Here is a 72,089-nt window from a genome sequence, read left to right on the forward strand (position 1 = left end):
TTGATAGAGATCAAACGGCCTTTCACGAAGTTTTTTCCGTGATAGGAACTTATTAATTAATTAACATTTACCAAAGCAAATTTTATGAATTTATAAATAAAATTTTATTTACACAACTATTGTTTTTGTGAAATTCTTAATTCTTTTTATCTAAATTCTAATTAAAAATATAATTAACATATATCGCCACTGAAATAAGTTTTTTAAATATTAATTTGATATTTATTATACACTTTAAATTCTATTAAAAAATATCAATTGAGAAATTTTTAAATAATGTAAATTTTTTATAGTTAAATAATTATTATTAAAAGAAATTTAAATGATAAAAATTATTTATAATTTACATATTTATTTCTTTTTAAAATAATGATTAAAATAATTTAAAATTCAGTCTTTTAAACACTGACTTTACATTGAATCTGTGATAAAAAAAATCATATAACACCATAAAAAACTAGATTCTAATTGAATTTAATATTAGAAAGAAAATGGTACCATATAAAGATTGATTTTCTGATGAATTTCTATCGTAGAAACACATTAAAATCTCATTCCATGTTCTAGGAATTGTTAAAGGCAAACCACATTATGTCATTTAGATGTTAAAAGTCTCACGTAAAGACATAAACCATACACAAAATAAGGAATTTCAAGCTTATACTTTATTATTTTTCTAATTTTATTTTACTTTTATAATGTAAAAGCTTTCAATAAGCTCTAGAAAGGATTTTTGTTAATCATTTATATTCTAATCTAACTGTTTTTATGAAACTAATATTTTAAATACGATTTCTTCTATCTAAACTCGTTTAAGAAATGATTATTTTGAAAATATTTTATTCTAATTTATAAAAATAATAGATAATTTATGTAAAGTTAAATATTTATTTATTTAAGAAATATTATAGCATATAATACTTTTTATTAAAATTTATTTTAAAAATGTAATAAATTAGTTATTTTTAATCAATTTTTTGTAATATAATAAAGCTTCTATTAACTGGAATCATGCAAGACCGAATTATTTTTTCCATTTTGGCACGTTTTCGTCTTGAACAGGTTTCAGTAACTTTTATTTATATTTTAATTATACCAGATCATTTTTACATACGTAAAAATATTTTATTACTGGGTTTAATTAAGTGATTTCAAGTAATGATGGGAGTATTCGAATGCAAGAATTGGGAATTATTCGATTGCACAAAGTTTTGTGCCAGGTATTCAAAATACTAAGTTTTCGGATACGATCCTTATCAGGTCACATGAACAGCTAACAAGCCAATTCAAGACCAAGAATTTGAGTGTCATTCTGCCGTCGGAATTTCTAATTGCATTACAGTAATACAGAGACTAAGTTATTCTGTGATCGAATTTTTCGAGGAATTTTAATACCCTAATTAATTTTTTACTTCAATCTCTATAATTACTAAAGTGTTAGTCAACTTGTTTTCGAACACTCTGTACTAGTTAGTTACGAACTACTCCATACAAGGCAAATTGTCAGCATTTGCTCTCGCTGTTTTCACATATTACAATCGTCACTAGTTCTCCAGAACTCGATTCTCGGAAAGTCATTCCGATTCCTGAAAGTTCTTGATTCTTAAAGGTTTTAGTTAATTCTAACAAAAGCCAATTTTAACAAAGACTCGTGTCCATAAGTTCCCTTTCACATGGCATTTGTTCTTCTGACAAGATTCGAAATTGTTTTCAAAATACAGTTTATCATGCATGCTCTACTTGTTCATTATAACTGGAGGCGATTTTATTTATTTGCCTATAAGTGGAATCTTAATTTTCCTCTTTATGCAGGTTAGGTTCTTCTTCCCAAAAACTTGATTTTCGGCTTATAGTAGATTTTATCAGAAAATCGATCGTTTCGAAGAAGTTTTCCGTTTTATTTAGGTTTTACTGTATATCAATATAGAATAATTATATTATTGATGATATCATCATTCAACAACATCATTTTGATGACAATAAATCTTATACACATTTATAGAAGATAAATACATATACATATTTATGTATTAAGATAAACTTGTTAAATAGTGATGCTCAATAACATATTTTATCTGTATTGATGATGAATCTTATAGAACTTTAAGATATTAATATAGAAATATACGTTTATGTAATATAAAGAGCTTACTATAAAACATTAAAGTTATGTGAGGAATTATGTACATTTTCATTTGAACTAATTCCTCAAATTGCAGTTATTTTATATTCTGGAATGTTTTCTTAAATTTCAAAAATGTTAAAGTTATTTTACATATTTCTTTCAAGAATTTACTCTCTTCTTTCCCTGGAGACTAAATTTTTTTAGTTTGATATAATTCATTGAAAGAAACTTCTTTCAAGCTCAAACATTAGAAAAAATGTTTTTTTTTTTTAAATCCAGACAAACTAAAAACAGTATGAAGAGTCACAAAATTAAAAATTCCATATAAAAAATTACAGTTAAAGTGTCAAAATCAATCTGATGTTACGGAAGAAAATTTTATTTTATTACTATTCATTTTTTATTATAAATTTTAAATTAATTATGTAAATTTATTTTTAGTATTACTAAAGCTACTTGTTACGTTAATAATAATCTACATATTTGATTAAATTTTAAAAATACCTGAAGTTTTCATATTTAAAAAATAATTATTATTTATAAAAAGAAATTTAAATTAAAAAAAGAATTAAAATTGTAAAATTCATTAACAAAATTAAAAATTTATTTTTGAATTTTAAATTATTTTTTTTATATCATTTTAACATTTTTATTTAAATAAAGTTTATGAGAATATTTTTAAGCTTATTTTTATAACTTAAAAAAATAATTTTGTGGAATCAATATATTTGTACATGTGTATACCAGTATATATATATATATATTGATTTTTGTTCATAAAGTTATTAATTTAATTTAGAAAAATAAATATAAGGTTCTGTTTTTGAATTTAATTTTTTTAGAAAATAAAATATGCAGGTACTGTTGTTCAGTGACTTATTAACATGTAATAATAACTATTAATATAGATAAACCTGTATTAATTTGAATTTTTGTATATTAATTTATACAATTTGAGATTTTTCGAAGTATTTTTTTATTTTTAGAATTTAATAATAATTTTAAAATATGTTTGTTATTTTCTTTCGGATATGTTTGATATTAAAGATACATAAACATTTATATAAAAAATAAATGTTTTGAAATTCATTTCGTTAGTTCCAAACAGAATCTTAAATTAATTTTTTTTTCAATAAATTTATATATAATTATAAATTAATTAAAATTTAAAAATACAATTAATTTTAGTTAAATTATGAGATTATTATAAAAAATGTACATTTTATTTATTTATTTATATTTAAAACTTGCAATTTTTTAATTATTTGAAGTTTTAATAATATAAATTTTATATTTCGCGATTCATTTGAGTACTTTTATAAAATACTAGTTGGAGTGCTCGGGTTTGCATCATTTATTTTTAGGAGAAGCGTAAGGGAACACCTTAACAAAACAATTTCAAGTGATATATTTCAAGAGGCAATAATTATGTTTCAAAGAAACATCGAAAGTAGATGGGAAATAATAAATATTAATAAGATTTTTTAAATACTTCCAAAATATTCACGCATCATTAGGTTTTACGTCGGATGAGATAAAGTAAATTACCGGTATTCGGATGAAGAGACGCCGATTAAATGGTTACACTACCATAGCCGATTTTAAACAGTTGCGCATCATTATTTAGATCACGTATTCTTAATAATTAAATTGTTTTACTATCTCCAAAAGTAACCGAAAATAAAGTTAAATATGTTGTGTTTTTGGTGGCGGGTCGATCTACAAACAGAGGTATCACAGGTGCATTTGCCAAAATGGAGTTATAGGATCGTTTTCAAGAAATTTGTAGATTTTCGCAAATTTTCTTTTAATACGAAGGGACGAGTTTGTAGAAAAATATTTAACAAATAAAAAAATATGTTTTCAGAAAAAAGTCGAGGGTAAAGTAGACAAAATTCAACATCACCGTCAATCCGAACACAAACGTGTCTACGAAGGCCTCACTCGAATACAAATAAAATGGTATTCGGAAGAAATAGTGCACAAATTTTAATGCATATTTGGATTCATGATGCATGAACGAGAGTAGAATGAATTTGTAAATTAGAACACGGAAGTCGTCTGATACTTTTTCTTACTCTTTCGGTCCTGTAGGCACCACGAGGATTTTGTTTTCAAGCTCTCTGTGGGTTCAGCTATGCCCACAATGAGAGGGCCGGGTAGTAAGAGGTGGGCCCTATATATTCGGGACAGACTCCCAAAAAATTTCTGGTATTTTTTTACGGATTCGTTTTCGGATCCTCCATAGAGATAGACCGTCGCCTTAACCGTCTCGGCCATTCGGCCAGCGAAGGCATCTGCCTTTAATTCATTTTAAATACCTACTTATTTTCTTCAGAATTACTGCATGGCTGATTAAACCAGAAAATCAATCGGCGAAAGTTAGAGATATTTTCGCGAGCTTCATCCAGACATGAAAACATCAGATATCATTCGTTGTACATTTGCCTCCTCTTGTCACGAAATTTGTAAAGTTTACAAACTCCTGGCTAGATTAGAGAAAAGTTCTGATAGCCAAGTTCGAGTCGATCAAAACTTCAATTAGACAACGAAGACAAGCGCAGTCTGAAACATATCATAATACTAAAGTTACTCTCAGTTTCACCTCGTTGGCCAAAAGATATGAGGTATTAGACAGAAACTGAACTTTTCATAGGATAGCGTTTCACATGGGATATGTGACGAGAAGGCAAAGTCTACATCAGAAACGAACCCAGGTTAGGAACGGAGGCAATAGTAACGATTGTTTACTCTTTTCAAAGGCAGTAAAGATGCTCCTTTCATACTCGATGTAATCATGGGCTGCGAGAGTTACTATCCTTTCATGCTTTCTCATTCTATAACTTTGTAAAGAGAGAAATACCTGCTGATAAAAAAAGAAGATTGCGAAGTAAAGCAATATTTGGATAAAAGTTGCTGGCCTCGCTTACAATTTGACCGAAAGGTCTATCAGAGCCATTTTTTATGAAGTCAAAATGATCCATAAATCAGGAAATTTATACAACTGGATTCATTAAGAAGCGATTGGTTCCTTATATCTAAAAGCACTGCCAAACAACGAAGGAGACGTTTTTCGGCCCGATCTGGTTACTGTTCACTATGCACGTCAGATTCAACTCGAGCAAAGCTGATTTAGTTTGGAACACAACTCTAAACGACGACTCAAATCAAGTGAATATTTTTGGGCTTACCATAAAAACTAGTCTAAGCTAATGGATGCCTTGCAAAATCAAGCCAAGGATTGATTAACAAGATCAAGATAGAGTTAGCCAAAGTTCCAAATAGTTATTGGTAACCCAGATATCGGGATTTCATTTTATGCTTCGCCCACTGCTAATTAACCGTTGTAAATACTAAATTCCTGCGTATTGAAATAATAAGTTATTTCTTACAAACTTCAAAAATTTCTAAAGAATCGATTATTCAAAACATAACTTTTTAAAATTCTTTTAAACACGGTTAGTCAATTTTTAGACCATCCTGTAGGCCCATAAGAGTCTAGAGATCCGAATCAATCACGAATGTCGGAATTCCCTTCAGAAAGTCATAAAATATAGGAATAAAAACAATAAAGATTGTTTTTACTATTTAGCAAAAGAAACTTCACATTACATTAATCTTTTATATAACAAATAAAATAAAATTTTAGGGCCTTTCTGTATCCTAGAGCAGCAATATACAATATTACAGCACATATATAATAGTAGTAAGTAAATTATAGTAAATTAAATCATTTATTTAAGTGCTGTACTATAAGAAAGTACGGTATTTATTGTAAATAATTAAATTTATTATAAATAGGGTAAAGGACCCATTTAAAACTTTTAAACTGACTCGGTCAGAACTTTTTGAGCTTCTAATCTTACGGACCACTATCATAATTATTTTAACGATAGAACACCTACAGAATAATGATCACAAAAGTTCCATTTTACTTTATTTTATTTTATTAATATGAAATACACTTGTTTAATCATAACGAAACAGTGTAAAGTTTGTTGCTGAAATAAGTTTATGGATTCTTGGCAGTTTTCCACGAAGGATGACAGTCGCGCTCACAACATTATTTATTATTAATTTATTTATTAATAACAGTCATTTCGTGTTTAGTTTTTTTAATATTCAAATCTAAAACTAATGAGTGAGAAAAAGCAACCAAGTATTTTGCGTTCTTTCGTAACACTTCGTGTAACCTTGAGTTCGTCAATGTCCAAATTTCTCCATGGACAACCAAAATTTCCTCGTGAGCCACTAACCGCTGTCCTATAGAGATATTTCACATCCAAATCGAAAGGCTCCGATAGGGTCATTTGATTCTGCTGTAAAGTTTATACCTGATCTTCGTATATTTAAATCCAATAATTATAATTCGTTTTTCGTAATACATGACATCAGCTATCTCATTTTTAATTTTCTTTCAATAAGCGATGTCCTAATTGCTCAATAAAGTATAATAGTAATAAAAAATTAATTTAGGATGACGTTATGAAGAGATTACATCTTTAAAAGAGACTAATGAGACTTTTTTACTATTAAGAGAACAGGGTAGGATCACAAATAAATTTTTAAAAAAAATCTTGAAAGTTGTTAAAATTGTTAAACTAAATTAAAGAATTTTCTAAACTTCAACGAATCTAGGATAAAGAATGACAAAATGTAATCTTCTTTGATGAAAATAAATTTCATCTTGATAGTTTTACGGTCTTCCATTCTATCGAGAGAATTTTTGGAAGACAAAAATCCTTTTAAACTCATTCGTATTGCTAGTTTACTGATGGTTTTGATGTGTTCCTTCTTAAAGGAAAAAGAAATTCTATTGTTTATAGAATACAGAAAACAGTTATAGATGTTGCTTTCTACATGATATTTTTTATTTTACACTAAGTCAATTGAATTCTAGTAAAATTAGAAATTAAAAATTGAAATCGTATGAAATAAATTAAATTATTAATGCTAATATTTTAAAATAATTATAAATAATTTTAAAATATTAAGAGGAATAAGAAAAATGTTGAAGTTTTATTGAAAATTAATTAAATTTATGAAGAATGAGATATTCGCATTAGTCTTGGATATGAAAATGAATTCAAATATTATAATACTGCTGTTACAGAATTAAAAATACATAAATTTTAAATTATTTTACAAAAAAATTAAAGAAAAGTTTTTAAAAAATCAGAAATTCTATTTCATTGTTTTTGAAAAGTAATTTAAACATGACAAAAACCTGTTACCTTATCTGTCACATAATCCTATGGCAACACGAATTATTCCATTGATTCTATTATCAATGGAAAAAGTGTCAATATTAAAGGAAAACAGTTCATTCGTTATTGGAAAGTGAATGAATTCTCATTCTTTATTTCATTCTTCTCACCTGTTTAAAAAATTAGCTTATTCATAAAGATACGTATCCCATTCAGCATAAATAATAATTCTTATTATTAAGACAGTGTTTTAATCTCATTAACACAGCAATCTCTTAATAATTTCTTTCCTAATAGTGGGATATTCACTAAGTTTGAAATCGATACTAATAACATTTCTGAGATATATGTTACATTTCCAATTTACAAGCGAAAGAACAAGGGTGAGAACTAGAATATTATACAAGAATTAGGAATAGAAGGAGATAATATCAAATAAGAAAATATAAAAATGGCTCAGAAGTCAGTTAATTAGTGTAAAAAACTGAATTGATGTTTTATTCAAATACTTTCTTTATACAATCTTTAGAGAAATCTTATAAAATTTGAAAACAATAAAGTTTTGTAAAAGAAAAGCACGTTGTTCTAAATTCAGGTTACGATTTATATTTACAGTTGTATCTGAAATATTGAGCCACCCTACACATTCCTGCAATCTATTATATTATCCTTTGATTTATTGTCAAGCTCTGTATCTTAATGTTGTACAATTCTCAGAAATAGATTTAATTGTATTTCCTTTTAAAACAAAATTTAAATTTTTTTAAACGTTGAAAACTAGAAATTGGAAAAATAAAAATTGTAAAGTTAGAATTAAATATATTGACAAAAACGATAGTTTTAATTAAATGTAAATTATTGAAAAAGCAATTTGGATAAAAAATTGTATAATAAAATATTAGAAGAAAATGGAATGAAATCATGTCACTCACGTTAGTACTTTTAACTAATTTATTAATAATTGAAAAATAATAGATTTTTAATAAATTTGAAAAATTCATTTTGTAAGATTTCAAAATTTTTTAAATCATAGAAAATGAACACGAATTTTCTAAAATAATATGTATAAATTCTATATAAGATTCACAAACTTAAAATTTATTTATAAATACAATACCATAGATGTAGAATTAGTACTATATGTATATTTATATATACTTATATATACGCTTATATATAAGTATATATAATTATGATGAATGCTTATATGAACAGATTTAAAAGCCATTTATTAGGACATATAAATATTTACAAGAAGCAAACCCACATGGGTAGAGAATATAATACACATGGGCACATAGCCAGCCAGTGAAAAAGACAAGTGGTATAAAATAGGTAAGAAAAGGTCCAGATTTGGACTAAAGAGGAAACGCGTGACCAGGCTAGGCTGCTACGTTGCAGCGGGAAACGCGGTACATAAATAAGCGCGTGTACATGGGCACGATTGCCAGCTAGTAAATATACAGGAAGGTGAAGACGCGTTACATGGGCACATTTGCCAGCCAACGAATATACAGAGAAATGGATACGCGGTACAAAAATAGAAAAAACGCGTGACACGGGCACACTTGCCAGCTAGGTGAGTAGGTATACAAAAAGAGGGATGTGCTCGTAGTTGGACAAGATAGCAGTCAGTGAGGAGTCCTCATCGGTGGTCACCCATGCCCCGTCCCGCCCCATGCTGGTACCGCAGCCAGGTGCTGTAAATTGGCACCGACGGTACCGGGGCACAGACTCCAGGGAGGAGGAACTTACCGCGGGACTGGACGCAGGCTTCCACCGAAGGGAGATGAACAGTATATTACTGTTGTTGCCGGTTGCCGAGGTGGTTGGTATAGATGTCCCTACTCCATTTAATACAATCACTAACCATCAGGTGGCGCATGATTTTGGCATAGCCACGTTTGATGCCAAGTCGCTGAAGATTCACAAACTTAAAATTTATTTATAAATACAATACCATAGATGTAGAATTAGTACTATATGTATATTTATATATACTTATATACAGTCAAACCTGTTTTTATGCGGGGGATAGGGACCGCATTAAAAAAAACGCATAAAAAGAAATCTCACGAAACTTCACGAATGGCTGTAAATAATAGTTTTCGCGACACAATTAAAAAATATTTTTTTTTATGCGGTCAACAGGGACCGCATAAAAAAAGTCTCACATAGAAAATAACTCAAAACCGTACGAAATAGAATTTATTGACAACAGATGTCAGCACTTGACTGCATCGTCTGGTCTATCGTCTGTTTTACATATTTTTGTCCAGGTGGTGTTTTGTTGACTTAAAAAGTAAATTATTTCATTTTTCGCATATTCATGCAATAATATTACTATAATAAGTGCATTTATGCTATAATAAGTTTATTTAGCTATAATAAGTCAACGTAAGACATGACGAATCGCACGAGACTAGTCGCCAACTATACCGCACAAATTAAAAATTCGCATTAAAAAAATCGCACAAATAAAAATCGCACATAAAAAGAGCGCATAAAAACAGGTTTGACTGTATACGCTTATATATAAGTATATATAATTATGATGAATGCTTATATGAATAATAAATTCATAGTTTCTCAGATAAAGGACACACACCACTTATCTTCTTGAGATCTCCAGTCTCATAAAAAGTAGAAAATATATTAAATTAATTGAAAGAATTATATTTTTGTATATTTAGCAAAATAAAATATTTTCCCTTAATATACAAGAAATGCAATTTAATAAAACATTTGAACAAATGTTTAAGAGCCGATGTCTGATGCCTCGACTAAATGGTGTATTGGTCCCCTATAAGAGGAACTCGAGACCTATATTCATATTTATTTATTTACGTACTTTCTACACAGCTTAACAATCCCCTTTACACTAAATATTATTACAAATATTACTTTTCATAGCATTAATTTTTAATGCATAAACATAATTTAATTATTTTCAATATATAGAAAACAGTTCTGTACTTTAAAATCCAATCAACGTACTTCAGTCGATACAATTTCAAGCGAAACAATGAACACTATTAATAAAATATTATTTATTTCCTTTCCATATTAACAATTTATTTCGAATTTCGTAATAATAATGTTAAATCTTCAATCTTATGTAATTCCTCCTTAGTAACAATTTTAATTGCTTGGCATTCTCCTAACAAATCTACCTTAATTGGAATGGTTGTATGATCGATGATAACTATTATTCGTATACATCTTTAAACGTAAACTTTGTCTAATTTACCTGAAAAATTTCCAGTATTGAAATATCGATTTTTGTGCATTTAAAATCCTCAAACATTTAACGATACAGTTTATAATTATGAAATCACATCTTTACCTTCTCTTCTTCATGATTAATTTATATATTTTTCTTAGATGATGTCATTTATTTTCTATTTATCTCTTTTACTAAATATAAGTGTATGTATATATAAGTTATATTGAGACACTTTATCGATAATTAGTTGAATATATTTAATTGTAATTTATTTTTTCCAATCAAAAATACTACTCTGATTTGAAAGGAGATTAATATACTGAATGATTCTAAAAGTGGCTATTATTATTATTGATACTTTTATAATAAATAATAATTACATAAAATTTAATAGAAAATACAGTATATATTTTAAAAATTAAAATTAATTTATGCGAAAATATTTTTAGATATTTTTGTACAAATTATTTAATTAAAAAAATATAAATATTTTATTATTTAATTTATTTTTTATTATACTGTAACAGACCGTAATTACGTACGGTAATTACTTACTTTTATTATAATAAGTTTAGAAAAGGATATAATTAGTAATAACATTGTAAGTCAGGGGTGGGCAATCTGAGGTCCACATTAATATTTTGTGTGACGCGGGATGCACAAAATATTAATAAGTATATCAATTTCTAGACTTAAAAAGCAAAAATTTTAATGTTATTTTCTACAACTTAGTAAAAATTTAGTAAAATGTAAAACAAGAAATCGGGCTAACAGACTGGCATCAAACTAATTTAAAACTAGCAGTGACTAATATTCAACCAAATAATTCGGATATATTATGTTCACAGAAGTCAAATTAAGTATACTTTTGTTAATTTATAATCATATATGAATAAATAATTGTGATTTAATGTATTTTGTTTTCTTTTTTCTCTCGTGTTTGGCCCGCATCGGTTCAAAAGTTTTAAATGTGTCCTTTACATAGAAAACGGTTGCCCATCCCTGTTGTAAAGGATAATGTGATAGATAATTATAATAAATTTAATTACTTACAATAAATACCGTACTTTCTTATAGTACAGCACTTAAATAAATGATTTAATTTACTATAATTTACTTACTACTATTATATATGAGCTATAATATTGTATATCGTAACTTGTAAAGTATATCATAAGTAACGTAAGTACACCTAAAGTACTATAATTCATTTATTTAGGATTTTTCTAACTTTAATAAATTCTTGTATATAATTTTTGTAAAATATAAATTTTACAAAAGATTAGTTATATTATAAAATTATTTTTAAAATTATTGCATTATTTATATAAATTGTGTACATTAAAAAGTAATGAAAATTCTTTAATTTTTCATTACATCACCCTAAGCTATAATCTGATGTAATGAAGAATTGGGGAAATCAATATTAATGTAAAATCGTATTTAATTACTAAGATTTAGTAAGTTATTAATTAATTCTATTTTTTTTTTTTCATTTGATGTATTAAAATTTACATGAATTGAATTCACAAATGAATATAATTAAATTCCAATATGCATTATTGTAATAATCTCAGTTTTATTGATGTGAATCATGCTATAATCTGAAATTCGTGAAAAATGATGAAATTATGTTTAAAAAACGTTATTAATTTATTGATTATCAAAATTATTAAATTAAGTATTAAAATCATTTTATTAAGTATGCAGTGATCGAAATTAGAATAGCCTTATTCAACGCTTATTAGTAAAATATTTAGCAGTCCAAAATGCAACAAAATAAATTCAGAACCAGCAAGACATATCAGTAAAAAATGTAGTGCTAAGACTTATCACTATGGCACTTTTATCGTTGCAAACAACAGAAAAGTTTCGTTTTGTAACAAATTCTGGGTATAAAATTGATCACAAGTGTTGAATGTTCATTCTTGTCAGTATCGCATTTCTTCTGAAGCTGTTTTATGAAAACTACGGCCAATTACTGTACCTGCACTTCGGGAATTTCGCCGTCGTAAGAATTTATGGCGAGGTCCATGGAATCCACACGCTCTCAGGAGAATATTTACTCGATTCGGAAAACTGGACGTATGGTCTGAGTGTTAAATCCGGTCGAGGTGCAAACCTATTACTTCACAGTCATTGTTCATGTCAATGAATAATGTTGCAGACTCCATTAGTGTATGTGCAGTGTCATGGCAGTATGCATAGTGTGGAAAGTACTGAGCAAGTTGGTCCATTGTTATCTGTAAAACCTGCTTGCCGCCGATAGGAAAATCCAACTGACCTTCCTTGCCAGAATGAAAATGGATGTATCGTGATCACAGAAGAGCCTTTAGAGCAGCGAGACACATATTTACCTAAGTGCAACAGGAAACATCCATAACTGACGCATCTATAACACAGAAAACTATATTTCCTATTAGTCTCGCCCAAGTTTCAGTCTGGTGTGGATTCACAGCCACATTTATCCTTGTACCATTTTTCTTCGAATAAGTTTGTCCCAATGGGCTTGCTCTATAACAGCCCAGATACCGAGAGATGCTCAACATTTTTGTCGTACCCCAACTGCAACGATAATATCTTGATTCCAGCATTTTCATGCAAGATAGTGACTCCGCTTACCGAACGCTGTATACAGAAATTTCTGCAATGACATTTCACCAATAACAGAGTGTTTAGTCATGTGTTTCCAGTCGCATGGCCACCTTGTTCTCCGTATCTTATAGTGCGACTTTTGCGACTCGATAAACCACACTAAAAGTATGGTTTATTGAGGCTGCAAATTCAGGAGTCTTGAGAGAATATCTTACTGTATATGAAAGCAGCACAGAAAATCAATTACGGTCGGCTGTTGAACACACTGTTCATCGCTTTCAGGCTTTATACTTTTAACCTTTATTGGTTGTTGAATATTACTTTACATTAAAGCTGTTTGGGTTCAATTTGATTCTGATGTAAATATATTTAAAAAGTTTACTGAAAAGGAATAAAATTTAATACTTTACAATAATTTATTTAAATGAACAGTTATTTTTATATACCGACATAAAAATATAAAAAAGAATTTTAAATTCATACTGTAAAAAGTTCGTATGAAAACAATTATAACATGTGTTACACATTTCTTACGAACAAATTCTTTGCATAGGCTACATTATATATATTCTTTCTTTGGCTGTTTTAAAACGTACTGTACATCTTTTCTTGGATTTTCACGCGTCAAGGCCCTAGTTAACCCACGGATAATTGGGAGTTTTGCGATTTATTCACAATATCTACAGCTGTTGTTTGTTTTACATGTGTGGTTTATCAATGCTTCTTCGCATGCTTCTGAAAACAAACATTTTTTTATCCAAGCAAACAGATTTTTGAGTACAATTACTTTTTGTATATAGTATATAGTCATATTATGCAATTATATCAATTATATTTGATAAAATAATTACGAATTTCCGATCAATATCAGAAGTGCATAATAATTATTCAAGTACAATATTACACAAACCTATTATATTTTTATTTTCTATTCCAAAATGAAATTGAAAAATATGTTTACTTGGAAGTAAAAGGGAAAATAAACACAAGTAGACGTGTTTAGTAAGTGACCGAACTATAAACCAACTAAACAAAAGTCTGCAAAGATAAAACTACATACAACGTGTTAAAGCAGTTGAAATCAAGTAAAATAAGCTTGGGTCATTTCTGACTCAAACAATACTTAATTAATTAAGTAACAATTTTTATTTTGATGATTTGTATGATTTAAAAAAAATTAAATTAAGATACTGCACTAAACAAAGTCAAGCTGTCTTGTGTTTATAGCAGGACTTCTTAAACTTTTTCCATTTTCTCGAGAGGCGTGTTTTTTCACTCGAGAAAATTTTACGCGACCCCCGTTATATAGGTGTAAAGTATTGGCCTTTTAGCAGAGAGGGACCAAAAGAAGCGCGACCTTGTCAATTGGACCCACTGCGGTCAGGTAATATACCACTTGTAAAGTGTTGACTTGTAAACAGAGGGAAAACAAAGGAAGCGCCGACTTTGTCAATTGAACCCACCTGTGGTCAGACGATAGGCCGCTATATGGACGTTAATGTAAGCTCCACTCTCGTCAGATAACAGCGGACCTAAGTGTAAGCTGTTCACGAAAGAACGGTTTGTGATTGGTCGGAAGTTTTCCGTCCAAAAAACCCTTAAATAGCGGAGCGAACGGGAGAGGGAGGAGAGAAGGGCAAGAGACTGGTACACGGTAGTCTCGGGCACTTGGGAAGCCCGCTGAGCGTAGAGAGAGTGTTCTCTCTCTGGTAAACATCTCAGGGACGGGTTAGTGCGGAGACTGGACTGACCATGCAGTTGAGCCAACTCCACAAGCTGACTGAGGCCTCTCCAGAGTTTAATAGTTCCCGGAAGCCAATACAATACGTGAGACACCACAATTTGTTGTCCTATACATATTATGTTGTCGAACTTGTACATTCTATGTATTTTGTTTTGTAAACAAACTGTAAATATTCTCTGAATTGAGTGTGGAGGTATACTTTCCATCGAACCTGAATCAAGTATCGGATCGTGATACACTCGGAACCCAACTCAACAAGACGGAGTTTGGGAAACAACATCACTAGATCTTCACTAGATCCTCACTATATGTATATAAAATAGGTATTCAAATAAAATCACTGATAATAAATCAAAACATAAAATAGGAACCACATTGACCAGTAGTCCCTCAATAACAAAGGTCTCTATATAGCATAATCGCCTTGTACAAATAAAATGGTTGTTGCTTGCAGCGCAAAGTGCGGTAAGAGTGAGTTTTGGTAGTTATTTTTTCCCCACAGAAATCTGCATATCCTGAAATGTTACCCATACCGGATTCAAAATATACTGAACAAAATATCCGTCTAGACAACTTGAATAGGGTGTATTTTAATTATGACTACCAAGTATATCAAGATTAAACAAAATATACTGAATAACTATTAATTACTGATCTGGATATACTCCGATTAATTATGATCTACTCGATAATCGTAATTGAAGTGCCCCTTATTCGCAGTTATCCAGAGAGATATTTAGTAGTTGGGATGGTAAATTTAATGTTCAAGTTTAATCTTTTGCTGAAAAATTTAAAGTTATTAGATATTTTACGCTAAATTATTTAACATAGTAATTAAGATAAACATTAATTTGATTTAAAAACATACTATAAAACATTCGTTCAAAAAGCGAACGTTTTTTTATAGCATTGTAAATACAGTGACCCAATAATCAATTAATCTAGATATTAATAAAGAAAATAGTTTTTGGGCCACTTTATCTTTCTTTTCAAAGTACTGTCTTTTTTCTTTTAAATTATTATTATAAAGTTTGAATTATATAGGTAACTATAATTAATTTTAATTGAGAGTTTTATCCAGTCTTAAATAGGCAATTACATTATAAACTGTTTATAGCATGTAATCCATCTATCTACTTAGATAAAGGATACCAAGATTCATACAAGAAAATCACATAGCATTAGACATGTTACGGAAGAACGTGAATGGAATCCGAACCTATGTCCTTTGGTAACACGTCTAATGCTCTATCAACTTAACGTACCAGAATATATAGGTATTTTGTCTATTAGTTTAACATAGTTCGATTCCCAAATTAGTCATTTAGATCGATTTTTTTCATGGAGTGAATTTATAACTTTGGATTTGTATTTTGGATATTGTATGTTAAATAAATGAAAATCTTAATAAATGTTGCCCGTTTCATATTTAAAGTACAAAACTTTGTTATTTTAGGGTATTTAAGATGAATTAAAAGCCAGTTAAATATATCTGGATTTAATAACTTACAGGCTTTATTTACTTATTAATATTTATGACATTCAATTTTTATAATATTATTTCTAATAAATTTTAATACAAATAAATTATGTCTATTATTTATTTTTATTTCATTGTAAACAATCATTTTCATTACAGACATTCGCAGTTCTTATCATAATAATGCACGAGAAACCTTTATAAGAATGATTTTTTTTGTTTTGTGCAGGAAAATATCTTGTGTTATAAACTGTTTGTATCAAAACATAATAATTTTATAAAAATTTTATCTCGATATTCTTAAATGTTTTTTCTATTTTTTCTGGTTACAATAATGAAAAAAACAAACTTTTGCCATTCTTATGAAATCGAAAATCAACAAAATGAAATAAATCTTTTCAGAATTTCTTATGCAAAATACGTTGAAAACTTTCTTGTTTATTCAGATGATTTTCCTTGTTTGTAGACAGTCCATCAATCTCGTGCAGTAAACATAGAAGTAGATGACATAGATTTTTAGATAACATTAATCACAATTATATAGTTTTCTTGCTGGAATATCTTTGACTTTCTTTTCCAATGTCTTGATCAAACTCGTCTTAGAATTGTCACAAGGTTATTCTCATTTTAAAGCAATATTATTGATAGATAATTTCATTAAAATGGAATGAAATTTTTACACTTTTAACATAAGAACATTTAATTGTATTTTCTTGATTACAGTATCGTTTATCCTTACGAAAATACTATCACGTCAAATTGCCTTTACATATCTACACGATGGTTCAAAATTTAGTTAAAGCTAAAACCAGTTTTTGATTCAATTGCTTCCAATGAAGCGACAATAACCTTAAAATAAATCTCAGTTAATTCACTTTTGGACTACGCTGTATATACGATACGGCATATAATAGATCTATTATTAACTAAGAAAACTTTGGGTATTTAAAAATTTATAACACTCAATTTTAAAAAATGTTTAAAATTACTAAAAATCTTTATTAATTTGAAATTTTATAGTATAGATTAAATGTATGACTTTGAAACAATTATAGGGCAATTTGTGTACAAAAGTTTAGAATAATGAAATAAATTATTAAATAATAATTTAAGTAAATTTAGGAAAAAATTGCCTAAAGATTATCAATATAATTTAAAGGCATATACGAAATAAGCAAGGAACAAGTGAACATGAAATAAAGATAAAAATATAATTTAAATATGAGTGCGAAAATATTGTAATAATTTCCTTAAATACAGTATAGTATAATCTCATAAGATCAAATAAAAGTAAATTATATTTTGAAAAAATTGCATACTTTTGAACGACTAGAAGGGTAAGAGTACGAAATACAGAGGACAAAAGTCCGCATCTCATATTTTGCTAACAGTAGTCACATACGTAAATACCAACTTTTATGTAGTAAGTTAGCAGTACGCGTCTCCCATCACTCTTCACAACTGCTACACTGTATCCAGTCTTTAACGAAGTCGTCTACCCATTCAGCCAAGACAGACATTTTCCCTTATATCTATACTATCTGCAAAATTAGTGTTAATTTCTTAATTCACACATTCAATATTTCCTTTCACTTTATTCTCCTTTTTCCTCTTCCTTTCATTTTTCTTGCGCTCTTGTAAATCTTTCTTTTTCATCATCCCAGAGCATCATTAATAGGTGCAGATGATAACATTTCAGACGTTTGTGCTTGTATTTTCTTTTTGCAACCATTTGCTCATTAGGCAGGGGATGTATCTTCGTGCTTCAGTTGCTTCATTCGTCCCTAATCGAAGCCAATCTCTTGTATACCAACACCTTTCTCCCTCATCTGTAGTTCAATATTCAGGTCTTTTGCAGTAAACAGCTTTTTGTTAAATATTCTTATGCGTTTCCCGGTTTATTCTGAAAATACACATAAATGATCTTGTGTAGCAAGTTCAAGTATTTTATATTTATTAAAAGTAAGAATTTAATATAAAAGTTCATTAAAATTAGAGGATATTTTATTTTTCATTGGTAAGTTAATATCACAATACACATCAAGTTACTTTGTCAAACAAATTAATTATCGGCCTTTTAGAGTGCTCTAAGTGTTATTGGAATGAAGAAAAAAGGCAATAGGCCGGTAAGAGTACGAGTGGACTCTTATCTAAACTATCATACTATTGGACAAAGATGTACCCTCGTGATTGTGATGAACGGTTTTTATTGAGTAGGCTACTTATCCCTGATACTAAGAGTCTTTTTGCACATAATAAAATATATTCATTCAAAAAACAATTAAGAATTCTTAAGTTATCAGGGACAAAATTTACAATAATTATACCTAAATCTCCACTTACCTATGCAAAATTTCCTTTTCTAAGCAGGAGGTTCGAAGATATTGTGCAACGCAATCACATCGATATCTGCAATGACTAGCTGCTACTCTCTTCTCAAGTGTTTCTAGCTTACAGAAAATAATATTGCGTGCTTTTAGACGGATGCGTACTCTTCCCCGAACTTCCCTTATAGGATTAATTATAATAAAATGTATTTTTAACAGGAACATACCTTTTTGGAGGTATGTTTCTGTTAAAGATACATTTAAGTTAAAAAATCATAAACACAAAATATACAGCCAAACCTCGATATAATGTCCTACTAAATAGCATCATTCTCGTAAAGAGCCAAAGAAAAATTATGAACGGTTCTTCTTCCTAAACATTAGATAAAGAACGCTTTAATATCTGTAAAGTTTGCAATTTTTGCAATGCACAATTTTGCATTTTGCATTGCAAATATAAGTGCAAAGAAAACTTTCAAATGTTTTGGAGTAGATTTCATTAATATATATATATATATATTATTGTTTGAAAATGCCCGTTTAACTCCATACTAGATTTAGTCAATTTCGGAGGCGAACAAATGATAACACTAAATCGGAGTTTGACTATATATGATTATGTATAAGACTAAGTAAATATAATATATTACTGAAAATTATATTGTATATATTTATAATAATTAATGAATTAAATACAGATCATCAGTTTCCTTATTAAATTACGATAATATTGAAATATTTTGTAAACATTGCACGTTTTCAATGTTCGAAAATCAAAGTGTTAATCTTATTACAGTTCATTCTATCTAGATATTACATAAATATCTAATTACTTGTATTATGGAATTCGAATCTATTTAATTAGCTTTTTACAAATTTAGTGTTGACAGCGGTAATATGAAAGAAAGCAGCATCTTATACGAGAAGCTAACTAGAAGACAACAAATAGCCAGAATAATTTCAGAATTTATTTAGAAAATTTAATCTAAAATAGTGAATTATAAGACCATTTAGGTGGAAATATTGTAAAAGAATATTAAAATTGAAAATATGTGTAAAATTAAGAATAATTTTTATTATAAAAACTCAAACTAGAAGAAATATAAATATGCTAAAATGATGAAAAATTATTTTAATATAAAGTTTTGAGTGTTTGTGGATCTGATCATCACCACAAAATAAAAAATGGATGTTAATACTGTAAACCACTAAAAACGTAATATAATTTCAATTTTGTGAAATATCCAAACATCGTTTTCTGTGTAAAAGGACTCGTACAAATGTATTCGAATTCAATAGCATTGTGTTTATTTTTTATGACTATATTTACAAGAGGAGCCATGTTTTTCGAAAAACTGCTATACTTATTATATTAAAAATATCATATTTTTATATTAAAAATTTTATTTTTTATTTGTTAATATCACTAATTCAATATTATATTTGACATTTTCATAAGGAATATAAGATGTGTTCGTAAATTATAACAACAAGAAAGTCATTAATTGTGTTGTGTATGAGTTCTGGATGCACTTGTCAATAGGAATCATAACCCGAGATTATAAGCCATATTTTTCTTGATAAAATATGCAACAATTAGATAAACTTTTATTAAAAATAACTTAAATTTATCTAGCTTTTGGGTAAACAATTTACAATACTTAATTGACTTTTGGGCACCCTAAATAAAGTATTTCAGTTTTTATAGTTATAGGTTAACTAAATGTTTAATAAAATAATAAAAAATGTTGAAAATAGAAGGCAATTGGCCAATTTAGCCAAAAATTAAGCTTAATTTTTAGACAGTAGTTTGGTTTTGCAATGGTTAACTAACTTTGACCCAACATGTATATTCACTTTTTGTAGTTTTATAGCTTTTATAGGTTTAGTTAACCGAATCTATCATAAAACACATAAAAATGTTGAAAATAAAAAACTGACTTAATTCTTAGCAAATTTCTAACTATATTCAAGTTTAAAATTATAAATATAACATGAAAATATTGAAAAATTAGAAATTAATTTGCATTAAAAAATCCAGCAACGGGTTGGTTATCTTTCACGGCAACATTTGATGGCGCCATCTGTTATCATATTTTATGAAAAACTTTTTATATCTTTAACTATTATAAAATGGCAAAAAGCTGAATTTTGAGGGAGTTGATGGGTTTTATAAAAAAATTTTAAACGCTAATAACGAGTAAAATCTTTAAGTCAACTTTACTGGAGATATGACACGCGACTCTTTTTATCTCCCCACTCCTTTGACCTTTAATCACCAAAATTTAATAACATTAATGACCCTAATGCACAAATCTCCCTGTAAAATTTCAAACATTTTTGTCAAAAAGCACGGGAGCTATTAAGCTTCGAATAAGGTGAACAAAATCGTGCCTCACACACACAGATCAATATCCATACATATAGAAATTACCCCCAAAATTTTTGCATTTCTCGACGTTTCAAAGTCCCCGGTAATGTAACAATCTTGGGGGGTCATTTTTTCACCGCTCGCCATATGACCGATTCCTCTGTTATATATGAGAACCGGAAGTTATAAAAAGCATTAAATTACGAATTATGCTATTAGATATGAATTTAGGTACTTTTTTTAGAATTACATCAATTAATAAACGAAATTAATGTAAATTAAAAAAATGAAGATCATATTCAATTAAAAATAACAATTATACTTATAATAATTACAGAAAGTTAAAAAAAAAACTAATAAAGAAATTCAATGATAATATTTAATTATAAATATACATTTGCAAGCTTAAACATTTATTTAAAAAAAATAATTTTCTACTAATTTTAAAAAAATTATTAAAACTAAATAAAACTTAAAATAATAAACAAATTTTTATTAAATATCTTATTTAATAAACTAAAAATATTTTTAAAAAATCAATTCTGTTGATAAATTTCAGAAAAAAAATAATAATAATATAAATTTAGGAAATTAAATTTCATTAAACTAAAAAGATAAAAATACAAATCAAATTTATCTAAAAGTTTTAATTAATTTATTATTTATATTTTAAAAATCAAAATACAGTATATCGACGATGTTATTAAATGTTGGTGAATTATTCTAAAATAAAATAAAAAATATTGAATTTAGAAACTTCATGTTTATTGTATTTGTATGAAAAATAGACAGTGGAATTTATCAAGAATTGGAAAATCAATTTGAGACTTGAATTTAGAAAATTTAGAATTATTTATAAAGGTTCTATATACTGATATTTTAAAGCAAACTTCGTTCATTCGCGTGAAAAACTCTTTTCCACTATGAAAAAAGTATAGAATATTTCGTTACATAGAGCCAAACTTTTGCACTATTTATAGTGCAAAAGTCGGCTTTATGTAATAAAATATTCTATAGTTTACCATAAGAATATACAGGAATATATCATAATCTATAAGAGCATAGCATATTTCTTATAAATTATTATACTTTTAAAAATTATATAGAAATTTTAGCGTTTTTTAATAGAAGAATAGTTATTTTTTTTAGTATAAATATTCAGATTTTTTAAAAGATTTGCAAGTTTATAGAGCAATTTATAAATAATCCGATGTAACGTGAAGAAATAAATGTTGCTCTAACGTGACTTCAATGCAAGTTATATGATCGTAAATGCAAGCAAACAATTCACAATAAATATGTAAGCATAAAGAAAATCCTTAGATTTCAAATCCTAGGAAATATCTTTATGCAAATTATCTATTCTATTTTTATTCAAATAATTTAGATATATGTACGATTTGCGGTAATAATACGTTTTACTTTGCAGAGATTATTCTGTGGTATTTTTTATATCTCCAAATTCCAGGAAAATCATAGTTTTTTTCCGTATTTGTCTAGTGCTTATTTCAAATTAGTGCCTTGTAGATTTATAAGATTTAATTCTTGAAAGGCTAGATGAAATAAATTTTTATAAGGAAATTGCATCACATTATTTAATTTTATTATTCAATTTAATTCAAATAACTATGTGGAAAAATAAATATAAATATCATTACTATTAGATAATAATAATTTATATTATAATTTGCAGTTTACGATATAAATTTTGTTAGAAAACAGCATGGAATTTTGTTAGCAATGTTACTTTTTATATTCTAACATTAGAATATTTATCTGGAGAAGGTTCTATAAGTGGCCCTGTAAGAATAATAATAATAATCTTCCAAGGCCTGTTATAGGCCGAGAAGGGCCCAATCACATCTTCTTGAGGTCTAAATATGGTAAAAACAGAGTTAAAAAGTGTATTATACCTTTTAATCGAATAAAAAAATTCAGGAAAATAAAGGATTTTTTACTTAATATACGAGAATGAATAATTTGTAATAAATGATTTTGAGGATTCTGTAAATCTGAGATGTGGATCAAAAGGCCCTGCTAGCCCATGCTATATGGCTAACAGGGCCTATTTAATCTGGTTTTTTCATTTATTACTAAGTTATTTTAATGAAAAGTATTATGTGAAATGTAAACACAAAATACTATAAAGACCACTTGGATTAATTCTCGAAGAAAAAAAATCCGTCCAATTACTCAGTAAAGTATTGTACGTGTTCTACAGAAAATGTTATTTATTAATCTATTTACAGTATAATTATAAATCTTACTCTAATTAAGTATTTTAATTTTAATTATTTATTTTAAAGATACTTAAAAATGAATCATATATTTATATTACTTGGTAGTTAAACACCTTTACAATTAATTGAAGTTTTTACTTCAAAATATCAAAGTGGGATTACTAAAATTGAATAATTTGACATTATATCCGAATTTTTAATCGTTGTCGAGTTATTAATGTGAAATTTTTACAAATTTTGTGGACGAACAATCCGTAAATCGATAAACGTTGCAGAAAAATCCTACATAAACAAGTACACGAACGTTCTTTCGTAAGTTAAATTATACAGTTTTTATTTAATTCTAATTATCTTATTAAAAAGATTCTTTTCAGTATTTGAATAAAAGAAAATTTAAAATAATTATAGTATTTTTTTTAAGAAAAGGATTTATTTCTTTGATCTACAATGTAATGTATTCAAGACGATGACGAATATCAACTTTTCGATTAGCATTGATGAAATTAAATTAAAAAAATGAAAAAAATAATTAAAATATATTATTTCTCTCGTTAATCAAATAAAATATTGAAAAAAATATAAAACAAAAATTAAAATTTTTAATTTGTTTTTAATTAAAAATTGTTTCAAACAGTGCAAAAGAAGCAATTTAATAGTGTTGGGGACTTAAAAATATTGAAAAATAGCATAAGAATAACTAATAAAAATATTCATAAACAAGACATAAGTTCTTTTTCTATCTTTTATAATAATTAATTTGACTTTTATCATAGAAAAATTAATGTTTTCAAGGTTAGAGTAACTAGACATAATGGCCAAAAGTCATGTTTTATTTAATATGTCCCAAGTGAATATAAAGTATTTATATACTTGAATAAGAACAAAAATTAATTTGTACAATAGTTAATTTACTTTTGTGTCACTTCGTACGCTCAATTTTAAGATATTTTAACTATATATTTGTATTTATGTTATACTAGCAGGTAGGCCTGGCGCTGCTCGGGCAAAAGTAACAATAGCGAAGATTAAGATTATTACGTTATAGTCACAAAAGAAAAAAGTAATTTCATCAACACACTAAGTATTTCTAAAGAAAGATCGAATTTGAAAATCGAATGTGCTAATAATTTTCGATTTTCACGACGTGTTCTGATTATATCGTTCGATTTTCATCGAATGTTCTAAAGAAGAAAAGTCGAGAAAAACCGAACTAATCTGTTTAAATTTGAAAATCGAATATGCTCCAACATATTAATCTATTTCTTTTTTTTTCCTCCAGCGCCCGTTTCTTCACCATCTGCGTCTTGTACGTCGCTTTCTCTTAACACTTTTATTGTTACGTAACACTTTCATTGTTGATGGAAGTGTTAAGCCTTAATCCTGTCCCTCTCCCGTGGGGAGGAATTTCGAAAACCCCTTCTTAGTGTGCGTTCTCGTGACGTACCCTAACTGTGTACCAAATTTCAACTTTCAACTCTTAAGCGTTTGGGCTCTGCACTGATTATTATTATTATTATTATTATTATCAACTCGTCTCGATTATATATATAGACTAGCAGATAGGCCCAGCGTTGCTCGGGCAAAAGTAACGATAGCGAAGATTAAGATTATTACGTTATAGTCACAGAAGAAAAAGAGTAATTTCATCAACAAACTAAATATTTCTAATGAAAGGTCGAATTTGAAAATCGAATATTGTAATATTGTTCGATTTTCACGACGTGTTCTGATTATATCGTTCGATTTTCATCGAATGTTCTAAAGAAGAAGGGTCGAGAAAAAGCGAATCAATCTGTTTAAATTTGAAAATCGAATATGTTCTAACATATTACTTTTTTTTTTTTCCTCCAGCGCCCGTGAATCTTGCACGTCGCTTTCTCTTGTTCTCCATTGTTACTTAACACTTCTATTGATACTTAACACTTCCATTGTTGATGGAAGTGTTAAGCCTTAATCCTGTCCCTCTCCCCGTGGGGAGAAATTTCGAAAAATCCCTTCTTAGTGTGCGTTTTTGTGACGTACCGTAACTATGTACCAAATTTCAACTTTCAACTCTTAACCGTTTGGGCTCTTAACATTTCCATTGTTACGTAACACTTCCATTGTTAACACTTCCATTGTTGACACTTCCATTGTTGACACTTCCATTATTACTTCACACTTCCATTGTTGCTTCACACTTCCATTGTTGATGGAAGTGTTAAGACTTAATCCTGTCCCTCTCCCCCGTGGGGAGGAATTTCGAAAAATCCCTTCTTAGTGTGCGTTCTCTTAACATACCCTAACTGCGTACCAAATTTCAACTTTCAACTCCTAACCGTTTAGGCACGTCTCGATAATATATATAGAAGCTTTAATCCTGTCCCTCTCCCCCGTGGAGAAGAATTTCGAAAAATCCCTTCTTAGTGTGCGTTTTCGTGACGTACCCTAACTGTGTACCAAATTTCAACTTTCAACTCCTAACCATTTGGGCTGTGCGCTGATTATTATTATTATTATTATTATTATCAACTCGTCTCGATTATATATATAGATTTGACACAGTTATAACTTTTTAAAGGCTAGACTTAAAAAATCCAGTAACCAGTTGCTTAACTTTCCCAGCAACATTTGGTGGCGCAGTCTGTTATCATATTTTATTTTAAAAACTTTATATTTTTAACTATTATAAAATGGCAAGAAGGTGATGATGGGTTTTATAAAAATTTGAAAACTTTAATAACGAGTAAAATCGTCTTTAAGTCCGATCCTATTCGAGATATCCCACGCGATTCTCTTTATCTCCCCATCCCTTTGACCTTTAATCACCAAAATTTAATAGCATCAATGCCCCTAATACACAAACCTCACTGCAAAATTTCAGAAATTTTTGACAAAAAGCACAGGAGTTATTAAGCTTCAAACAGGGTGAACAAAATCGTGCTTCCCTTTCACACACTAACATCCATATATACAGAACCCTCTCCCGAATTTTTTGTATTTCTCGATGTTTCAAGGTTTCCTGAGTCTAAAAATGTAAAAATCTGGGGATAATTTTTTGGCTGATCGCCATACTTTCCCTCTGTTATAAATAACAGCCGGAAAAGTAAAAAAAAGTTATTATGCTTATATTTGTAGCTTAATCTTGGCAAGAAGCGCAATATAATAGGATATTTTAAACTACTTTTGCTAAATAGCTATTTTCGAAATTATATGGACAATTATTATATTCGAAAAATATAAAAAAAGTATAAAGATATTGCAAAATTGAAGCCCGAAATTTATGGATAAACAACCATACATACTCATAAATATTCTCTTTACTTTATATAGGCCTATTATAAACAAATTTATAATTAGTCTTTATAATCATAAGCCAATTAATTTTTAATGTTATTTAATGATTAATAATACAAAGCATTTAATTATCATAAAAAGGATAAAATTAGCGCATAATATAATTAATTCCAATTAATTAGATTATGTCTTTTAATTAGATTTAATTGAAAACACTGCTGTAAATATTTAAATTCTGAAATAAGAAAAATTGTTTAAAGATATTTTTTAATTATATAGATTATTTTTTTAAGCTTATTTTTTCATGTAAAGTATAAATTTTATTAATATACTGTACTTTTTTTATTTTTTAATATCTAGAAATGGAAGTTAATCAATTAACACAATTTAAGTAAAAAATATTTTAATGTACTTATTTAAATATTTATTTATTTATAAATCGATAAAACATTAAAAAAATGTTTAAATATAAATAATTAATTAAAAGTTTTGATATATTATATACGGTATAACATTAACTTTTTACACATGTAAAATCTCATAAATGTGTAATTTAAGTATACAGTAGATACATTTCATGAATTATAAAAATATTTTAAATATTTTATTAAATATTCATTTTATTATATTAATAAAATATCATTATTAAAAGTATGTTTTGTTAAAGTATTATTATTAATTTTTTAAAGTTTAAAACATTATATTATATGCATTAATTAATTATTAATAAAGCATAGAAACTTTTGTATACATTTTTCTTCATATATTTTTAAAATATTTATTTATTGAGTTATTATTTGCTTTTAAAATCTATTTTATTTTAATATACTAAAAGTTAACAAATAAAAAATTATTTTTTATTAATTAACTTATGATAATTTATACACATTTTATATTATATTATATATATATATATGTATATAGATGTATACAAAACATGTTATTAAATTATACTTAGGATGATCCAAAAATGAATTAATTACGTGTGTTTTGTGCGTGTTTACGGTTATACTTGAGAATATCAGGCATTTAAATACTTAAAGACAGCAATTTAAGTCTTTATAACGGTCTTTTAGGTCTACCTATACTATTTTAATTTATTACACGCTATACAGTATACGCTATGTTTATTTTAGAATACATTCTAAAATAAATTTGAAAGTGGCTGTTTAATATATATATATATATATATATATATATTTTTTAATTGAATCATAAAATATTAAAATATCTGCAATAAGATGACTACGTGTCTATATACATATACTGTATAGATATATATTTAAAGTGTATAATAGGAAATATACAGTATGACCTTTAAAAGATAACATATACAACTTTAGCATTTTATAATTTAATTTATTAAAAAATATATTTAAAAAATTAAAATAATTGAACTCAATTTTTCTTAAATGCTTTTCTCAAGTAAATTTCTCTTGTTTTTGAATATTCACTACTTCATATTCTTTATCACAGTTTTTACTCATAAATTCTAATTGACAATTAATTTATTTTCAAGATTCTCTTTAACTATGTCATTTAATAAATGAAGCAATTTTCTTTATAATTTCACTTCATTAATTTAAGAAAATAGCTTATATATGTGTGTGTGTGTGTGTGTAGTATATATACATATACTATTGAATATGTTCTTTTCCAGAAAATTAAAACAGTTTTTTGAAGAATTGTATTACTGCATCTTTAAATATTAAGAATGGTACTCCACTCCAATTTCATAAATCAAATAGAACAGTATATAACAAATTTCATCAAATTAAAATAATAAATAAATAAAAATATATGTATTTTTAATACATTTTATTAAAAAATGAAAATTTACATTATTTAATTAAATTTGAATTATATAAATTAATTTTTTCAACTAATAATATTTAAAGTTAAAAATAAAATAATTTACATTTCAAAATTAATTAGTTTAAAATAAATTAAATATTTTAAAATATTTTAAAATAAATTTTTATTACAAGTTATGAAAATGAATTAACTTAATATATTTTTTTATCTATTATAAATAATAATGTTTTAAATTTAATTTAATTAAAGTTTAGTATTTTAAATATTAACTATTTTTTAAACATGAGTATTAAATTTTCGTATCTGTATTATGTAAAATAACTTTTTAAAAAGCAATTTTTAAGATGAAAATCCAATAGTTTTAATTTTATTAATTTATATAGACCCATATAAAAAGTTAGAATTTTCTGATATAATTGAAAGAAATTGCACACTATACTGTACAAACGAGTATTTTTAATTAATAAAAGACTACATATTTAAAGTAATGCAGATATTTTAAAGAAAACATAATTAATTAAATTATATAAATTTAAACTCTACAAAACAGTATTATTTAGATTAACTTTTTTTTCTCATTTTCGACTCAATTTAAGTCATAAAAAATTATTTTTTACTGAAAGAAGATTTTATTTATTACTGAAAATCACATTTTTATAAATTTTATACGTTTTATCAGAGTATAGAACGACTTTAGATCGATTCAGGATATTTCAAATAAGTTAAGCTGGAGCGAAAATCGCTCAGTAATTGGACTGTTCGGAAATTTCTTGCATCGCTTTCTTTTACTTTCTTTTTGTAAAATGATAAGTCTTAAAGTTAAAGAATAGAATCTAGCACCAACTAACAAGAATTCTTGGTCTCAAGACTTGTTCATCCATTCTCAACAACAGCTGTATCAACACGGGATTTGAGGGAAACGTAGATATTCGACACCCAACTTCAACATAGTGAATGGACAGAAGTAGGAGTACTGATCGACGAGTAACTGAGTGATCGAAACAGAAGGAAAATATTAAATTTAAAAGAATTCTCGATTTTTCTTTCAATACTTTATACGATTTTCTTAAAATATTTTACATGTTTTATATTTTAAATAAATTAAATTCAAGCAAAGCTATCTTCTGTATACTGTGCAATCAAATTACTCGGTATATGTTGTAGTAATTTTTAATAATCTTAAATTTTTCATGTTTTAAGTCACGAAAATCAAATTTCAAACGCGATTAATATGTTTAATGATACATATAGGCCTATATCAATCAAGTAACATCAAAATTCTGATTTTTCTCTGTTGATATGATTTTTTTATAGGGTTGAAATATTTATTTTGTAGATTGATTCAAGGGTTTATATATATATATGTGTGTCGGTATAAAAAAAAATATAAGATGTGATGCTGGCATCCGTACCTTTAGCTGCCAAAAATCATCGTATCTAAGTGATGCAGTCATATCTGATTTATGGAACGTTCTGATGATGGTTCATTCAATTTACAATGAACTAGTTCTCAAGGTGGTTGCACTTGTCGCACGCTGCTGTTTATCCATAAATATCCTTTTCTAAAACATCTGGATTTGTCAATCACAATAAATAGCATCGATGGACAACGATATGCCTGATTCTAAATAATATCCGCAATCACAAGCTATCGTTTTTCTATGTCATAACTGAACTTGGATCACAACATGGTGCCTCTTAATTATCAATGACTTTCGTCAGATAATGTCGTGTACAGCCTCCTCATTCATATACAGATATAACTTGATATTTTGTTTTTTGCTACTCTTTTCTCTGTACAAATAAAGCTATTTTCTAAGCTAAAACCTCTTTATTGCAGATATTTTTCTATACAAATAAAACTAAAGTTTATCCACATTTATATTTGATCAATGACAATTATAAGTTAAAAAACAAACAAGTAGTAATTAATCTCCAGAAAAGTAGAATTTATAACTGAGAATAAATGTAAAAATAAAGTATAATCTAAATCTTCAAATGATAATTATATATTTAATTATTATTTAAATAATGATTTTAATATAATAATTATGTTAAGAAAGTTTTGTTTATTATATAAAATATCGTTTACTGTCAAGTAATAAACTTTAAAAATGGGAAATCAATAAAATCTTCCGATAGATTAATCATTAAAAAGCTTGATAATGACAAAGTAGTGATTAGTTTAGAAAAATTGATTATGTTGGTAAATATGTGTGTCAAACTAAAGATTTAACAACAAAAATATTATATGACAGAATCACAAGCTTGAAATTTTATCAATTTTTACCTCGTAGATAAAGATTTATTGATGAAATTTGACTGTAATTATGCGACTATAAGAATACTAAAAGATTACTTTATTCTTGAATAGAAGTGCATGGTCTGGATTAACGAAAAAAAAAGCTTCAAGTCCCTAATGAACTCATTTTCTAAATTAAAAAAAAAATCTAAATATAGTTTTTATGTTAGCTATATTGCTTTTAAAAGTCACTTAATTGGTTTAAATATACTTGCAATTTATTTAAGTTGATATAAAATTTTTATTGTTATTAATAAGTTATTTATATATTAGAATGCAATAATTGATAAAATATTTTTCTTTATTATAATTGTTTTATATTCAGGTTAAAATCAATGTCTATTATATATTTATAAAGTGTAACTTATAAATTAAATTAAGTTAAGAATAAGTAAAGATAGGTACAGACATGATTTTTATGTTTTATATTCTTAGTATTAAATGATATTTAGGGAATTTCTTATAAAAAAATACTTTTCTATTAATGTGTAGCAATTAATAAAATCAATGAAATAAGATTCATGCAAGTTCTTGTAAAAACACTTCTGTAAATATATAAAAAATAATCAAATCAATGAATATTAAAATATCAAAATAAATTTAGAAAATATTTTCTGCATGCCATGCTGATTTTTCTTTGTTTAATATATTAACATATTCTCATAATGCATAAGTTTTATTCTAGATGATACAGAATCGATATTACTTGTTTATGAACTTTATAATATCAGGACTCATGTAAAAACAATCGTGTATAAATTTTTAAAAGTGTTTCAAACTTCAAAATATTTGTTAGCAGATTGATATGGATTAGATATAAAATATTTATGAATACATGTAAATATTGAAGAAACCACATATTTCTAAAAAATAATACTATTTCATCAATATCAAGTGTGATGTTTAGCATTGGTTTCTTTTCTTTGCAGATTGAAAAAAAGGAATTTGCTTCAAAATGTAGCAAATAACAACTGTGCAAAGTATTACTGCATACAAAAAGGTAACCAATTAGCTAATTAAATTTAATCTTTAATGTAAAATAAACACTGTAAAAATGATTTTGTTCATCTTTCTTTCAAATAAGTTTATTTAATTGAGTTGCAAGTCAAATTATTCTTAAAATATAAATATTTACCTGTAAAATTCAATCAGTTTGATAAATTTAACTTCTTCAGTAAAATTATCTTTTTATTTTTTAAAACAATTTTTATAGAATAATTTTATTATTAAAATTATCGTCGAATAATAGATATGAACTTTATAAAATTTAATTATTATTATTTTTGATTTAAGATGTTATTGCATATGAAGCTGAATATAACTTTTTATTTAATTATCTAATTACTTTTAATATACATAATTACTACGTAAATGTAGATTATTGTAAAGTGCGCAATGTAATATGTATAATGTAAAGTAATTTATTGCTAGATGTTGCTTTTGTAAAAATTGTTATGTCTGCTTGTGGGAAAATAAATCAAGAAAACATCTTTTTCTACGTCTACTCTCCAATTCATTTTATGTCGTAAAATTTATACTGTAATAATGTATAAAAAGTATTTATTTATTCATCAGATGCTTTCCAACTAGTGGATCGCAAACACTTGGAAAATACAGGATTCGTTAATTGGGAAGCAAAGGTTAGGTAAATGTTCTTGGAAAGTATCAAAATACTTCAGCATATATAAAAGATCATAGTCCTCCGGACTATGATCTTTTATATATGCTGAAGTATTTTTTATATTAAGAATCTGTGAAAAAAATCTGCAGGACTTAAAAAAAGTCTGTGGAAGTCTCTTAAAAAAAGTCTGTTGAAAAATCATAGTCCTTTCCACAGACTTTTTTTAAGAGTCCGAGTTTTTTCCACTATAAAAGATAAAAATCATAGTCCGGAGGACTATGATTTTTTCGAAGTATTTTTTATATTAATAGTCTGTGGAAAAAATAATAGTCCGGAGGACTTTGAGATAAAGAGTTTGTGGAAAAAATCATAATCTGGAGGACTTTGAGATAAAGAGTCGTAGTCGATTTTCAAAAATACACGACTCCTGACTGCCTGACTCGGGAGTTGCGTATTTTTCTGCCGACTCCTCATCCCTGGGATGGAGAGTCGGAGTCGAGAGTCAAGGAGCAAATCTTTTTCTCGGAGTCAATTTAAAAAGTACCGACTCGGGAGTCGGGAACTGGGAGTCGCGCATTTTTCCGTTGACTCCCCTATCCCTGCTTTTCCAAGAACACTTATATAATCTTACCGTTCCAGGTTATATAAGTGTTCTTATATAAGTTTTCGATGTGTTAAAAGGCATCACTAATTAAAATAGATTGTAAAATATAGTTAAATATAGTAAAATAATAAAGTTGCTCTACTATCTCATTTATTAATTTGCCGAATTACGTTCAATAATAAAAGCCTATATTACATCTTGTGTAAGTATAATAATAGGATTACAAAATAGTGCTTTTTGATGATAAATTTCGAATTGCAACAAACTGTCAGAATATCTTTTAGAAAAATAAGCAAATTCTTCACGAGCTAATAAAAAAGCTAGATAAGTTATGTTTATCCAAATAGATCATTAAATATTACAATTATATCTCGAAATCTCAATTCAATTAAAGAAGATAAAATTTAGTCATTAGTTTAATTATAAAATAAAATTAAGCATGAAATCAAATACCAATTTTTCCATTATTTTTCCAATAATTTAATTAAACATATACACTGAAGTATATTTTTAAAAGTTAAAATGTAACCTTCTTTACAAAACTTCCATAGTTAACATTTCCATAAAATTTATGGAAGTTTTAGGAAACGTCAACAGAACTTTAAAGAACTCCATAGTCTACTGTACATTTTTTTTGCTTAGAAGTTTAGAGTTGCATAGTTTTTTGTAGCATAGTAGTTTGTAGTTTTTTTCTATATGTAGTGCTATAGAGTAATATATACCACATACTTTGGCGTTCATAGACCTCAACAGAAGTTTTAAATATATATATTTATAGTGTTTAAAATTTATATGAAATTACAGAAGGCATTTTTGAAAACATTAGCAATTTTCAAGTTTATTTTACTATTATCTTTATATAATTTAATTAGAAATTTTTCGGACAGATATAGGAATATAACAATAACATGCAGTTTCTCAATATTGAAAATAAAAATCAATATTGTTATGTTAAGAAAGTTTCAATACCATAAAAGTAACTTCAACAATTGAAAACATAATTTTCTAATAAGATATATGATGATAGGTTAAAAAATCGATAGGAATTTATTTATAGACTTTTGTAAATACTGTACAACTGTTTAATCCATTTAGAAAATAGAATAAATCAATATGATTTGTAAATGACATTTTTAATAAATTTTTCATATTTTATAGCCAACATTTAAAAAAAATAATCATTTGAATATTTGAATTCGAATCACACTTGAAGATCCGAACTCGTATACTAAATATCTTTTATTCTCTCTCTTTAAATATTAATTTTTATATATTTTAATTTCAATCTTTTAAATTGATATTTTAATATTTAAAATAGCATAAAGTTTTATAATAAATTACAACTTATAATATTTCAAATATATTTAATTAATTCTATAAAAATGTTCAACAACATCATGTCAACATGTAAAATATTAGTAATATAATATGTTCTCTGTTTATTATTATTTAAACAGTGAACGGAGGTTCTGACACATGAATTGATTTACAGATGACAGATAAATAGCTGTGTAAATCTTCAGATTTACCTAGATTGAACCTCTGACTAAAAGTTATCCTAAAATCACTCATAGGATATATTAAATTACTACTGCTACAAGCTTAGATCTAAAATGGGATTTGTAAAAAACTTTAATATGAAGTTGCTGTATAAATAATATGTCATAAATTTCAAGATCAATATAGGAAAGAATGAATTTAGTATTTTACTGAAAGACAAATTTCTGAGAGGATTTTTGGTGACTAAATTGGTTTCGGTTCTCTAAGTAGGATCCAAACATATTTACATTCTATGGAATTTTTAAAATAAACATTCATTTTATATTTTAGAATTGTTAATTTAGTTTTATCTTGACAAAATTAGTCATTCAATTAATGCATAAGAACTTCATAAACAATTAATATTCAACATATAAATATTATTATATAAATAATAACTTTAGAGAAAGAAGAAAATGAAATACGTTTGAAACGTGAATTTGGATTTACAAGTGTAAGTCGAACCCTCGGCCAGATAGGCGAAGCTGACTCGAAACAAAATATTGATCTTTATAATACACTGTTTATATTAATTTTCTATAGTAACTTCAGATGAAAAAAGAAACTGTTGATAATTGATGGGGTCTGAACTATTGCTTGGATACCATAACTAATGTTGTAATCATCAAGGTTGCTTTCTAAATGAAACTTTTAATCTTATCCTTGAATAATTAATTTTAATCATGTTAAAGTGTTCGTGTAACTTCGAATGTTATTTATTCATATTAATATTTATTTATTTATAATATTTATGAAATAATACTGTAATGTAATGCTATGTAATGTTAATATATTATATTATTATTTATCTATTTATAATATTATTTATGAAATAATATTTATTTATGATATTAATTGATAATTTCAATTACCCATTTGTATATAAGCACAGAATACTGTTTTGATGTCTATATTAACAAAAACATTTTGCTAATTTTACAAGCTTAAGCATAATATTACTTGGTAATTATTTCAAAACTGTAACTAAAAAATTTGTGTAAATATTTAGAAGAAACAAAGTCAGAGCATTTTTTTTTCATTGCAGCCCAAAAAGGTGACATAAGGTGTACGTGCTTGTGTGTCCTGTTTATGTTGTCTACTGCTTTGAGTTACGAAGTAAGTGAGGAAGGGTGAGAAAAGGCATGCTTTAGCTTAGAGTTTCAACAAGTCTAATTCTGGCTCTGATCATAAGTATGAACATATATAATGCATTTTTATTGTTATCATCTTTATTTTTATAGAGAGAATAATGCATTTATTATAAAATTTAAAAACAATAAAATTAAGTTTTGATTACTAACAGAAAATCAACATTCGAATTTTTTTGTATTTTTGGATTAAAATATCTTTTATAGAGTTTGTTTCAGACGTGATTCGAACCCTAGATGAAGTAGAATTTGCTCTCTACCTTCCAAACTAATAGTAGAATAGGAGGTTATAACATGGTGCTTTCTCTTCTTTTCTGTCTTAATGTAAGAAACTTAAGTAGAGTTTGTCTCTCTTTCTTGCTATTTAATCTCTATTTTCTTTTTTCTTTCCCTCGCAAAATAGAGCATGATTGAGCACAGGGGAAGGATATAACAAGAGAACAAGAGAACAGGAGTCATCCATTGCACTCTTGCAATTACTCACTGCCAAACTACTTAAACGTTTAATTGATGCTTAAAAACGAATGAAAATAATGTATTTTTTTAATTTTCATTTCCACTTTTAGTAAATTTTGTAGCAAAGGTTATGCCAAATTTTCTTGGCACACCGCTTCAAAAATATATTCGTTATTTGATACATTCTTCAGTAAATAATAAACAATACTAAATTTACCCATAGTTCAACTGATATCTATAAGCAGAATATTTTTAACAAGTTTTTTAGAACAAATATTTCTTTCTAATGATGTTGCCAACGTATCATTAATTTACTAGAATAAAGTAAACTTTTCGAAAATCTTTTAAAAATATGTGCTCAAGATGCGTGATGTTTTGCAGATAAATAACACGCATCTTACAATTTTCTTTATTACTTCGATTATTTTAAATTCAAATCAATGAAATTCATTCTAATTGGTCGATATTGCAATTTCACTTTGTTATTTGGTTGCGTGAAATTTTGAAAAGAAAAATATTTTAAGCGTTTAATATAAACATTTAATTTTAAAAAATTCTGGAAAATAGCGCATGACAAGCAAATATATCAATAAATATTAAATATTTATCTAAAATTACGTTTAGATAATTTAGTAACACAGATATTAAGGTCTTTTTATCAAATATAATTTAATTTAGATGAACCTTTTCATAACGTCGACAATATTGTTTTTGATATTAGCATACAGTGATTTACCAATACTCGATATAAGAAAATTAGATAAAATAGGCTGTTTTCTTGTATCCTTCTCCCCGATTTAAGAGACAAGAAACTCTACAAAGCGAATATCGACCGATATATACAAGAACAAAATATTGTAATCACGAGTGCGACGACATTGTAATTCTCACGTGCTATGATTAGAAGGCTCCATTTTCTTTACTTCGTTCACATTGTCTTTATTAGCTTCATTCTAACGCGATTGTGCATTTTAGCGAATTCATGTCTACATTAGGGGATTCTCTAATCGGTGATTACAGTTCCATTAATTAAAAATCAACTTTATTTTAGTCAACTTTACTTGTTTTCTGCTTACGTATTGTCTTAACTAACTTTTTTCTCTTACTATTAAACAAAGAAATGTCTGATAAGGTAGGTGTTTGTTTCTTTATGTATTCGTTTCTCTCTTTTCGTATTTGTTTCTTTTATATCGTTAAATAACCTAATCAGCACTCTCATTCATCTTATTTTATTTCGTTTAGAATCATTGGCTGATAGATAAATATGTGTTTTGCAGCACTTTACTGTTATTTGGAGATAGGTAGAGTGATTGGGTTATGTCGAAACGAGGTTCAAAGTTCTGCCATAAGAAGTTTTGCAGAAACCCTAGCCTCGATTTACGAGCATTTTTCTGGAACCAGTTATGTACGTATATCGGAATTACTTTGTATTTAAATATATTTTACAATAAATAAACTCACCAAAACAGAAGTAAAAATATAAAAAAAAACATCCTGCAAAATAAGAAATATTTCGAAGTAAATTCGACATATTAAACCCATAATTTTAATATATTATTAAAAATTAAATCAATATAAAAGCTTTTGTTAATTCTTTATATAATATTGATATTTATATATAGTTTTGTTGAACATATTAAGCATAAAATACCTTTATTTATTTACACATTTTGATCTTTACTTTTCCATATTTTTGCATCTTTCTGTATTTTTCTATAGAATTAGTCAATTAAGCCGGTTAATCCGGATATGTATTGATTAACTGAATTTCGTGCCACCCTGTACGTCAATTGTTAAAAAGAATTCTTTAATGTTTGAAATATAATAAAACATTTTTTAACTTATCTTCTAAAAAATAAAACATTTTAAAAGTTAAGAATTAATATATATGTATTTCAATTAATTTTTAATAGTTTTCTAAAACAAAATTTAAATATTAAGCTTAGAAAATACCAGAAAAAGGATATTAAACATTGATAACATTGAACTTATTAAATTTAGTTTGAATATTATGTAAATATTGCTGAATGTTATTCGTGTAAACAATAAATATTTAATAAATATTTATTAAATTTTTATTTATTTTTTTATGAAATAAGTTTCAAAGAATCGGGAATCTATTAAGAATAATAAATATTCTAATACTGTGTTTTAGTATATATATATACAAATAACATATATAATTATTTTTATTTTTAATCTATAAAATATTTCTAAATTCAGTTTTAATAAAATAAATTAAATATAAAATTAAAGTTAATTATAATGTTTAAAAATATAAGTTAAAAGGTTTTAAACTATTAAATGATAATTTGTTAACTCTAAAAATGTTATTTTTTAGATTTTTTTTATTGGTTAAAATTTTGTTTGTTTCCAACAATTATATAATCTATTTCGCAATATAATTTTAAATTATAGGGGATATCAATGCTTTGAAACAATATAAACTATCTACAGTACGCAAAACTTATATTTTAGCTTCCTTTTTCCTTATAAATGTAAACTTAAACTTTAACATTAGACGTGTCAGTTTAAATTAAGATAAGAATGATATAATTCTTGAAGATAATAATGCATACCGGATGATCGTAATTAAACTACCTCTATTGAACGCTGTCTAGAGCGATAGTTATTAGTCCAAATTCAATCAAATCAGGTATCGTGGCATTTCGGGACATACAGAAGACGTTTCCGCAAAAAGAAAAGTAGCAAAACTCACCACTATGGCACTTTTGGCGCTTCAAGAAACAAACGTTTTACTTGTGCAAGACACTCATGCTATACAAAAATATCAGGAATGCAGGCGATATTGTTCAATGTAGTTCTTATTCGGAAGATGTAAAACTTGAAGGCGATGAATAGTGTCGACCGTAATTTATCCTCTTTGATGCTTCTTGTCTTCTTGTGTGCAACCTAACTGTATTTTAAGGCTGCTACATTTGCAACATGCCCTCGACAAACTACATTCGATAAAGCAGTCTTATTTGTGGGTTAATTTAAAAGTTTCGCCACAAATAAAACTGCTTTTTCGTTTCTTGCATCGCCAAAAGTGCCACATTGGCGAACTTTAATACTGATTAGTTTTACAGAAATATCTTCCATATGTCTTAAATGTCACCGTACCAAATTTAGTTGCATTTGGACAACCAAGTATCTCTCTAAATAGCATTGAATAGGAGGTGTTGTAATTAGGGTCATCGTTTAGGCGTAAGCAAACTGTCAATAATTTAGAATGTCTATTATTCATTTGTTGATTAAGTATCAAAACTCCTTGTACATTAGGTGCATTCGTTTTATCGAAATGATAAAACAATATAAAAACAATGTATAAAATTATAGCATTAATACACTATAATATGTACACTATTATTTTTATATCATTTTGACGTCATTCCTGTATGTTTTTTTTAAATGGAAAAGTATAAAATGACGTGAAATTGATGATCCAATAGTTTATACCAACAGTTCCCACCGAGCCGAATTATCTGAGGGATCGATGAATTACAAGGGATCCTTTGAGGTCAATAAACAAATGTATTTTTATTATAATCAAAAGTATAATGCAAATAATACTGTAAAGATATATCAATTACATATTTTAGTTGGTAAAACACATTTTTGACTTTTGATTTATGTTTCAATAAACATACTAAAAATTATTATTAATTCCTATTTAATTTTATCTTAATTTTTAATTTATTCTTATTTTGCATCAATATAGAAAGGAATCGGCAAATAAAAACGAATGGAATTCCCTGTTTTAAGCGGAACGTTAGCGAAACCGCTTCTATCTGGCTTATAAAATTGAGTTCGTTCTCAAAATCTGATCGGTCGACTTTGATTAAACTTTGTCATTTTACATAATATGAGACGAAGAAATTAAAAATGTAATAAAAATCAAAGGTCCATGATTTCGAGATACAGTGGGGTCAAAGTGACAATATCCAAGCACGAGCGCATGCAATTTTGTTTTGCTTTGTTTTGTATTTTTAAATTCCTTTTTTTATGCTAGCGGCGATGTCAATGTCGATGGCCCCCAAAACAATATTATTGACTTGCTAGTGCTTCGACTCAACTCTTAGTTCGTGTTCGAACAGAAAATGAACTGCGTCTAGTTTAATCTATTCTGACAAAACGAATGCATCTATATATATAAGTAATAAATATTTAATGAAAAATGTAACTTTAGTGTTATTATTACTATTACCAGTTAATCAATTATTTAATTACAAATGGTAAACTTTTTCGTGGTATATGACAAAAAATAATATAAATAATTGATGCAATTTTATATTTTTGTCTTGTGATAAAGGATACAGATAAAGTTTCTAAACCTCGTATAATAAGTTTTAATCCACAAATACAGTACATTAGATTTATTATTATGTTGGGTTAAGTTAGATATACTCGGTTAACACCGGTGGCTGTGTACTATGCCGGACCAAAGTCAAGGCATAGTAACCAAAACAGAAATTAAAGAAGTGTATCAGTGTGTGTGTCTGTATTCAGGAATTTTCTCACAATATGACATGTATTCAATATAGTGGCCTTCTGTAGTGTGATGTATGTGTTTCTATTCAATTCTAATGTGCCCAGGCTTTTGTGTAGTGTGTGTGGTATGACACCTGTAGAGGAAAGAACAACAGGTACAATAAGCACCCTATCCATCCTCCACAGATGCCTTATTTCCTGGGCGAGTTCTGTGTACTTGCTAATTTTTTCAGTGCATGCGTTTTGTATATTGTGAGTGTTTGGAATGGCTATGTCTATAATGTATGTGATTTTATTGTGTTTGTCAATGAGTGTGATGTCTGGTCTGTTGTGGTAAATTGTTTTATCTGTGATTATGGCTCTGTCGTAGTACATTTTGTGCGTGTTGTTTTCCAAAACTGTCTGTGGAATGTATTTGTAGTATGGTTCGTGGATGTCTACTAATTTGTGTTTCCTTGCAAGCTCTTGGTGTATTATATTTGCTACTTGATTATGTCTGTGTAAATAATCTGTCTGTGCCAAGAGCTTGCAACCAGAAGTAATGTGTTGTATAGTTTCTGGCATGATGTGACATTTTCTGCATGTGTCATTTGTGAGTGTTGTATCTTTGAGTATGTGTTTTCTGTAGTTTTTAGTATTTATGACCTGATCCTGTATGGCAATCATGAATCCTTCCGTCTCCCCAAAGAGGCATCCCCGTGCTAACCAGCTGTTTGACGCAGTTTTGTCAACAAAATCCTGGGCCAGATCATAAGGATGCCTGCCATGGAGTGCCTTTCGAGCCCACGATTGCTTAATGGTGTCTGTGCTTTTTATATGTTGCGTTGTGTCCATATGATGTGAATGTAAGTTTACTGGTGTGTTATTTGAGTCTGCTAGAGTTACTGCTTTATGTAATTGTGATGTTTCTTGTTTTTTGTAGAAAAACTCTCGCAGTGACTGTATTTGTTTGTAGTGAAGGTTAACTATGTCAATCAGGCCACGTCCGCCATCTTTACGTGGAAGGGTTAGTCTTTCTGTGGCGGATTTAGGATGATGTTGTTTATGCTTAGTAAGTGTAGTTCTTGTTTTCCTTTGAAGTTGCTCGAGATCTGTGTGAGTCCAATGTATAACTCCAAAAGAATATGTAAGTACTGGAATGACATATGTGTTTATTGCTTTGACTGTGTGTTTTGCATTTAACTGTGTTCTGAGAATAGCATTTAACCTACTTTGGTATTCTTTAATTAATCTTTGCTTTATTTGTGTATGTTCTGTTAGTTTGGCCTGTTGGAATCCTAAATACTTGTAGAACTCGCCCTCTTCCATGGATTCAATAACGTCTCCATTTCCAAGTGCAAAATCTTCTTTCTTCAGGATTCCTTTTTCTATGTGAACTGTTTTGCATTTATCTAGGCCAAATTCCATTTGTATGTCCTTGGTGTATGAATGTGTGATTTGTAGGAGTTGATGAAGTTGTTTTTGTGTGGATGCATAAAGTTTTATGTCATCCATGTACATGAGATGTGACAGTGTAAACTGTGTTGTTTTTTCATGTCTGATATTGTAACCATATTGCGTGTTGTTTAACATGTTTGATAATGGGTTCAGGGCTAAGCAGAACCAGAGAGGACTCAAGGAATCTCCTTGAAAAATTCCTCGCCTAATAAAAATTTGGTTTGTTTGTATGGAAGTGTTATGGGCCCTGAGATGTAGTGTTGTTCTCCAATGCTGTATAGTGTTTTGAAAGAATGCAATGAGTGATGGATGTATTTTGTACATGTGTAGGATATGTAGCAGCCAACTGTGTGGAACACTGTCGAATGCTTTTCTGTAGTCTATATATGCCATGTGTATGTTTCTGTGTTGTCTGTGTGCTTGCCGTAGAATGACTGAATCTATGAGTAACTGTTCTTTGCATCCCCTGTGGTTTCTACGACAACCTTTTTGTTGTTCTGTTAGAATGTCGTGTTCTTCAACATGTTTGTATATTTTGTTTGCAATACAGGATGTCAATAATTTGTAGAGTGTTGGAAGACATGTAATTGGTCTGTATTGTGTGGGGTCTGTGGTATTGTTGTTTTTAGGTTTCATGTAGGTGATGCCCTGAGTAAGAAAATTTGGCATGTCTTGTGGATTGATGATGATGTGTGTTAGATGTTTAGCTAGTTCCTGGTGCAGTGATGTAAACTTTTTGTACCAGAAATTGTGAATGTTGTCTACACCAGGTGTCTTCCAGTTGTGTGTTCTGTTAACAGTGTATTGGAAATCATGTATGTTTATTTCAACACAGGGCATAGTTGGTATGTTGTGCAAGTTTCTGTTCTCCTCCTCAATCCAGCCTGCATCAGCATTGTGCGTGACAGCACTGGACCAAAGAGAAGACCAATATGTTGTGAGTTCTTCTTCTGTTGGTGTGCCACTGTGCTGTGTATCAGTGTTTGCTTTGTTATTAATTTGTCTGTAAAAGAGTTTTTCATTGTTTGTAAATAATTTATTTTGTTGTTTTCGTAGTGTACATGTTTTGTATCGTTTGAGTCTATGTGCTTTGGCAGCAAGTTTTTGTTTTAGTGTATCAATGTATTCTGTAATGCGTGTGTTGTGATGTTCATGTTTTGTGTGTGTTTTTATTTTCTTGAAAATGTTTTTGAGCTGTTTCCTTAATTTGGGTGTTATGTTGTTTTTAGTGTATTGTGTTAGCCTGCCTAATTGCTGTCTAATGTCATTTATTTGTGTTTCTATTCTTCTCTGCCAGGCAGGCTTGTGATAGTATTGTGTTTTCTGTGTATTTGTCTGTGACTGTATTTTCAGTCCATGGTGTGTCACTACTGTGACTGCCCCAGCATAAACTAATGTATGAATGTCTGCGAGTGTAGAAATTGAATGAATGTAGTGTGGTAGTAAGTGAGTGTTTACATAATTTAGTGTTTTTCCTACTTCCTTTGACGTGTTGATTTTTGGTATTCGTGGTCGTTGTGTGGGATCTGTACCTGTATATTTAGTGAGTGTTTCCTGAAATATAAGTGAGAGCGTATTAACTAAATTCATGTCTATGTTATCAGTGATGGATGAAGAAGTGTCTATAGTATCATTAGTGGTAATTGTTGTATGTGTGTTATTATCAATGCTTGTTGCTGGATTATCCTGACAGGTTACATGATCTTCATTAATGTTAGATGTTTCTGTCTGTTGATGTATTTGATCAGCAACCTGTTGTTTGATAAGTTCAAGTGTTGTTTGTGGAATAAGGTTGTTGTGTATAATTGTTCTTTTTTGATCAACAACCCTTTGTTCGGTGACAGTGAGGTGAGGATACTGTTGTGTGAATCTATGGTGTAGTTGTTGTCTGTATGCTGTCATGTTTGTTTCGAGTTTTGTGATGGTGTAGTAAGTACGGATGATAAACTCGTTCATTTCTACTGTCCATTTCATCCGTTGGCGTGGTTTTCCAGCCTTTGTGGTCTGTGGATGCATTGCCACAGAAACACCAAGGCTGGGTTTGTTCCTCACATCTGTTGAGGGCATTGCAGTAGCCATGCTTGGGCCGGTGCTGCTTTCGCCACCGGTAACCAAGGGAGACTGTGGCCTATTTTTCGAACGTGAGCCTCTGCCTAACCCACGAACGCGGACCTTGTTAACCCGGGCGACGTCCGAGCCGGTATCACACTTTGATCTAGTTATTACCATGATGAATATCTCCACAGAATGTGGGCGTGGTCACTCTTAGCTTCATTTCTCCCCATAGACCTTACTGGCATGGGTGTCCCTACCAGGAGCTTATGCTCCAGCCTGCATTGCCCTATGGATCAGTAAAATTACTGGGCTCTCCCACCACGACCAGGTGGTGACCACGGGAGAGTTGTTATTATTATTATTATTATTATTATTATTATTATTATTATTATTATTATTATTTAAAAAAATATACAATTGTATTATCTTATTAATAAAAAATAGCGATAGAAACAACAAACAAAAAGATTAAGAAATATATTTTGTTATGAATATTATATCTTGTTTTTAAAATAAAAACAAATAATATTTAAATGGCAAAAATTAAAAATTAATAAGTAAATAATAAATTTTAAATTACTTATTACTTTTTTTATAATTAAAAATTTTTTTATCTATTTGGTGTTGCTTAATACATTGTAAATACAATAAAACCTGTCTAAGACGGAACCTGAATAAAGGGAACTTGCCTAAACGGAAGAAATAATTCAGTATCGTGTGATTCTCGTTTATACAGATTTTACTGTAGGGCCTATATTATTTATTTTTGATTATTAAATATTGACAAAATATTTTATACATCGTTAAGTATAAACTGTTGTTTATTTTACAATAATAATAAATATTTCGGTGTTTATTATTATTATTATTATTTTCACAATTTGTAAAACAAATATTATAAAATAATTTACAACAACGTTAAACCTAATGCATTTTTAAATATTTAAACATTTATCTTTAAAAATATTTAATTTTAAAAATACATATACTTATATATTGATAAATAAATTTACTCGATATAATCAAATTTAAAATTAAAATTAATAAAATAATAAATATATAATTTGTAGGAAGAATATAATAATACAAATTTATATTTAATAATTTTAAAGTTTTTAAAATTATTTAAATTTTACTGTAAAGGAGAGTGTTCTTGCTATCATAATTATGTCTAATTTTATTATTATTTTTTTAGAAAAATTTATCTTTTGAAAGTACTAAGTAACTTATCATTTGTCATTCTATAATCCACGAAGAAAATAAACGCATTTATCACTAGGAAACTGTCAGTCAGGTAAGAAATGATCCCATAATGGAATCTTGCATTGATTAACTGGATGGTGTCAACTGATATTATTGTTACTCACTTTGATTCGACCAAGCCCATCGACTTTTTCATTAAAATCTGGTTCTTTCTAAATTCATATTAAATCACCATTAACAATTCATCATCCAACTCTTAGGATTCTTTTTTTCCCCCTTCTTTTTCTTCTTCCTTCTTTCTTCATTCTCCTTTCCAATAGATTAGAAGTAAATGAAGGCCATTAGCTAATTTTAGTTTTAAAATTAAGATAAAAGAAAAACTTTAGCATAAAATAGAATATAATAGATTCTTTAAGGTATAATTTTAAAATAATAATAATTATTGCTAATTTTGCAGATTTTCTTTTAATTTTACTTTCTTAATTAGAAATTTCATCTTAATGATAATTTTTTCTTTTCATTGTTTATTTTAATTTAGATTTCAAACAAAAATAATAATGTTGTATAGAAGAATATGTAATATTTAGGAAAGATATTTAAAATTATTGTTAATTTTTTAAATAATATATTTATTTTTATTATTAGGAATTTTATATTAACCAGTATTTTACGTCCTGTTAGATCTAAATGAAACTAAATTAAAATTAAAAAAATAATAATAATACAGAAAAATTTATAACATATAAAAAATATTATTAGAATAATTACTAATTATTATTATTATTATAATTCAATTTTATTTTTTTCGATTAGAAGCTTTATCATGATAATAATTTTCTTCTCCAATAACTAATTGTAGTTCATTTAACATTTTAAAAAAGCGACCAGAAAAATTATATAAGTTTTTTAATTTAAACAGTTTTAGTATTTTCTAATTTTCTCAATATTAATTCATTCATATTTCTTGATTAAAAAATGTTATCTTATTATTATTATTATTTATTATTATTATTATCATCATCATCATCATTAGCATTATCAAGAGAAAGCAATTATAGATTAAAAATGTTAGTGCTTAATTAGAATTTTTTAATAAAAATTAAGTTTTATTTAGTTAAATATAATTTTAAGTTTAATAAATTTTATGAATTCTGTATTTTTTAATTAGTTTTTTAACGATTTTGAAACTTGAATAGGAGCTTTAGGTCATTGAACTTTTTAAGTAATATCAAATTTTTATTCTTTATTTATTAATTCATTTTTTTTGAAAGAAATGTAAGATGTATTTAGATTATTAGAAATTCAAAGAGTACATGTAGTTTTTTCTTTAAAATTGAAATGATGACTATAGTACAGTACATCTACGGGGTTATTCAGAGGTCACGAGAGGCCTCGAAACACAAAACTGTATTAAAAAAATTAATTATAGTTTTTAAATAATAGAATTTAACAAAAATAAATTTTTTTTAATACACAAGAGATGCAATTGAAAAAATAATTTTTAATAGTTGTTTTCAAGGTCCCTGTAAAGGCGAAGCCCAATCAAATGGTTTTGTACTGGCTTCCTTCGATAGTGCCTATATACATACATGTAGGTCATATCATGATGTATATATATATATATATACCTGCATTATATAATTAAGATAACATTACATAAAACTATAGGACCTATTATATATATATATATATAATAGGTCCTATAGTTTTATGTAATGGCTCTATCTTGACTATACAGGTTCTATCACAGGTCATATAAATGCTATAAATAGTCTAATGATTTAAAATTTTATTTATTAGAAAATAATATAAAAACTTATTCAATTTTATTTATAATTGGCACAAGAATCTGGGATATTTTATATTTTAAACAAAATTTTATCTAATAAAAATATATTAAATAAGATTATTTTCTCATTACAAAATTTAATAATGAATTTCAAGTTACATTTTAGCAAATTTAAAATTAACTTAAAGTTTTAAAAATTGAATTATTTTATTATTAAGTTTTCTAAAGGTTAAACCAGATAAAAGTACTCGAAATTTGACCCAAAGGGGAAAAAAGCGTTGTTTCTAAAGAATTATCTTCTTAAAAGATATCGAGGAAGAACGAAGAAGAAGAAGAAGAATTTTAGAAAAAACAAAACATCATTAAGGTTAGATTATTAAAAGCAGCTTAAATATTCATTAAAATTACTAAAGTGTTAAGTACTTCACTCATTAAACCAAAAGCTCATTTTACAATTTGAACAACTAATCCACTTACAACTTAAAATGCGCTTTTATTGAGTTCCTTTTAATTATTTTAATGGTAATAGTTTTATAATGTTTAATAGAATATAGAAAATACTTTTATAAGTCATTATTCATTTTATTTTATCATTAAAATGGGTTATTGTCACTTTAAATCAATTAATTTTTCGCAAATTTATGTACCAAAAATATCAATAAAAATATATATCTCTACATTAAAACTGTATTATCTCCATTAATTTTTTTTAAATTGAATTTTACAAAAGTTATAAATGTGTAATTAAATTATGATTGAATATAATATGTAGAAAAGTATAAAATTTAATTTTTATTCCAACAGCAGAAGAAAAAGAAGAAGAAGGGGGAAAAAGGATCATTTAAATACATTAATTTTAACAAGATCAGATTTTAGACATCAATCTAATGTCTCCCGCTGAGTTCCTTTTATAGCTCATAAATTTAAGTTATTTAAAAAGAAAAGTTTGTAAGATGAAATAAAAAATTTAGAAAAATATTCGCTTCAAAAAGTTTGCAAAATTTTAAATGTTTTTAGATGATTATTATCTCTAAATTATGTAGCTTTATCTTAAAATAAAATATTAAAAATGTATATATAAATACATTCTACTACATAAAAAAATAAATATTAAAAGTTTATTTTTGTTAAAATTTTATATATACATTTTTTAGTAAATAACAGAGTATTTACGATAGGAATAACTATAGAAATGCAATATTCTATTTTCTTCTAACATTGTCATTCATCTCTCACGCAATGCCATTGATAATTCAGTGAATCCAATATATAGTTTTCTTTTTATTCATTTTTCTCCGATTTCTTTTTACAATAAATGGATTAGATTGATAGAAAAAATAGAATCAGTAAAATGTATTTCATAATCACAATAAATAACAATACAATAAAAATTTATTTATATAAAAATAATGGTTTTTAAATTCCTCGTATAAAATTTTATATAAAAACTTCACAGAAAGAATTTCTTTTTAAATTTTTAAAATCCATTTTATACTATAGTATTTATTAATAATAAATATTTATATTATTCATAGGACCTAAATAGTAAAATATATTTATATATACATAGGGTCTATATAATGGAATATATTCAATATTTTAAATTAATTGATTTCATCATCAAACTAATAAAAGTATCCTTTACCATTTTCACTATTATGAATAGCTAAAATTATCAATTCTTTATTTAAACAAGAGTGTAGAGAATAGTTTTATTAAATTCTACAAAGTGTAAGTATTCAGTAATTTAGCGTAATTTGCTTTTAATTGAAACTTTGCTGCTTTGTTGATTGGTTAGTTTGTTCAAGTTCAAGGAGGTAGGAACAAATTGATTACGCTCTTTTAAATACCTAAAAGATAGTTAGTTGTTAAAACCAAAATATGTTTTCCAAAACTTTTTTTACCGACTGTTTATCCGCGATATAAAACTATTTTAAAAATACAAACTCTTTTAAATACAAAAATTTTACAGTAAAATTGAGATAGTATCTTATTTTATAGTTAAATTATATCTTAATAATTTCTTATAAAGAATTTTTAATAAATAATTTAGTATAAATTTTAAATTATAGATTTGTGTACAGTTTTATTTTATGTATCGTCCATAAATTACTTAGCGCTAAATTTATACTTTTCAACTATCATCCTCTACCCCGTAATGCTTTGTACACTGCTGTATATACCAACTCCAATATTATGTAACTCATATCCTCTATCAGTCCCCTTAATTGTACTAAGATAATAACACACCTTATGGGGACTAAATTTTATTAATTACATATTACATATAACGTGCAAAGCAATGACAAATATACGGTCTGCTATGAAATATTTTTTTTCGTGTTCGTTTTTTGCCGAATTAGACAACGAAAGTTATATCCAAAACCGAGAATTTGTTACCATTTGGCAAAAAACTACCGGTAGCTTAATCCTTACATACTTAAGAAATGACACCCTAGAATTAAGTAACGTTTTTGAAATACCCCCATCCTCATATCGTAACAAATACTGGCAGGCCCACTGTTACATATCTGCCTTACGTAATTTATAGATAGGCCCTTGCATAATTTTTATTAAAAAATGTAAAATTATAGTTAGTTGTTTATAACTATAGCCTAATCTTTTATATTTTACAAAAATACTGTTCTACAGACGCCTATAATTTTTTAATTAAATACATGTAGTCTAATTATATTTCTATATTTTCTTCACATATAATCTATATTTCTTTAATTAAACAATTTAAAATAATGAAGCGGCAAATAAAATTTTCGACTTTGTTCTTTTTGAAATTTAATTTTAATATAATTTTATTAATTTATTACTTAATCTATTAAAATTAATGTCATCGTTTATAAGCTTATAAATATATAAATCTTATACTAATTTACTTCATTTTTTTTTATTTATTTAAAAACTGAAGAAAACTTGAACATTATAGAACATAAACAAATTACTATAGTTATATTTTATTTTTCGAAAAGATTTCTATAAAAACGCATTTCTTTAAAGAAATGATCTAGAACAAACATACGTATCTACTCATCAAGTCTACAATCTTATTAATTAATTATTCAATGTTATTTAATTTTATTGAAATTAATTTTGTCCTTTGTTTTATTTTATACAAGAAAAATATTTACTTAATAACTATATTATATATAAATAAATTATTTACAAATGAATCTTTACATAGTTTATTAATTTATTTTTCCAAAAATCTATTAATATTAAATAAATGTTTCCATTAAAAGTATTCAATAAATTTATCTGTATCTTAAATTAATTTAATAGAGAAAAATAAAAACTATTTCTATAATAAATATTTACAGGTAAAAATTGTTAAATTATTTATATGAACATCGATTCAACCTGTTAAATATATTAAATTTATTTAGTTAAAAATTATTTATAGCTTATTCTGAAGGAAAAAAATCTTTAAATAATTATTATTATTATTATTATTCTTTTTAATTTTTAAATTATTGTTAGTTTTGGGTAAATTGTGATGGGAATGGATATCAGCTGTCTTTCGACGTTTGTTTCCTAACGTGTGTAAAATAAGTATATCATTTACATAAAATACACGAAATATATTTGTAATAATTGATACTGAATATGTATATATATACATAGAATATATTCAGGTGTGAAAATATGTGGACAGGTTCAACGCAAAATGTCGTCCTTCAAAGTAACATTATCAAATAAAGTACATACTAAACCATCCTGAAGTCAGAAGCATAAGCAAGCCTCTAGCTATAGCTCTAGGCTACGATCGAGACATATTGTGTCTTTATTTGTCCGTCGATTTCACTTCATTTTCTATTTCTCCTCCCTCTCTCTCTCTAATCTGGCGAGCGCTGAATTTTGTAAAGTTTTGCAGAATTTTGTCTTAAAACGATACTTTAGAACCAATAATAGGTATATATATATTAACAAAGAAACACTTTTATTAATTAATAAAAATTACGTAATACTGTAGATATATTTTTATTTTAAATTGAGCCTTTTTATTTTATTAAGGCTCAATTTTATGTTATTAGTACTGTATATTTTAAAATTTTCAGAATTTATAACTTATAATTAATTTTTAAAATAATAATAGCATTTAAACGATTATTTTAATAAATTAATTCATTTTAGATTAAAAATCATAAGCACTAATTAAAATTAATTTAGCATAATATAAATTATTTTGTGAATAATATAATTACAGTACACTAAATTGTATGAAAATATTAATTTTTAATTGGAATACAATTAATTTAATTGATTAAAGAGAATTATCCTAATATTGCTAATTTATTATTTTATTGTTTTTCTTATATATAAGAATAATTTATATATTTTAACTTTTAGCATTCAAAATTAATATGGCCAAATGGTTCTAAGTACAAAACCGAAAGAATAATTAATTGATATTTATATAAAAGCTCCTTTTACATTAAATTTAATTAGTTATTTAATACGGTTTTCTAACAATTCCTTCATTAAAATAGGAATTAACTGTTAATAATACTGTAAATAATCTAACAATAGAATAATTAGTTTAGTTTGAATACATAATGAACTGGTTCATACCATTTTAGAATATATTATTTTAATCCATATTATAGCTCGTTTTATCGTGATATAAATTGTAAAGTTTCAAGATAATTCTAATAATTTGATAATTAATAAAATTAAGTAAAATAATGTAATATATAAAATTTAACTGAATGAAATTGCTTTGAAACAGTTTAATGAATAAAAAATAATTTTTACAGATATTATAATTTAAAATATATTTTATAGAATAATGAAATTAAATAAATAGATAAAAAATGTATTATCTTCTATACAATAATTTATTTTTATTATTTTTGTAAATTATAAAAAAAGTACAAAATTATAATAATTTATACTTTAAATTGAGGAAAAGTCAACAAACTAGCAATAAAACTCAATATAAATTATTTTAAAACAATATAATTTTTAGATAATAAAAATTATTGTGATAAAATTACAATTAACAAACATAATTTTCGTATAATATCATTTACTAAAACTTTATTTATTTATTTATTTTTTAGATGATTTTATATAATAATAAAAAAGTAATAATTTTTAAAATGTATTTAATTCTTATAATTGAATTTTTTTTTCTTATTTTCAATGCAGAACTTGATTAAATTTTAAATTCTGATCTTAAAATAGGAAAGATTTCAAGCCTTATCTAATGGCTTAACGCCCTTTTATGGCATATGGATGATGTCAAAATAGCAAAGTGCTTTTCTCAAGAATGGCAGATAAATTCTCTATCCTTTCTACAGTTTAAACTAAGATTTTTTTATTTTTTCTACTTTTCTAAACCATTTTTATGAAGTTCTTAGTATATTACTTAAGTATAAATGATAAAAAAATATTTATAACCGTTATCAGTTATGATATATAAAAATATATATATTTTTTGTTAAAAAGTACTAGGAATTTTCATTTAAAAAAAATATATTATTTTTCGATCCAAAATTCCAAATTTTATCATTTAATAATTAAATTTTATTAAATAATATTTACTAGACTTAAATTTTAAAAAATCTGCAGGCCTATACACTCCCATTGTCGTCCGTCTGTCTATCTGTCCTTCCTTAACCTCATGAAAATCGTTAGTTAGATGAAATTTGAGTCCAGATATGGAAACAATACGGGAAGGAGACCCAGATTAACTATATATAAACTTTTGGTGCAAACAAAAAATCATGTTCTTTCAATTCAAACCTTTCCCCCTAAAAGGTATCAGACCGGTTACGGGCACGACTGTATTGTACAGGGGAAGACACTACAGTACTAATTTGAGGTGGAATATGATTAAAAATTGCAGCACGACATTGTGACGATATCACAATAAATAATTGCTCGTTAAAAATTTATATATTAATTAATTTATTTATTTAAGATTAAAATTGTAAAAATACTGTAATTAATTAATTTTATTTTAAAAATATTTTTGCATATTTTAAAAATAAAATTAAAAAATTTATGAAAAAAATACATCATTCTTTAATAAAATTTCAGATTTTATCAAATAATAATTAAATTTCTAAATCTTACCAAAGTTTTATCCACTAACTTATTTATTTATAATTAAAGTTATTAAAATAATTTGTTTTCTTCAAAGAAAAGAAATCTGTACTTTTTAATTCTGTTTAGAAATGAAAATAAATATTAAAACATAAATTAAATATTTTAATTATAATTAAAAATGATTGTTTCAAATAATAAATGAACTAAAAACTTTAGAATTTTTTAAAATAAATTAATAAAAATATTAATTTAATGAATTGTTTAAAAAATAGCTAAATAGTTTTTCTAAGTTTTTTTTATGTAATTAAATTATAAAAACAAATTCTTAATCTACTATTTACTTAAAGAATAAAAATTCACGAACATGAAAAGAAAAAATTCAAAATTTCTCCATATTTAAATTAGATTATTGAATTATTTTATCTTTATTTCTAATTTAAATATTGTGTAAATAAAAGCTTTGATTCTAAGAAATGAATTCATTCATTTTATAAGATTAAACATTAATTTAAAGTTTTGTAGTAAACAATTGAAGTGTTTATTTATTATAATTTAGCAATATTAAGACCAATTATCTTTTCATATATTTTAGTACACTGATTTCAAGTTTTATTTCTATTAATATAAACGATTTCATTTAAAAAAATCTTTTATTAATTTAATAATTAAAATAGAATCATTCATCCACTAATGTAACAACCGTTAGCAGATTTGTTTACATTTAATCATTATAACTTCATTTACAATCAAAAGTAATTTATTCAAAGGATATAAAACTAAAATAATCAAATTTTGAATATGTTTTGAATATATTATTCTTATTTGAATATGCTACTCCTTTACTTCTAGTAATTAATATTAATATTTGTGGGCCATGTTGTATTCATATGGTAAGCATTATCTTTATATTGGTACCATCTTAAATTCTCTAAAAAAATCTCTAATAAGGAAGCGAAAGGTTTGAAGATATTAAATCCTTTCAACTATCATGCAAGTAAAAGACTTAACTTCAAAAGTTTTGTTAAGAAAAGATTACAGAGTCAGATCAGACCTGTGACAGACATATATACCATACACCATACACACACACACATACTGTATATATATATAACGAGATAAATTTTGTCATAAACTTTATAAGATATATTTTTGAAATAAAATCTCTCTTCTTCATATTTTTTTCTTGATAAGTCAAGCAAATAAATCTCCATTTATACATTATTATTATTACGATTAGCTTCTTGCTCTCATATTAATAATTAAAATTTTTAATAATAATGTATTATATCTACAGAGCTTATCACACATTGAGCTATTTAACCTCTATTATATAAATTTATAATTATATTGTTTCTCTAAAATTAGAGAAAATACCTAAATTGTAACTATATATGTAAGGTAAGTCACATATTGGAAAAAATGCAAGGAACAAAATAGTCATAAGTATGAAAAGTTTTTTATTTTGTATCGTGGTATTTTAATTATGGAATCAATGAGCCTGTGAATAATTATTCACTAACTATGTATAAAATATTAATGATGTGTCTTTTATACACAAAAAATAATACGGAATCGCAGAACCAAAAATGTTAATTACTGTATATGATGGTTGTCGACAGCTAATAGTCTATTTATACGAGTTGTTTAACTTTAGTTATGCAGTGTTGTATATTTGTATTTTAAACTGGTGGATGTCTTGTTTTAGTATGAGTCTTGTTATACAAGCTTTTTAAAAACTGTAGACCAAAAATTCTAACTGAAGGGGGCCGAAAATGATTAGATAGAAATGAATTTTAGTACTGATCTAAAGGATATATATACCTTATAATCATAGATTTATATAATAAAGGTTAAATAGCTCAACGTCTGATAAGCTCTAGAGATGTAATTCAGTATTATTAAACATTTTAATTCATTTATACATATATTTATGAGAATTTTAATCATAATTATATTAAATCGTTATTATTAACTAAAATTTTATATTAAATTATTTTATTAAAAACTATCCAGCAACGAGTTGCTTAACTTTTCCGGCTACATTTAAAACTGCATATTTGGCGCAATTTGTTATGATATTTTATTTAAAAAATAATTTTTATATTTTTAATTATTATAAAATGGCAAAAAAGATTAATTTTGAAGGTAGGGATGGGTTTTATAAAAAAAATTCTAAATGCTAATAACGAGGAAAATCGTCATTAAGTCCGACCCCACTCAAAATATGACACAGGATCCCCTTTATTTTCCTACCCCCTCGACGTTTAGCCACCAAAATTTAATAGCATCAATCCCCTAATACAAAAACTTCCCTAAAACATTTCGGAAATTTTCGACAAAAAGTACAGGAGTTATTAAGCTTAAAAGAGTGTGAAAAAAATCGTGCCCCCACACAAACACACACAAAAAATTGAACATTTTTTGCATTTCTCGACGTTTCAAGGTGTCCTGAGTCCGAAAATGTAGAAAGCTTAGATAATTTTTTGACCGATCGCCATACTTTCTCTGTGTTATATATAACAGAGCAGGGAAAGTAAAAATAAGAAAATATAAAAAATATGAGTAAACAACCATTTTTTATTTTTTTCCAAGATCCATTCAAGCATTAAAAATGATCTCCACATTTCTAGAAAGATAAAATGTTTTATTTTATCGCATTTTAGTTATTGATGCTAATGTGAATATACGGATCGGTACTGTACGTACCGAGACCTGAATTCTGGTACAAACACTTGGTGGAATTCTTGCTGGAAGCATCTATCGTTTTGTACCATTTTCTAATTTTTATTTACCAGATGTCAATTCTTTCTTTCAAGTAAATGTAAATATATGCGATTGAATTGTGATATTTGAAATTCTGACTGGAAAAATCTGTTATGAACAATATAGAAAGAAAAGATTGGATGATTATTGTTAAAGTAGTTGTCATTTAAAAATTAATTTGAGATACTTTACAACAGATGCTTCACGTGTAAATAAAATTTTATTTACATTTTAACAGGAATCGAATATACACCTGTCAGAATATAAAATATTCTTATCAAATAAATCCAAGAGTGACCAAAGACCTGAAAATCAATTATCAAAATTTATTGTCTGATTGACTTAATATTTATGACACTAGCCTAAGGTAAAAATCAAACAACAAAATACTTAGAAAATGTACCTTAGAAATTTTTAATAAAATTATACATAAAAAATTAATTTTCTAAAAGGTCGTCAAAATGTGGTATAGTGAGGAATGAGCCCCACATATCTGGGACGGATTATCATGAACAATTCCTGGAGTTACTAGCCCGAATAAGATCCCAGAACGGCAGATGACGCCTGTACTCTCTCGGCCATCAGATGATAATTATTTATATTAAGTGCATTCTAATACAATATTAAGAAGCATCATTAAGTATAGCTATAAAACTTTAATAACATATCATTTATATAAATTTTATTTTTTTAAATATTGCTTTTATTATTATTATATTATCAATATTTAAAAGAGTGAGTGAATTTCTAATGAGAAACGTAGAGGGTCAGGAAAAATGAATCATTTAAACTTTAAATAACTAAATAGAGCGATACTTAAATGTGTGTTGTGACTTGGTATTATGGGTTTCTTTGCAGTTACCTTGATCCTATTAAATTTTTATTAATTATATATTAATAATTAGTTAATAGGCTAACTGATTTGCCTTTCTTCCGGACTTATCAAACCGATCTTGGAAGGTAATGACAGCCTTATTTCAAATAAAAAAAACATCCGAAATGCATATCGCAGATAAAGGTTATTAAAAAATACCTTTATCTGCGATATGCATTACGGGTGTTTTTTATTTGTACCCTCCTCAGTCTTACAACATTGTTTTCCTACAATGAAAATTATTGGGCTGCAATATGAAAAAATAGTACACCTATAAATATCCAATGTCCGTCTGTCAGTCTGTCTTTCCTTAATCTCGAAAAAGTTGTAAGATAGTTGAAAATCAAAACGACAAATGGAAATTTTCGGGACAGAAAGCCCCGATTAACTATATACAAACTTCCACTTTGGGCTGAACTTCATGTTATTTCAATTCAAAAGTTTTCTCCTGAACGGAGTTAGATACATGACCAGCATAACTTACTTGTTAACAGGAAAAGTATGATGTACAGGGGCAAGACACTTCTAAACTTAGGTGCATTGTGATGAAAAATTGCAGCCCGTCATTGTGACGATGTCACAATAAATAATTGCTCGTTATAATTACCATTGTATCTACAAACTACATCAATAATACAAGTGATTTTAACAGCATATTTAAATAAGTCTGGAAGAAAGGCAAATCAGTTAGTCTATTAACTAATTATTAACATGAAAACACAGAGAATAAGCGACAATCATGAATTAATTATATAATTCAAGAAATAAATAACATTAATCTCGGACATTACAGACGATCCACTAGGATAAAGTGGATTATCCTTGAAGACGAAGCGACCTTTATGAAAGTCCTATGGACGAAGACTCCACCTTTATGAAAGTCCTATGGTACGCTTATTAATTTTGTTTTTACTTTCTTTACCTCTACAGAATGAATGGCATTGTTCTATTCACACCTTAAAAGTGATCCACTTTGATTATATAGGCAGCTAATTTATTTTCTGCACTAACAGATAATACAAGCCGGAATCGTTCGAGCTGCTTTTCTGCACTATAATCTCAAATGACGACGCAATGTACCAAAAGCGATTCTAAAGTGCTGCGATGCAGAAGATATAGTCATGTTTTCTTGACGAAGGAAAAGGTCCGGCATAGTCGATATACCGGGCATAGGGAATATGTAGTTTTCTGAGAAAATTGATAGGTGGCAACATATAGTTGCCGCGCAGACTGTGTGCATGTAATAAGAAGATCGTGTGGTCAGACATATGCAATCGAAGTTTGGAGATAGTGAGTTTAAATAATTTTTAATTCTTGTAAAATTCTTAAGATTTTGATAGAATACAAATCAGTCATTTTACATATTATACAGTATTTTTAAATTGAGAAACTTTCGAGATATTCCATGAAATGTTACGTTAAAATTAAAGTATTAAATTTTTCTGCTATTACATACGTTCCTACTTTAGTAATTTTCCATCATGGAGTTCAACCTGCAAATAGATACGCTATTACTGTTCTGTTTGAATCTTAGTAAGTAAAAGTGTATTTTAAATATGTTTTTTAAATTTTATTGCATTATTATATTAATTTTATAGCTTTATATAATTTCCGATTATATTAAAATAATAGATAGTGTCTTTTATAGAATAACAAGATGTTTTATGGTCCTGGCATGGTATAAAATCGATGTGATGAATGAAAATTGCACTGAAATGAGAATAAATAAAAATGTTTAAGTTTTCTTCCTTACGAATTATATTATTCAATGTTTAAATAAGTAACTATATGCATACTCACTTTGTACTGGTGCAATGGTCAGGCAAAGTGAATAGATTCTCTTATTTTTTTTTCAATTATTCTGTTAATCGTCATTAATTTCAATTTTGTTACACATCTATCATGCCTAGATAAAATCCCACTCTGTAGTGAATCTACAAAACTTTAATAATTGCAATGATGAAAACTATAAGTATTTAAAGTTAATGTATTCACAATGCCTGATCTCCTGATCAATGGCTAGTTTCATTTTTTTTTTTTTTTCCAGACCATGCTCCCTGATTGGATATCATTTTATATTTATACACGTTCTGAAATGCAAATTATCACGTTAATATTAGAGTTTGCAGATCACTTTTGAGAATTGGTTGTATGTTTTTGAATATTGTATAGGCAATCCATTTTGTCCGATCCGTCTTGCCATTTCTAGTCTTCGTATTTCGAAATGAGATGACGCCTAACACTGGAAACGTGTGTCTTAAGAAGCGAGATAAATGCTACTACAGCTTTGGAATCTAAGTGAAATCCTTCGTTTCCATTGATTAAGAACGAATTGGAAAAGTATACCTCTCCAACATTTTTTCGAAACAGCGAAAATGAGACTAAAACTCACCTTGTTTCAATCGATAAAAAAAAAATCTTCCAGCACCTAGCGTATTCTGTACTACACGTCCTATGGCACTCAATCACAATTCTGTCTGCTGTCGCATAACATCATTATTGGAAATTAACGCGTGATACGCTTTTTCCAGTATGCCCGGTCCTCCCTATACAATAAATTCAGAAATAAATATTCAAGTGAGCCAGAATTTAGCCATAAAGTATCAGAAAATGAAAACGGTAGTAACAGAATAGCCCATGTTTCTAGCATTGCTGATTTCGGTTCTAGAACTTGTTTTTTATCATAAAATTTCTTTAATTCTATTTATATCTCAATTATTGTGTTTAAAGAGCTAAATTAGGCATCTGATCTATCTGCCAATTATTTCTATTTGTTAATTGCTCGTACTGCAGATATAATATATACGAACTTGCATTCTTTATTCTTTCAGGCTGTATGTGTTAATGATAAAAATTATTAATGTTGTGTAATTGATATACAGACATGAAAGACAAATATATTAATTAATACAGAGAAAAGCCGACACCTTATGTTCTAATTGATAAATAGAAGTAATTGGCACATAGCTAAGGTACATGTGCAACTATTCTTTGATAATTAGCATAATCCTCCTTTATACCAATTATCTTTATCATCAACACACAAATACTGAATGATTTAAACAAAATGTGTCAAGCTACAGTATGTTGTGAACTGTTTATAAATACTGTTGTAAATTGTTTAAATGAAACAGTTTACAAGTCAATCGATAAAATTACTTTAGTTTTACTGATATAAAACAGAGAACATTCTAGAAATATTTTTCTGATATATAAATATAGTCATTCATAACATGGTACTATAAAATATCAATATATGTATATATATATATTAGATAGATAATGATTATTATTATATAGTAATCAGGGATAAGCATATAGTAAATATCTATATTTATAATAAACACTGTTTATATTCGTATATATACTCTGAAACATTCATTATTTAAATTTTATCACAGTAAAATCACGTAATTCCTAAAAATTTATTTAAATTTAAAAAAATAATAATTTATATTTTCTATTTAAAAAATTTATTTTATTTTCTATAAGTTATATTTTACGAAGAAAAATAATAATAAGCCTTTAAGAAAACAATAGAAAAGAATAATAATAAAAAACGTTTAATTAGGTATTAGGTTGATTTTAATGTAAGTATATAATTAGAATTTAGATTTTCATGTAACTTTAAAACAATATTCAAGCTTTGTTTTTCTAGAAAAAAAAAAAACTTTAAATGATTAAAATACAAAACAGTACAAAAAATATTGAATGTTCTTAAACTTAAGAAAAAGATCATTAATTCTTTTCATACCTTTAGAAAAACTTCTAATTAATGGAATTACATAAAATACTGCAAACATTTTCATCTAAGCCCCTAAAGAAATTCAAGTATAAACATTTTCTAGAAAGTTTGTTGTATTTTTTAGTAATTTTTAAGTATTTTAAATTTATTATATTAATTTAAAAAAGTATCAAAGGATTAAGGAATTATTATTGATATAGTCACCTGAATTATTATCGTTTTTTTTGTTTCACAAAAGAAATAAATATAAAAAAATAAAATATATTAAAATAAATATTAGAAAAATGAATAATGGAAATGCGATAAAATTTTATTATTATTATTTTTTTAAATAAATAATTTCGTTACGAATCAATAACAATAATATTTATATGTAATTTAAGAAAATTAATATTAAATTTTAATAGAGTAAGATATTAATATTAAATTAAATATAACTTTAATTAAATAAAACTTTCCCTTTGATTAGTCAAAAGATATACTCAAAATTTAGTTCAAAATTTAAGTGCATTAATCATTTAAATGATTTATATACAAATATTTCGAAATTTATACAAAATAATAATTTTAAAAAATGTATTTCTTAATTTATTTTCATTTATTAAATACTTAAAATGAAATTAGTTGTAATTTATTTATTTATTATGTCATTAATTTCTAATTAAAAACTGAAAATCAATGATGCAAGTTCAATAACAGAATCCAATCAATGTAGGAATTGGAGCAGAAATAAAGGTTGGTACAATGTTAGAATTTATCGAGAATACAGTCAAGTAACCTGTAAGTTCTTTTTTTTTCTCTCTCTTCAAAAAAAAATTATATCTTTAAAGAAATAAAAAATAAGATAAAATTCGAAGCGTGTTATTACAGAATCTAGCTTTAAAAATTTGATTTTACAATTAGGATCAATCTACAAGTTCTTATCAATGTGGATTTGCATGAAATCAGTCAGGGCTTATGAAAGGAGGTGAAGTAAAAAAAAAAAAAAAATTTATATAATTTTGCTAGCAAATCTTAGCTTTAGTATAATCTCTTGTTTGTAAAATACAGTATTTACATGAGTGAAAATATTGAGACTCTGAATTTAATATTCTATTCTGCATCATTTCTGCATCACTTGACCTTTAACAACAAATATATATATATATTCTTCTGTTAAAAGTAAGTCTATTATTTTAATTTATAAATATATACATTTTTAAAAAGAATAAGTCAATATTAATATAATTTTTAAATGTTAAGACGATAAAAATATTTAAACAGTAGTTTAAAAGACTTAAAATAATTACAACAATTTGATATATTTAATTTATATTTTGTATATTGAACAAGAAGGATTTCGTTTAAAATATTTTAGTAAATTTTGTACTTGAATAAGACATCAATTTCGTTTTTACAACGGTTTGACTGACTTTTGATCATCCTGTGGCCTACATGAAGAAAAATTTGACGTAGAATTAATTAATTTATAAAATGTATATGTTAAATTTAAAAAAAAAATTAACAGTTTTGCATTATTTTATTCATAACTAAAAGATATTTTAATGTTTAATTTGATAAGATACGTGTAACGAATATTTAAAATTTATTAATTTTACAACAAAAAATAAATAAATAAGAGCAAATAATTTAACTCTTAAATATTTAAACTACTAATATATTATTTCACATTATAAGAAGGATTATAAATTTGTAATATTCATATTTTTCAATTAACAATTTCAATTTTCTTTAGCTACACGAGATAAAATATGGATGTCTGATCTCATTGTAAGTTTAAATAATCACACACACGCACTATCAAAAGTGTTGCTGCATTACTAATTTTGGTACAGCAGCTGCATCTAACCTAACTGCATTTACTTTCATAAATCACGGTCTCTTCTTATTGCATACCTGAAGCTATTTACAATAGATGTCACATAACCATATACATAACTTTGAGATACATCTCGTTTGAGAATAGGAATTTAAATGATTACCAAACAGTACCAATAAATATAAATAAATACCGTCTGACATAGAAATATTCAAAAATGATGAAATATTCATGATAATAGCTTTCTATGGATATCAAATATTTTTATTCATTTTTCCCAAGTTTACCATTTTGAATATATTTAAAAGTGTATATGATTATTTAATATCAATAATTTTTACTGTAAAATATTTATTTTTATGGTATTTTTTAGGAGGAGAATTTAAGAGTTCGATACATCATAGCAATTTTATGACAACTCTGTACACACTACTTCAATAACTCACTAGGCTGATGTTTTCTATCCATCATCTTTTCATTTCCATTTTCATAGTTGCACAATTTCAACATGGGGTATTTTTTAAGAGAAAATTGGATTTTACATAACGTAAATAATTTTTTCTATTCAATAAAACATAATTTTTTTTCAAATGTTTAAATAAAGTTTATTTATGTATAAATACGCTTTACATATATTTATACACTTATACCCTATATATCCTTATATTTTTTTTATACAAAGTATATATATATATACTTTTATAAATTCATTAAGAATTATGACTTGTATAGAAATGTAATATACATGGAGTGCTTTGTATTGTCAGAAAATCTAGGATTTTATAGTGAAAAATGATTTGAGATAAATATATACAGTATATAGAATGGTATTTTATTTCTAAAGAAAATTTTAATCGTTTCTAAAGAAATTTATGATCGATTGACAAAGAAATAAACTGAAATACTATAAGTTATATAATTACCAGTATATAAAGGTATGAGTGTCTACTCTGGTGTTAAAACAGCAATATAACTTTTACGATACAAAGTGATTTTATTGCAGAGTCTAGGGACTTTTTATAGCATCTAATAAATATGACACACGAGCTATAAACAATATTTTAATGATAAAAATAACGAAAACTCTTAAGAGAAATTAAAATATAATTTTATCCTATAATTTATAGCTTTTAAATACACATATATAAATCGATAGGAGAATATAATTTAAACAAATGTTAATACTTATTTTTGTTTAATTTAATATTTAAAAATTTGACAAGAATTTTAACTTTTAAGAAGTGTTCAGAATATCAGTTGCTATGACTACATCTTATCGACTTATCCAGGCGAATGACATAGTTGCAGTAACTGTGAACGAAATTAAAGCTGTTTCTATTGATTATTCGGTCAAGTTTTATAGATCCTGATGGTCGTACAATCAATTTGACTAACGACGTAGGTGACACCGGATGACATCATTGATTTCTAGTATCCCTTCAGTTCTGGTAATTAGTTGTATCCAGCAAACTCTTTGCTACACTTCTATGTACAATATCTTGGGAGCGTAAAGTGTGTTACTATCTTCAATGATTGACAAGTGTATAGTGATGATCCACGAAAAATTCCAACTCCAAAACTAACGATTAACACAATAGTCAATACTTTAAATAAAGAAAGAAAGAAAAAAAATCGATTTCTTAAACCACGTTTCAATAAATCAATTACTTAAATTTGTACATAAAAAAACATATGAAACAATTGGATTGATTATCGATATTTAAAAATATTTATTAATATTATTATTATTAATGAGAAAATTCTGTTAAAAATTAAATATAGTCAATAATGTCAGAAAGTCATAAAATGTAATTAATAATATCTGGAAGGACAATTTATATTTTGTATATACTTTGGATAAATATTGGGGTGATTTATTAGCAATTATTCTCGTTCAGTGAAGCGTCAGTTTTAACTTCATTAAGAACAACATCTTACGTTCTAAAAAAACATTAAGAGTATATTTTAAAAAAATTTCCTTTCTCCTCCTCTTTCACCTCTTCCTCCTCCTTTAATTCTAACTCATCGTGGTTTGAAGTACACTCGTAAAATCGCTGACTTTCATTCAATCAGTATAATTAAAGTAAATTAAATTATAAAAATTCCAAAAAAAAAAAAGTTCTTAATAGTTTAAAAATCAATTCACTCGATATACAGGATGGCCTAAAAGTCAGTTAACCATTGTAAAGACTAAATTGCAATTAATTCACTAAATTTTTATATTTAATTTTATAAAAAGAACGCTGTTCTAGCCTCAGTTTACGATTCATATTATCTAGTGTATCTAGAACACACAAAAGAAACGATTAACCGACTTTTGGACTATCCTGAGTACATATAACTTAATTTTTAAAGTAATTTAAAGAACAAACATACTTTAATTTTAACCGCGCAGGATATAATATTAAAAAAGAAAAATCAACTTATAACCTTACTTTAAATCGATTTACTTATTTTTTAAATTATGAATAAAATTTAAAATTTTTTAAATATTTTCTTATAAGAATAATCGATTTTGTGAATATAGTTTTTTTTTACCTTTTTATATATACATATTTTTTTATTTTTCCTTTCATTATGCTTTTGAAAAAGTCTAACTCCACCTACTAATATAGTAACATATTGATCAGTTATTTCCATCAATTTTCTAATAAAAGTTTTAGTATATTTTAAACAAAAATATAAGTTAATTAAACAGAAAACATATTAATTTTTTCCCCTTTCGATAAGGACAATTAAAGTAATAAATAAATAAATAAAAATAATTATATTCAAATGAATGAATGAATGAGAGAGATATAACATAATAGCATTCAACGTTTTTTGAAATTCGAAAATAAAAATATTGTTGCACGCAAATTACTCAACATTAAACATAGATTACGTCATTCATGATCCCGCTTTAATCACACAAAACACGATTGTTTAAATACATACAACCCCTATTGTTTCGTTTCATTTAAACACCGGATGTTAGAAGATAACGGGACGTGTTTGAAGATAGACTTATAGAAAAGTTACTGGCCTGAATTACTTTAAAAAATAAATAACAACAAAAATTAATCTAAAAAAACTTTTTATTATAAAAAAAATTAATAAAAAAACTTTATTAAATTCATGTATTAATTTACATAGAAAAAAATATCAATATTGATTTATCTTGGACGTGTCTTTGTTATGTTTCTTATTAAAAGAAAATTACTTTTTGGGAAAAAATGGAATAAAAAATGGTAGTAGATGCAATAATAACTCAACATTAATTTTGTGTAGAAATTTTATTTACTTAAAAAAATATATATTATTGTTGTAACTTGCAAGGAATCGAATATCGTCTTTTATATATGGATTAAAGTAGTATTTTTATAAAAGAAGTCAATTGATAACTGAGCCTCCAAATTCTTTCTTTAAAAGTAATAATAACAGCAAAAAAATATAGTTGAATAAAGCAAAAAGTTTTCTTTTTTTTCGTCAAAATTTCAACAGATATTTATCTGTATATAAGATGCTGTATACTTACCAAAAATACGTATATTTCACCCCCTTTCTTTACATTCTATTCTTCAGAATTCCTATCTCTACTTTTTTATTTTTAATCTTATTATTTGAAAGGATAAATCTAGATAAATGAACTTCTAACACAAGTTGAGATATGGTTCGACTGAACTCGGGTGTCTACTACAGATATAAATTCTCTTTGGTGTCATTAACTGTCGATTAAGTCTTCCGACAGAAAAATTAACGTCTCGCCATCTGGTGGTACTTATTTAAATTAAAATCCTAAAAATAGTAATTATTTTTTATTTATATTTGGCTTATTTATCCAAGTTATCCATTTTTTAAATAAATAGATTTATTATTTTTATTTTATAAAATAATTTTTCTTGATGAAATTCATGACTTTTCCACTTATCAATGAGCAGTTAATATTACTCAATTTTTTCTTGGCTACTTTAATTATTTTTCAGTGTTATTTTTAATTTAAATCAATAATTGTTTAATATATAATTTAAGAAAAAATAATAAAATATTAAAAAAAATTTGTAGATATTTAAAATTAATAAATTAAGAGCTAGTATAAGAAGAAGAAAATATAAAAATCGAAAATAAAATTAAGCTAAAATCAAATTTAAAAATAATAAAATTAACCGAAAGAAAGTTAATTTAATTTTCATAATTAAAATTTTTTTAAATTATTTTTTTTCCTTTAATAATCTTAATATTGTATAATCCTATACGAAAAACGATAACCAAGAGCCAGGTGATGTTGAAAGGATCATGAGGATACCATAGATAATTAGGATATTCCTTGATTAATATTGAATCATAAGAATAATAATAATATATTTTAATAATAATATCTTACAGTTCATTCAATTTTATATTTGTTGAAACGTTCTTAAAATATAACAATGTTGAATGAAGATCGGCATTAAAAGCATGATTCTTGACTTTAATCGCATTAAAACTTATTAATCGTCAAACTCACTTTCAATTAATAACATTAGAAAATGATTAAAGAACCCGAATTTTAATATTATTTTAAAATTAAATATAACTTCATTATAAATTTCAACTAATAGTTCATATTCCTAGAAGATAATTGTCGAAGATTAATGACTCCGACATAATAAATTTATTTCAAAAATTTATTGTAATAATAATAATTGTGATAAATTATATGATAAGTAACTAAAACTTAATATTTTAAAATTAATAAATTCTAATAATAACAATAATAATTCCTCAATTTTAATAACAAAATTTAATTTTATATATATATATATAATATTATATATAAATTTTAAAATAAATATAAGTAAATTTATTTAACTAAGGTTTATTATAAATGTTAGGTATAGGCCTATATATATAAAATATAAATTAAAAACCACAGTAAACATCTTTATATTCCTGGAAAATAAATGTCGAAGATTAATGATGTTAAAAATCATATAAACTTAAATGAATTAAATTAAAAAATAGAAATAAATAATATACATTTATGTTAAAAATTAATATAAATTTCATTACTTTATAAATCTCACAAAAGAAGTTTATTTGAAAGGCTTCTCTAATAAAATTATTTAAAGAACATTCCCCCCAAAAAATCGTTTTTTAGAATTCAATTAACTCAAAAAATTTGATGTGATAATAATTTTTTATTATTATTTTTAATTTTAATTTTCGACTCGATGTTACATTTTTTTAAAATATATTTTTCTTTAATAACAATTCCAAATGACTAATCATCAGAGTTTTATCGACGAATTTAAAAATCAAATTCGCTTGAAGTAAAGCTTAATTTCTCGTAAATTTTGTAAGATAGCTTCACTTTAGAGATAATTATGTGGTAGATTGTCATTAAAGAGTCCTCACTTCATTTACAACCAAGAAGTCGAGTAAATGATTCTTTAAATTAGACTTCATCGCATGGCAAAATGAGTTGAATGACATTATAATAGAAAAATATAAAATTATTGACGTTGACAATAATTTGTAAATTTTTTTATTTCTTTAATTTATATTATATTTCATTATTATTTTTTTAAATTTAATTTAAGAACATTGCCGAACTGTTGTATAATTATAGAAAAATTACAAATTAAAAAAACTCATTTTGTCCTATCATTAATCAAAACAAGCTTCATAATAGTTTTTTTAAAATTTTGTTTTCTACTTATCAACACATAAATATTTTAATTAGATTTTTTTTCATTTTTAGAACTTATTAATTAAGTTATCGAAACGTAATTTATATTCTGAATTTTTATTCTTTCTAAATTCGAATTTTTATTCCTTAATGAATAATTTCTAATCAGATTTTTAGTTTTGAATAAAATAAAACTGCATCTATATATATACACGTACCGGTATATATATTATAGGTTAAAAGTTTAAATATTATAATAATGTTTTTTAAATTTGATTGATGAGAATTTAAAGAGTTGTTTACGAAAATTTATTGAATAAAAATCACGAATATTTTAATTCAAATATTTAGTTAATGTTAAAATTATTGGGGTGATCATTTGAATGTTAAATATTGTATAGATTGGTGCGTGTTATATTTGGGATGTTTCCTTGTACTACACAAAAAATTACAATAAACTTAAAAAGGAAAATTAAATATAATTATGTTTATATAAGTTTAATTAAAATAGTTTATTTATAATTAAAAAAAATTATTTTTATAAATTTAAAAAAATGTTATTTAATGCTGTTTATCAATAAGAATTTTTAAGCGTTTCTTTGTAATAGTAATGTTAATAATAAAATGAAAAGAAAAATAATAAAATTTAAATTAATTTACTTTTAAATTATAAAAAAATATAATTTAAAAATTAAAAATTTTATATACTGCATTAATTACAGTTTATTATTATTATTATTAAAAATATACTTAAACATATGAATATAAGTTAGATTCCTAATTAATTTATATAAATTATTTTTAAACTTTTTAAAAATAAATAAAGCATTTTTAGAAAATAATATTTTATTTTTTATATCTAAGATTTATTCATTGATAAGAGAAGACAATAAAAAAACTAACAATGTTTAAAAATTTAATAATTAACAATAAGATTATATTTTAAATAAAATTATTTTCAGTAATTATTTAATATTTATTACCTTTTTAAATTATTTTTTTAAAAGTAACTTCTTTACAAAAATGCATAAAATAAATTATAGAATAAGTTTTTTTATAATTAATGTGTGTTTGTAAATTCTTACTTTGTTTTGTTAGCTATATATCAATAAAAAATAATGGCACCTTGTATAATTTACTGTTAAAATGTGATATAATGAAGTTGGTCTATAGTGACATCATACAACATTACAGAGGAATAATATTTACAGTAATTCATTACGCCATGAGCTATTATGTACAGTACTTTCCACTAGAAAACGACATAATATCTAATTCTCATTAGATTCTTTAGTTACATATTAATATAAACAAAACTATTATAAGAAAGAAGCGAAGTATAGTTGCATAATTTATAGCTAAAAGTATACAATAACACTGATCTACAGAAATAACAATATAGAAAATTACTGCAATTCATTAAAATATGAGCTGTTAAGTAGTTTTCTAGTGAAAACTATTAAACAATATATCATATAATAAATGATTCTCGTTAGTTTCTTTTCTGTTAATCACACGTTAATATAGAAAAAAATAATTTTCTTTTTTTTCTATAATATACTTAATATCATTGCTAAAATGTGACATAATAAAGCTGGTCTACAGAAACTAGATAATAGACATTTATTGTAATTCATTAAAATATGAATTGTTAAGTAGTTTCCACTAGGGAACTACTAAACAATCTAATTTATAATATATAATTCTTACTAGGAAACTATTATTGCTGTAATGATATTCAAATAATGGGGTAATATTTTGTACTAAAGTAACTACATTGGCTGCTGTACGCTATTACAGGAATTTTGTTAAATCGTGTTTTATTTTTATTACATTTCTTATAATATAAAAATTAGAAAAGTATATAAATGAAAATTGTTTTTACCACTTTAAATCTTTTCGTTAACCTAAATCTTGTACTAAATTTATTCTTATTGATTTTCACTTAAATATTTTTAAACTTATTTGAAAAAAAAAAAAAAAATATTTTTTGAGATTAATAACATGCATTTTAACCATTAAATAAAGATTTAAGTGATCTAATTGATTCGGAAAATTCTATTAATAATAATTTTTTTAAATAATCTAAAGATCCAAACATATATTTTATTTAAATATACAAAACGGAATTTTAATTTAAATTTTAGAAAATTAAAAACAAAAATTTAATTTAATATTATAAATAATTAAAAATTTAATTGTGAAATTTTGTAATTTAATCATTTTTGTTTCTGTTCATCAAAATTTTATTTTAAGAATATTTTAAGTAAATATTGACTTAATTACTTAGATCCTTACTTATTACTTATTACACAGAGCCGGATTTAAACTTACTGTGGCTCTAAGCTAAAACATTGAAGAAGTCTTTCCTTTACCATCAAATAATAATCAGTTTAACATATCGTGAGGTCCTGTTACTCGTGAAGCTGTTACTTATTTCGTTTATGTGTAAACCTAGTCCTAATACAGTTTATATCAATATATTTATAGTTCAGTGGTGTATCGAGGATTTTTAGAGTATGGCTGCTGCTCAAGGCAGAATCAGGGGATCAGGGTCAGAGTATATGTCAGGGTATATATGAAAAACGTCAGGGTATATGTCTCCCTGACGTTTTTCGGAGTGATACTCAATTATCTTAGAAGTTATCTAACTCATTTAATTGAATTTATGAGTTGCTATATTGCGTTGTTATATTTAATTTTATTTTAAAGTAACAAAACTGATTGCTTTGGTTTGGATACAGCTCTGATACAGTTAAACCTCGAAATAGAGTCCTTCTAAATAGCGCCACGTTCGTAAAGCGTCAATTAATATTTGTGAATGTATATCTATCATAAATATTAAAACAACTCTAGCATCTGTAAATTACAAATTGCAAGATTTTGAAAATGACATTGATTATCACCAAATCTTGTGATTTCAAACTCAAACTGGTGTGTAGACATCATTATTATATATGATTCTTATTGTTCAATGTTATACGTGTTACAAGTATATTCGAATGTATGCCTGTAACGTATGTATGACTATAAGTAGTCTACGTATGTGTAAGTATACATATTATTAATAATTATTTGTACAGATTAAACTACAAATTCTATAAGTAATCTATATTATTATATACGTAAACTCTTAAATATGATTTTGGTACATTATAATAAGTGTATATGTCATTAGTAAAAATATTACAAAAATTCAAATTATTAATTTTTAAAATTTTTCATAATTTTAATTTTTGTAATAATTTTATCAATAATTAAATAATTAATAATATATATATATATTTAAAAAATAGAATAATTTAACTGCAATAAAATTATTTAAAGTTAAATATTTTGTTAATTTTGGCATAAATAACTTAAAAATTTTAATTATTAATTATTTTAATTTTAATAAGTAGAAAAATATATGAGTTTTTTATTTTTTAATTCCTGAAATTAATTTTTTTCTTTCTTAATTACTTAAAATGTTTTCCTTCTAAGTACATAATTAAGATAACTACTCATTTTGAAAAATGAAAGAAAGGGGATGTAAAAAAAACTATAAAAGAGAAATGCAGGATTTAAATTATATTAATCTATTCTAGACAATGAAATTTGATTCAAGGGAATGATTAGAACACCAGTTAATTATTTTGTTTGCATGAAGATCATTTGATATAACGTTAGAAAGACCTAGAAGTCTTTTTAGATAAATTATCATTAGTTTTCAAAATGAGATTTGCGTGCGGGACATAGCTTATAGTCCTTTAGTTTTAATCTTCTAGTCAGGTCACTTCACTGTGCCACTCCCTTTGTACGTTATAAATATATGTCATTGTATTTGTCATGTTCTCAGATTTGATTAATTTGCTCGTATAGTTACTGCAGCGTGACTAAAACTGATTTAAGTATGTAACACTTTGCGTAGAAAATGGATTTTGATGACAGATTTGTCGTTCTTCACTTTATACATTTGCAAACCAACACTGAAAGGGGATTTACAGTTATTGAACATTAACTATAAAAGAATGATACATATATAAATATGAATACGTTATTTTAAGATAATTTTTCTATCCCCCCCTTCTAAAAATGTCATTAACTTTCCATTTAGAATAAAGGTATAATAACTTTACTAA

This window comes from Centruroides vittatus, unplaced genomic scaffold (assembly GCF_030686945.1).
Source record: "Centruroides vittatus isolate TY-2023 unplaced genomic scaffold, ASM3068694v2 contig_628, whole genome shotgun sequence".
In the NCBI taxonomy this organism is placed as follows: Eukaryota; Metazoa; Arthropoda; class Arachnida; order Scorpiones; family Buthidae; genus Centruroides; species Centruroides vittatus.